Below are 72,089 nucleotides of genomic sequence, written 5' to 3' on the forward strand. Positions count from 1 at the left end.
ATATAAATGCATGTACATGTGCACATCGTAAATAAAATTTACAAAAATGATATTAATAAAACATTGTCATTATTAAATAAATACCCTTAATTCTTATATATAAATTATTTGATAAAGCATTGACATAAAAAATTTGAAAATTGATATAAAACTCTAAAATTACATGGCCAATGCTAACCACTTAAATTTGAAATCAGTAAATGTCAGGGTTAAATTTTCTTTATGCATCCACGGTAAGATTGAATATTCTTTTGATAGAAATAGTGAAAGGCGATGTGGACACAACTCTCCTTGGCCTATTGGTTGAGAGCTTAGACTTCCAGTAAAATAAAAAAGGATAAAAATATTCATTCCATGAAGATAAATGACTCGGCCTTAAATATATATATGATCATCGGCTTTAACATAAAACTCAGAATCAAATAACGGCTAATCAGGTCCACCGCAACCAGAGGCACCGGCTACCACTGAAAGGTATCGATTTTCATTTCATCTAGCATTCAGTTGTGAATCGAAAGAAAATTAACATGATTTACTTGGAAGTTTAATACCAAACTTATTAAACCTTTTCGAATTCCGTCAAGATGTGTAAGGTTTTCTACTTTTTTGGCACTTTTTTTTGCAAAAATTTTGGGTTATGGTATAGGGAATCGTAGATATATTTGATTTGCAGGAGTCACGGGGTGGCGATGCTCATGCTTGCATACTAGACTCTTGGCGTGGTCCACAGTGACCTAAGCATCTCGCTGATTTATATCTATAAGAGCTCATTTGAACAAAATATCAAGCAATCAGAGACGATTGAGGAGATCTTCGGAGCTCTCTCATTTGTGTTCTTGACACTTGCCCTCATTCGTCTACTTAAATACATCTTCAAAGTCCTCCAAGCCGACGATAATGGTGAAAATGGAACCTTTGTTTCGTACTATCTTCTCTGTTACCTTGCTCGAGTGAGTTTTCTACTGAATGGGCAAATCGCTAACGAGGTGCTCTCTACTTATAAAATGACTGATGGCATATGCTATGACTATGACTCCAATTATGTAGAGGTAGGCATCAGCGTCACTTATTGGGACTTGCAAGATTATTGGTGATGGTTTGATCACTCCACTTTCCGATGGATTCAATTAGGTTCCTTTTTTTTGTGGAAAAAAGACTTTATTTGATTATTCTATTAATTGTACTTTTGGCAGCTTGTGTTGAAATTTTCTCAGTCGTCTCAAAGCTGGGGCTTTCAATGTCCAACGAGCATATATGAAGTTTATGCATGCTTATCCTTTTATAAGCCAAGTGAACTATTTTATAAAAATAATTGCTCCCAAAAAGAGTCAAATTCTTTTCATATTCAAGGCATCTGGATTTGTTTTGAGCATATATTATTCATCATGTTTTTCCTTTTTCGCAATCAATAGAAATGATGAGTGCATTAGGATATATACCATGACATATTAAAACAAACAAATGCCATATTCTTATGTTCTTTAAATTATTTAAAAGTTTAAGTTGCTCCTTTTTTTTTGCATTTCAATTACTTAGATGTTTTAAGGTACGTGCTCATTTTTTCTTTTAGAATATGCGCCTTATTATTTCATGCAAAATAAGTTATATTTTATGGGTTTGTAAATCGTGTTAGTAGTAGCCTCTTAATTGTCAAATGGTTGTTTCTTTAAAGAATCTTTGATAAAAAATAATAATAGCAATCATATCTTTTAATTTATTTGCTCAAAAATACTTCACTATAAGATTCTTGATCAAGATAAAAAGTTTTTAAAATTATGATAATCTGTTGTAGGTTTATTTAATTATTTGCGAGAGAAGTTCACTAGTTTATTTTTTTTCTTCCTATAGATTAGCATTCTTCAAAGCTGATTAGCCTTAGCCGAACTCCAAATATTAGATACTATCCTGGTCAAAATTTCAGATAGTGTCATTTCTCGTCATTTATCTGAGGTGATATTGATCAACTTTCAATGCCTTACGATCTAATCGTAGTTGCAGTAATCTGAGCTTCCATCCAAAGGCCTTGTTAATTTGGTTTAGCTGGGATTAAATTTAAGTAGGATTTCATAAATTCTATAAATATGAATTTTATAAATATGGAGGTGTTAAATCCTAAATTCGTTTTGTAAGAAAAAAAGTAAATTTTGACAAATCTCATTTCAAAATTGTGGTAGGACTCGTATATTTTAGAGAAAATAAGTGTTACATGATATAATGAGTATATGTATAATTTTGTATAACATGATAATCATAAATTGAAGATGAACGCAATCTTAGTGGACCAATTCAAGTTGCGAGAGAAGCGTCGGCCCGAATGTTGAAATGGTAGTAGATAAAAATACCTGATTTTAAGAATTTATTGCTCTCCGTAGATAAATCAGAGATAAAGATGCCCATATCACACTGCAAAATACATTGATTGATCATTTGTGAGAGCAATATAATAATTATAATGTTTAGTATGTGTGTATTTTTTTGTTCCTATTTATGTTTCCTAATGTAAATTTTATTTTATTTAATAAATATTTCTTTTATTAATTACATTTTTGTATTCTAAATTAATTTATCTAGTTATATTTATTGGTTATAAAAAAAATTATATAGGTCTAATTCGAAGTTTTGATAAATATAAAGATATGATTAAAAATAAATATAAAAAACCAAATGAGCTCATTCAAGAACAAACAAACTACGATTCATCTTATATTTGTTCAGAGAGTAGATTGTTTGTGATTTTAGATGGATACGGGAAATAAAAATAAATAATTAAACGATTTTAGGCATGATTATTAAAAATAAATTATTAAATTATTAAATTTAACAATATGTATTTCTTTAATTTTTTGGCGTGTCAGAATTTAGCTCAAATCTTGCCTAATTCTGGCCTCAATCCTCATCCTCAATCCTCCATCCAGACAGGCCCAAAAGCAGAACTGAGAGGAAAGCGATCGGAATCTACAGCGAAGAGGCGAGAGGGATCGAATCTACAAAGACCTCATTAAAAGGGAAATGAGAGGGCCGAAGAGCTCCGCCGCGAGCCGGCGGCCGACCATCATTCTTCTCTTCGGCGTGGCCCTTATCTTTTCGGTCCTCCTCGTCTCTATCCAGTCCTCATTCTTCGCAGGTGTGTAGTAGGTAACCGGCGAACCGGAGAAACCCTATCTTCCAGATTTTATATGGTCTCCTCAAATTTTTTCCATCCTTGGTTTCAGGGAAGAGAAAATATGATACAAATAGGGAGGAGATTAGTATGCTCTCGGATTTCCAGTCACGAATTCAACAATGCGTGGTATGGCTTCAAATTGTTTCTCCCTTCCGTTGCTTATGCTTTTGTCGTACAATTATGTTGGAATATTAGGATATATGTTACTCTGCTGTTGTATAGAAAGAACTAAAATGTAAGGCTATGTGGTTTGAATTTAAGCCATTTTTATAGAAGCAATTTATATAGAGGTTTGTGGATAAATGGATACCTAGTTCTAAACTTCAGCGTGACTGATTATTGACCTGAAGTGATCTGGAAGAATTGTGGAAATTGTGTTGGAAATATGGGTACTGTTTTGGTTGGCCGAGGGGAATCCAGCTTTGATAGGTTCAAAGGATCTGTTTGTTAACGCACCTACTTTAGTTTGCTAGGGAGCACGAGGAATGAATGATGCTTATGATGGAGGACAACGAGATTGTGGATTTGTTTTGCACGCTGAGATGTACCATGTTTAAAGGTTAGATTAGAAGTGAGGTAATGATTTTTGCTACAGTAACCTTAAAAAGGTTTAATAAAGGTAGATTGTGTTGTGATGCAATCAAGGTAGGGGCTGATTTGGAGGGGTTTTTGGTTGCTGTTTTGTCTTCCCATTTGATTGTTTGGTCTTTCAATGTGGTTGTGTCTTCCCATGGTGGTTGTTCGATTTCCATGCTGTCCCTTGGTTTCCCTACTGTTGGTTGCCTGTTTTGATCGGTTTTCCCTGCTGCTGGCTGTTCAGTTGTTTCCTATGTTGTGTTCTTTAACTTCAAATTAAATGGGCTATCTTGATAAGCTCCTATTGACTGTTTTTGGTGGCACAATTATGTGAACTATTGAATGCTATTCCCTCTTATTTCTCCTATAAATTGAGGCTGATTTTCTATGTGGGGAGAGAGACTGAACAATTTTTGGAATGAGATCATTCAAAACCTGCGGGTTTGTCATAGCTTGTTAGCTATCTTCTTCTCTGTATCCTTCTTATATTTCGTCTTGAACTTCTATCTATTAATGATTTGATCGCCTAAAGTCACAATCCTCTCACTAGATCTATTATTACCAAAACTACACTCCATATATTCAGTTTTAGATCTATTCAAGCGAAAGCCTTTAGACTCTAAGGTTGACTTCTATAATTCATATAATATCAATACATGTATAATATATACTAATATATATTGTTATATTGTAAAATAAAAAATCATATTTGAGTCAACTCAAAAATTTTTTTTTATGCTGCTTGGAATCAAATAATTATGTTGGCTCGACTTGAATCAATTTTAAGTTGAGTTTGAGTTGAGTTGGATCAGAATTTTCTATTTTGATTTAAGTCATACTCACTCAAACTTTTAACTATTTGGCTATTTATATAAATATCTCACTTATGTTTTCTAAATTGAAATTTTATATAAGTTGAATGAAAATTCATGCTGCCTAAATTTTAGCTAGGTTATTTTCTCCTTTTAATACTATGAGTCAATACAACCCACTTTTATGATTCAACATTTCATTATATTTGTGGATTCAATATATACAACTTGAGGAATCATTGTGTATATCCCCACACTTGATTTTTTTGTTTACTGTTTGCACCAACATGGTATCAAATTTGATTTGATGTCAAATTTAAATAGACAAGGCAATAGAAAAATGAAAAGTGTAAGGATTTGGGAAAGACGGGAGAGAAAAGAAAAAAAAAACAAAGATGCACAGTGATTCTTCAATTTATTGATGCTAAATCCTCAAAGTGTTTGAATTGGTGAAACATTAAAGTACATTATGCCAATTCTTTGAAGCACAAAAATAGGAATTAGGCTTGCCAAAATTTGGTTTGCAAGAATTTCATTCAATTACCCTTGAGGGCTTACATAGTAAACCACTTGAAATAAGAAGTGACATAGCTTAAACAACTATAGTTTAATTTGCTCAAATACTAATAAAAAAGTTTTCATCATTGTTGGTCATCAAACAATGGGATAGAAGATTATGTCATTCACTTTAATAAAGTTTATTCTTTGACTAGGTTCTTCCACTACTCCATAGAAAAAGACTATCCGTTTGCATCCCTTTCAATAGGTGGTACCACTCTTTTATCCCCTCTTTTTTGTTTTTCTAAACATTGCATAAGGAATCAATAGAATATTGGTGATCTGGAGCTTACGATTTTTCTTTGTTAGGGTTACTCTTGTGATTTCTTGCAACAACTTATTCTTCTAATTTTTTTTTTTCAACATCTCTTTGTTCCTCATTTTTTTTCTACTTTCTTTGGCATTCTGTACCCATATCTTTTTTGTTGACTAGGATTTCTTATTTTTTTGCATTTGATTCCTTGTGCTGTTCATGTTCTACAATTTTTATTCTTTTATCCCGATGACTTTCTCTACTGGGTTTTGCAACTTCTATTATTTTGTTTCTGTGACTTTCTCTACCAGTTCTTGCGGCTTATCCAGCCACTTTTTTGTGTTATTTAGAAATCAAAATTTGTGAACTCTCCATGAAGTAAGTCATGGCTGATTAAGGGAATTTCAAATTGGATTTATAAATATGAATTGGGTTTAAGGTATGTATAAAATTTATAATTAATGATTTGATAAAAATTCTATTTGGATGTGCATTCCTTTTGCTTTTGAGATTCAATTTTTTAACTAAGTGAGAGACTTGAAGAATTTTGAGAGAGGTTATCTCCTAGTATAAGTGTAATGCTTGCTTTCTGGTGAATTATTTCATTTTTTATTACTCTATGTTTTGTTATTGGTTTAAGAGAGTGATTGTGTTTCGTCAAATTTGATACAATTTTGTTTCCTTCAAGTGCATCAATTCAAAAACATAGTTTGTGTACCATGAATTTTACATGTTCGTTGTACAGGTTTCTACATCTCATATTACAGTTGCATTAAAAATTCTAGACTCAAAGATATCATATATTTGATTTGATATCATAGCTTAAATTTGCATCACATTGTGAACCATCATAACAATAAAAAGATGTAATTTAAACAAAAATAGTTTTGCTATTATTCTAAATAATTTTTAAATAATTAATAAAGTTAATAGTTATATTCCTATATTTATGAGAGAAATAATCTTTGTGTATCTTCAAATTGAATTGATAATTTATCAGACTTCCTTAAAAGTTGCAATATGTCTTATTCCTAATGAGCTGAGTTTGCTAAACAAGCTTAATGGGATTTATGCAAATATTTTGGTGAAGTTTTACTGCTAAAATATCTACTTGGGTTGATATGAACCAAAAACTTAAAGAACAATATTAATCATGCATTTATTATAGAGATTAATTGCATGATTAATTTATGAATTCAATTTTCATAGTCATGCAAGTTCAATCTTATTCCATTTAGCTTTGCAAGTTACAAGTTTTATCCATGTATATACTCTTTCCATTTTCTTATTTTATGGATACGACTCAATCTATTTATCCTTGAAGTATCATTTGAAGCATTTTAGTATAGTAAGGCAGGGAATTTTAAACAATTTACAATGACACCTTCAGCATTTGACTAGTCTATAATGTTCAATTTACCCTTGCAAGCTTGCACCTACAATGTTTTCAAATAATGAAGGGATTGTTATGTTGCTTGTGAGACTGCAAGTTATTGCAAATTAAATGATTCATGGAAAAATAAATTATGTAACTTATGTTGCATTAACAAAAACCTATTTAGTTCAAAGATTAGGAAATCTGTAGTAATAATATGATTGCTGACATTAGAAAAATGTATGATTCTCTGAATTCTTCTGTACTTGTTTATGAAAACAGGCCATGAATCTTGTTTCTTATATTACCATAGAGTACAATTTTTTACTTCCCAGTTATTCTTTATGACCCTGCATTATTTTTTCCAGGCCTACTTTCAAATGAGGGTTGATATTTAACAACAGTGGAATTTTGTCCAGGCAAACAGAGGACTTGGCCTCACTGCAGACATTATTGATCACTGTAGATTGATCCTTAAATTTCCTGAAGGCACTAACAGTACCTGGGTTAAATACTCTCTCTATTTACCTTCAGAATTAATGACATTTTTTCTTCCCTGATCACCGAAGTTTCCTTACTAATTTTGGCTTAATGCTTTATATCTCTTTACAGTATAATGCACAGTTTAAAATTTTTGAGCCGTTGGAATACCAGTATGACGTATGTGAAGCTATTCTACTGTGGGAACAGGTTAGTTCTTATTTCTAAACATATGTTTGATCCCCTTAAATAATATACATTGAACTTTTAAAAATGGCAGTACCGTAATATGACTACCATCTTGACAAGAGAATACTTGGATGTCCGACCAGACGGTTGGTTAGATTATGCAGCAAAAAGGATTGCACAGTTGTAAGATGCCTAACATTAGTTGTTCCCTCAGTTTCATGTGCCATGACTTAATTACCACCAGTTTCTTGGCATTGATGCCATCTGCTTCTTTTCAGGAATGCAGAGAGATGCTACAATCGCTCTCTTTGTGAGGAGCACCTTAACTTGATTTTACCATCAAAGCCTCCTTTTCATCCACGACAATTCAGAACATGTGCTGTTGTTGGGAATTCAGGGGATCTCTTGAAGACAGAATTTGGGCAAGAAATTGATGAACATGATGCAGTCTTTAGGGACAATGAAGCTCCGGTTAATGTTGTACGTAATTCAATATTTATTTCTCTTCTTTACAAAAAAGTTAAACTAAGGATTTTAATATTCGCCAGTATATAAATGCATTTGCTAATCATCATAGTGATGAAAATTGCTACTGTTTGAATATAGTGCCATGCTACATTGCAAACTGTTTTGCTTTGGGCTGCATGCTTGATGTTTGTAAGCTATTTGTTTTGATACACTTGGATTTTGTTGCTACCTTCCCCCATAATTACTTGGTAATTCAGCAGTTACTATTTTGCCTTATTTAATTTTATCCTTAATCTGGAATATTTGGTTTACTCTAGTGCTTGATACATTGGTTATATGCTTCTTGGGAAGCCATAACCCTGACTAAGAGTGGATTATAAATAAAATAAGAAATTTGATTAATGAATTACTCTGATATAATAAGCTAGATGATGATCTTGCAATCCACCTATGAATAATGTATATTGTATGATTTAATTAAGTCCCACGAAATTGAAAATAAAAATTAGATCCCACGAAAGTGTTTGTATGCATATATAATGATGCATTGAAGTAAATCAGGATATATAAGCATGGTCTTAGGGTTAGCTTAACAATTCTTCTGAGAGTGGATAATGAATAAAATGAGAAATGTGATGAATGTTTAATCTTATATAATAAGGTAGATGATAATATTGCAATCCACCTTTGAATAACATATATTGTATGATTTAAGAAAATGCCACAAAAGTGTTTGTATGGATATATTGTAGTGCATTGAACTAAATCAGGATATATGCTTGACATGTTTCTGAATTACCTTAACAATTCTTATTTGATTTTACCACGTGGAAACATTAAGCATCAAAGCACACCCAAGTGCATTAAGATATATGATATATGTTGTTCGATTAGCATGTTTCCGGCTGCTAATTTTCTTCTTCCTGCCTCTATGCAGAAATATGCTAAACATGTTGGCCTGAAACGGGACTTCCGTCTTGTAGTAAGAGGAGCTGCTCGAAACATGGCTGCCATTTTAAATGGATCTTGTACGTTTAGAGATTAATATGCTAAACTAAGCTTTTTCTTTTGAAAATTGCATCCTTCAAGCTGTGAGGTGGAAGCTAGTTTGTTTGCTGGAAGAGCCAGATTGTAGTTCGTGAAGATATGTTGATCATTATTTAATTTATTTTTTTATTGTAATTATTTGTAGAGGGCCGTGCAATAGTTACCAATGAGATGGATGCTAGATCGGCAGTTCTGATTTCATGACATTGTGAAATCTTATCAAGCTTTAATTTTTGTATAGCCTACTATTGCAGAATAAGCTTGGAATAAGTAAAGCGTATATTTTCATTTTTGCGTCTGCTATTAGATGTGGTGGGATATGGAGTGGGGTTAAGAGCAATAAGTGCAATAAGACTAGTTAGTTCCATTGATGAGATGACCTTTGATTTTGACTTTGCCTCTCAACTGTCTTTGGATATTATAAGTGTGAGTCATGTACGTTGACGATTCTATGATGATTTGTTTTCTTTGGCAAGTAAGATGAATGGAATATTTTAGTAGGCTCGAGATAGAAATGCTTATTGTTAATGCCCAATTTAGTAAAATTTAAATATCAACAAAACTTCAACTCTTATCATATGAACCGGTCAATGCTTTTAGAAGATTCAAAACGATAACTGGCTGTGCAGATCTCTTATGTGACGCTTATGTCTCTTTAAAAGCTCCCTATCAAAGTTTGGAAGAGTCATATTGCATGCAATTTTGTTTATCTACATTAATTTTTTTTACTAAGCACATCCTTTATCTGCCTTATGTAAGTATAATATGTTAACCATTCATTCACCACCTTCAACATACAACTAAAAGAAAATTATCGATGTTTTTTCAAGTAGACCACCTTTTACATAAAACTGATTCAGCCAATAACCTTTTTTAGTTAGGTTTCATATCCTATTTCTCAACTGTGTTGTGCTATCGACTTCCATTTCATATATTGTATAATTACTTTATCATATATAGCAGCCTTTATTTTCTTCTAACAAAGCATTTACCAAACTTGAATCATACTATGCAGCAGATGAGGTGCTTATAATTAAAAGTGTGACGCATAGAGACTTCAACGCTATGATAGAGGTGACGTTCTAAGCAGAGTGTATTTTATCATTTATATTTGTGTTGTTTATAATACTATTCTAATATATATTTAACTTGAGTTACTATCACTACTGTCAAAAATCTATACAGATTTAATGATCACAGAAGATGTAGCATATGATTTATTTATAGATCTGACCATTTTTTATTTGCTAATATAACTCTTGTGGCATATGATGCAGAGTCTTCCTAATCCAGTTTATCTTTTCCAAGGAATAGTGCTACGAAGGGGTGCTAAAGGAACTGGAATGAAGTCTATAGAATTGGCTCTATCCATGTGTGATGTAGTGGACATATATGGTTTCACTGTGGATCCTGGTTATACAGAATGGTTAGTTAATAATCTTCCAACCTCTGCAACCGATAATTTTTTTTATTTATAAGTTTAAAATCATTTTATCTATAAATTATGGTTGATGTACTTAATGGTAATGTGTGTGGGTGATAACCGGTGGGATAGCATAAGGGAATAATTGTTATAGGGTAAGGACCGGGAGTTAAAGAATGAATGAGATTGAAGAAATTGGGTGAGTGAATGCTTCAAAGAAAGGGAGGTGGGTGATAGAAATAAGCATGAGAGAACTTTAGATGGAGGAAATAAATACTCGTTGGAGAATACTAAAAATAAACCTTTACTTATTTTATGTTCAATTGACCCAATTATAATACTCTAGTCACTATTGAAAGAAATAGGCTTTCTTAAAAATGACAAAATAATTCTTAAAAAATATTAAAAAGGAAAAAATAGTCTTAAGTATCAAATGTGATTTAAACCCGTTATAATTAACTTAAAAGAAGAAAGTCACAATATACAACAACAACAACATCAAGCCTTTATCCCACTATGTGGGGTAGAAAGTCACAATATACAATAAATAAAATTAAGATACAGACTATGACTAAAATTTGAGAATGATATCGATAGAAGACTCTCTTCATCAATTCTCAACTCTTGAAAGATTTCTCTAGAAGCTTGCGAGCCTTTATGCTTACTGCTAGAGTCACCTTATCCAATTTGACCTGATTGACTTGACTCTTTTTATTAATTTGAGTTTATAATTGGGCTAGATTGGGCAATTTAAGGTTATTTGGAAACTTAATTGAATTTGGTTTGATTTGTTCATCAATATTCATGCTTCACAATATTAGGTGGAGAGCAAACATTATGGGCAAAGCTTACGCGAGATTTTAGGGTTGCCATACTTGTGCATGAATGAGGTTGAGCATTGTGTGCAGGAGAGTGTTTCGAGTGTGCATTAAATTGTGATTGTACGCTTCAAACATGAGATGTGGGAGATGTTTGATGGATGTTTGAAGCGGTTGATATTAAGCACTGAAGGAGGAATGTGGGAGACATGCACAACAACTGAGCATTACAATGGGATTATGAGGTTATTTGTTAAAGTGTTGTTAGAGTTGCATGAGAAGCGAAGGGTAGAGAGAAAATGCGTTGTGCTTGGGCTTATCAAATTTGATGTTGATGATAGAGCAGGAAGTGGATTAAAGAAGCTAGAGATGACGTTAGAGGAGAAGCACGGTGGAAAAATATGGAGTTTGAGAGGCATATAATTGGTTGGAGTCATGAGAAATAGATAGGTCAAGCGAAGGAAGATCTACAAGTTAAATCAGGGGAACCTAATGTACGCTGGGTTGCAAATCACGTGTATGTGGATGTATGTATATAGTTTAGTGATTTTTGCATGTGAAGAGCAACTATGAAACCGTACAAGTGAGAAAGCAAGCAGTGTAATGTTATCGAATTTGTAGGAGAGCAGGAAGGAGAGATCTTCTTGGAGGCGAAGAAACTAAATAAGTTTATTAAAAATAGTGTTAAGGAGATCCCCATTGATTGGGACAGAAGAGGTTTTGATGGAGTCGACAGAGAACACAAATAGGGTGATGAAGCTGGGCTCAATGATGGGGAAGAGGCTTGAGTTCATGATGGATGAATGGAGAGAATTGTTCATCTGAAAATTTTAGGATTTAAGAATTTAGCTCTAATACCAAGTTGATAAGGATCTAGACAAGAAAAAAAGGAAGAGTTCTGTATGGGGGAAGAATCACAGAGTTAAGAAAGTAAGGGGATTGAGGAGATTAAATGAGTTTATACTCAAAAGAAGGTAGGGAGGAGAGAGAAAAAAAGCATGGGATAGTTCTAGATGGGAGAATCAATCCCTAGGTTGATGCCAAAAGAAAACTTTATATATCCCAACCTCAACTAACATAATTACAAGACTCAAGCTAGTTTTTAGAGAATTATGATGGATTAAAAATGAAAAAGCTATCATTAAATAAATGTAAAAAAATGACAAATTAGTTTAAATATAAAATGACATTTAAACCCCTAGTTATTAACCAAAATAAATATATGATTTACAAAATGAGATTGAAAACATAAACTTTGATTAAGATTGAGGTAGAGTTGTAATGCATCAATTAGCCTATCTGTTCACTTTTTATTATTTATTTTTTACATTTGCTGAACTTAGAGATCCATGACCTTTCTTTGTCCATGTTGGTGTTAAAACAAGAAGACTAATATTAATCATTACAAGTTTAGAACAAGCAGCTTGCTTAACTGAAAGTACCTCATTGGAATTACTTGTATGAGCATGAAAACATAAATAACAAAGAAATCAAGCACATAAATACGCTAAAATTTATATGATTTGGTCGCAACTTATATCTACGAAAGGAGATGGTCGCAACTTATATCTACGAAAGAAGAGGGATTTATTCACTGTTAAGAAGCCACATAGGTGCATAGGTAAATGAGGCACAATAGAACCTCCCTCCCAATACATCTAATGATTTAATATTTCCATAAAGAGAATCATCAAATTTGTTTTGCTAAATAAATAGTATTAATGCTATTCTTATATCTTGTGTTTGTTATTAATGCATAGATATTGATGTTATGATATGATAAAAAAAGCATTTCGTGTTGTCAGGACGCGGTACTTCTCCTCACCAAGAAAGGGGCATAATCCATTGCAGGGAAGAGCCTATTATCAGTTGCTGGAATGCCTTGGTGTAAGACCTTTGTTTCTTCTCTTATGACCCTAGCTAGCTTCATGTTTTTGACAGGAAACACTTGTAGATCTCAACTATTTCCTATCAATCTTCGGAAAACAGCTTGCTCCACAAAACCCGCACAAAATCACAAAACAGTAGATAATTTGTATTATTTGATGAAAGGAACACGGAAAATAGCAATATACACTTGATCCTCAATTCGAGAGGAGGATCGATCTCTCCCAAATCTCTAGACGCCGCTAGAGCCCAAAGAAAACCTAAATCTAAGAGATCTCAAATTTCAGCCAAATTCAAGATGCCCAAACTCTAGGAAACAAATAATTCGAGTGTTCCTTCTTACTTCTTGGCCGTAACTCCCTAGGCTCTCACCTCTTTAAATTTTTCCAAAATCAGACATTTTAATTTTAGAATTAAACCCCACCTGCTAATCTAAGTCCACCGCCTCCTCTCTAAGCTCTTCCCACGTTTTCCTTCCCTTTCCTGGAAACTCCAATTGGCTGCCCACATATTCCAGCATTATTGGCTTGCCGTCCTGCATCCTTGAAGACCCGAGATTGCTGTCCAGGAATTTCTGGACTGTTTTTGGTGACTGTCTTGCCACCAGGAGGCCATGGTGTGCTGTCCAAGAGTTTCATTTTGCTGTTTAGAGAAACCAGTCCAAAGATACTTGCTGCCCACCCGCCAGAGATCATCAAATTGCTGTCCCAAGGCAGCGAGAGGTTGCATGTTGCTGTCTACTTCCTCCCAAGCATATAAACACCTCACATATTCTAATCCCCCAAATCCATTCACTGATTTGGGAATTGAAATCCATTAAATTTCCCTGTTGTCCCACCGTCCCCTCTTCTCCTAATTGCTCCAGCAAACTTCTCTAGTCAAGACACGTGGATTGGAATTTCTTCTCAGCCTTTCTCTTCTCCATTAAGGATAGACTTCTCCCTCAACTGTCTCTAGATCCTTGTCCACTAAAATCTGAGAATTCCTCTCAGATTTTTGTTAAAAGTCTGAAACTGTTTTCAGATTTTGAGAGAACAAAGTTGGGAGTTTGTTTCCCTTTCAAGTGCAAGAGAAACTTCTTTCTCTTTGCCACCACTCAAGAGGCCTACCAAGTGCTAAGGAAATTTGTTGCCAAGCACCCATGAATGGAAATCCACCTCTCCCTAGCAAAGCCGTTCCCGTTCTACAGCATATACCCTTTATTAACTTAAAATGACCTAATATATGCAGGTTATAAGGATTCATTCTCCTATGAGGGCTGAGAGGATTCAAGATTGGTCTGATTTGCCAAGCAAAGAGAGCATAAGGCTTGCTCATGGAGCTGCTCTTCGCTTGAAGAAGATTCAGGCAAGAGGAGGTCCTCTTCAGCTCGGACCTTTCACCAACTGCAAAGTTTGGGGCACCGTAGGCAGAGATAATGCTGGTCCTGTCTCGGGATCTCCTCACATGAGTTATACGAGGAAGAACTCAAATTATAGCAAATGGGAGCTTCTGCCATTTGAGAACCTAAGAAGGGAGGCTCAGGAACATTATTTGCAAATGGGCAGTGTATCTCTGTACAAGATGGATGGCAACAAATTGGATGATCTTGTCTGCGTCAAACATGAATGATTTTCCATCAAGAGCTTCGACAATGATGCTGATGACTTGAGCTTTTACTAGTTTTTGTAATTGAGGCGACTTTGAACGAGCTCATTTGTTATTTTGCTTGCCTCATTCTGGAAATGGAAAAATTATTATGTGCCGAGACCGGATGGCGAGAACTGTCTAAATTTGTTGCCCTTTGGCTGCTTTTTTTTAGTGTTTTTGCAAATATTCAACAAAAGGACAGTAAATATGCATTTATAATTTGTACTTTTGCTGAGTATTTACAAAAACGTAGCAAAAGAGCAACTAAAGCTTTGCTGCGCTTAAGCTGCTCTTTTGCTGTGCTTTTGCATGTAATCAGCAAAAGGGCATCAATATGCATTAATAATTGTAATTTTTCTGCCGTTTTGCTCAGTATTTGTAAAACTGCAGCAAAAGAACAGTTAAAGTGCAACAACTCCAGGCTGTTGTTGTCATCAGGTTTCTGCACAGAATAATTTCTCCTGCAAATGAGATTTTTTTTTTTGGTTTGTATTCAGCTTTTTAACATTTTTATTATTTTTTATTCTTATTATTATTTTTTAACATTGAGCCGTGGTAAGTTCTTTATGAACATAAAATCTGTTTAAAAAATTCATATATTTAAATTCAAAATATATAACTTTCGCACCCATATATTACATATATATAATTCAGTGTAGGTAGAGCTCTGTGGCCCTCAACATGGCTCCAAAGCACTTGGCCGGCTGGCCGGTTGTACTAGCCCTAATTGTTTGTTTACAAGACGTCTAGCCCTTGTCTAGAACTGCTCAAGAGTTTGTCCTTATTGGGATATCCCTATTAAATTAAATTAATGACCATAAAGAGTTTTGGGATATCCCTATTAAATTAAATTAATGACCATAAAGAGTTCTAAATTTTAATGAAAATGCTGGAGTAGTTCTAATGGCAGAGAAAATCAGAGAGTTATTTTAGTCTTTTAGATGATTTGGTCACCTGAAGTGTTGGTTATTTGATGATCCGATTAAAAGAGTTTGATATTTTAGTTTCTGCTTGTGATACGAAAAGTAGAGGCAAATTTAAAAGGTTTAATTAAAAAGTATTAGAAATTTTTTTTGTTTATTAGATTTAAATGAGAATTTAATTTTTAATAAGTTATAATGGAGAAAAAGAATTCTTACATTGTGAGATAAAGATTTGATGTTGTTATTCTTGTTGAAGAGATTTAAATATCTTAAATTTATTTTGAAATTATTATATTCATTATTTATATTTAATATTCATTTTAAGATAAATTTAATAATTTTGAGATCCATTTACTTTACTATTTATTAGAATATTTTGATAAAAAAATTTTAAGACAGAATAGATTGAGTCTACTTGCATGCATGTAGGCATTCAATATATATATATATTTTTCGACTATTTCAAAATAGTATTTGCTCTTTACAAACACAAGACCTCTCTCTCTCTCTCTCTCTCTCTCTCTCTCTCTCTCTCTCTCTCTCAATAAAGAGAAATTATTTTGTGTGAAATCGGATCGTATGTAGGCGAATCAGAGCTCGCCACGTCGCCTATTACACAGCGGGTATATAGTCTCGGTACATAGCAAAGAGATGACATGGTGCGCTCTGATTCGCTTTTGAGCGGCGTCTGTATCCGCATAGAATAATTCCTCCTAAATCAGTCCCAATTGGTTGAGTTATACATGCGTGCATATTCCTCATATCCTATCAGCTCATATAATGATGCCATTTGTCCTAAAAATAAAATATAAGAATTATTCAAATCCCTGAAATAAAATAATTCTAGTCAAATAAAATTCAAACTATTTATGTAAAAAAAAAAAAGCAATTCAACGCAGCAGGTCTTTAATAAAACTTCACTATGACAAATGCATCAAAACGGAGTATAAAACCTTCTGTATTGCTCCTAACTCATTCTTACAGCATATGAGAGACAAATGACAGCCTATTCTATTGTTCATGCAATGCCCGTAATTTGTTCCATGAAATCCTCCTCTGCTACCTATGGTTTTGTATGCTTAATAATATAAAATTTTTAAGTCTTTCTTATTCAGTTATTTACTTGTTCTTGTAATATGAATGGTAGCTAGCCTACCTTCACTTGAAGACAAATTTCAGTATTGGGTTCTCCTATATTTTGTGCAACTTGTGAAGAACTGCTCTAACCCATGAAAGTTGGCTGTCCAAAAAACCTTACTATATTTTAATTAAAAGTTAAAATTGAAGGAGGGGTCTGAATTAGAGCCCTAAGATCATCTTCAACCGAACTGCCAACTGGTGTTTGTCGTCCGCCCCAAGCTCGGCCTCAACATCATTTACAGCTGCATTTTTGCGAGGTGAACAATGCAACATCAATATTGTTCAAAAATACTTTTTTTAAAATCATAAATGATGGAAACAGAGAAAGATGAGCAACTGCATGTAGTTCAGTTGAGAAAGAATATATATTAAATATTCTTTTATATTAGAAATGGAGTTCGGTTGGAGATAAGTTCCTGCATTTTGAAGTGAAATTGAGCTTTTCGGTTAGAGATGCCCTAAGCTTATCTTTTGATTCCAAGTCATGATTTTGTGGTCAATGAATAATGCTATAGCAAGATTACCATTTAAGTGAAATCACAAAGTAAGATTACCATTTCTTCAACAAATTCATATGAGAGACTTATATTGAAGATTTGAATGAGCAGCATTGATGAATTCAATTGACAAATTTATTAGCGAATATAACTTCACACTAACAACTTCAAATGATAAATGTCGAATCTTTTGTTTGGTTTAAAGATGGCTTCTTAGAAAACTCTTTCAAGTAAATTAGTTTAATTGTTAATATATTGAATCTAAATAATAATAAGAATATTATAATTTGATTAACTCCTTCAGACTCCAATGAAAGTGTGATACATAAGGTTGCACACACTGTGTACATCTATGTACAAGCTTGTACGCACTATGTATAAGCTTATACACACTTTATACATAACTGCACATAGTCTGTACAAAGTTATACACAGTGTGTACAACCTTATACATAGTTGTACGCAATGTGTATCAACCGACTGTCACGCTTTCATTGGAGTCCTAATATAACTCTACGTCTGCACTCTGCTCGTAATAATTTCTTTTGATTTAGAGGCTCAAATGTATTTAAAAAATAAACCTAAATGCACATTGTTTTCAGGAGGTGTGGTTATCACCTTTACTGTTGCAATTACTATAAGCACTATACTTAGACATAATGTACAGTCATTTGAGCCATGCAATGCTATATTGCTTAATGCCAATTTGGAATAAAATGTCTTCTTTATCCCTATCCACAATCATGAATTTTTTTTTTGTCATTTGGTGTAATATATATTTAAATTTAGAAATAAGAGTAATAATTTGCTCTTATTCACCAACAAAGAATGCTAATTTTATCACATTAGTTATCAATCAACGGCATAAACGAGTGAAGCTGAGCTCGAGTCACCCCTGTTTGAGCTTGATTAATTAATAGAGATTGAGCTCGACCCAGAGCTTTATTTAATGAGTCCAAGCCGACTCAGGAGCAGACTAATTTATTTTGAAAAAGAGAGAAAGATTAAGATTATGATTCAAATAATTATTATTAAAATAATACAAATTATAAAATATTAGAAGAAACCTAATAAGGAATCACTTAATATGAAAAGATAAGATAAAACTTTTAAACATGTTAAACAATTTTATACTTAAAATCTTAAATGCTAATATATGTTTTAAATGCATTTTATATTACTATTTTAAAAGGGTCAGCTCATGAGCTAACAAGTCGAGTGAGAATTGATTCAAACTTGAGTTGTTAGCTCATATGAGACTAACCCAAATCCAACTTTGCCTCCTGAGAGATTACTTTGTACGGAGTCTAAACGCTTCCGGAGGTCAATCCGGAAGCGCCACATCATCCAATGCATTGTACATTAGGTGATGTGGCGAGTCCAGATTGATCTCTGGACAAATCCGGATACCACACTTAATAATTTTTTCTCACTTACGCTCCTATCAATAATCATCATCAAATTAAAAAGAAAAACTATACCATTCAACAGTCCTCAACATTGAGAACAGAAAGCAACCCAACCGCATTTAGGAATGAGAAAAAAGCGCTTTTCAACTGCAACTGTAAAATTTTCATCACAGTGAAAAAGGACAAACCGACAAAGTTAAAAATGCCATTTTTTTCTCAAATAATTACCCTACCTTTCCTCCTTCCTTTTTTTAGCAGTGCCAAGACAAAGAACAGATACCGAGAGAGTTCGATCACTCTCTTTGGGAAGGACTTCTCCAAAATCCAGTCCCAGAGAATTGAGCACACATCTTCTCCTCCATTTCCGACACCTCCACCGCCGGCGATTTCTCTGGCCACACCAACCCCGTCTTCTCCGCCGTCATCGAAGCGGGGGCGACGCTATTAAGGGATTTCTGTGCTGGGCCCAGCAGCCCGGAAACTGCCCGTTGCTTCCTCTTCCGCGCTATACGGCGTCCGATCTCAGCAGGAACACTAGCCGCCGTGAGTAATATCAAGCCGATGAGACCACAGGGACAGCAACACAACACCGCCGCGCACCCCGCCGCTGCGCCGCCGGCCACCTCCCCCAATCTCTTACTCTTCTTAGGTGCCTTCTTCGCCACTACCGCCGCCGCCGCCGCCGCCGCCGCCGCCGATCTCTCCGGCATCGGAATCTTTGAGACTCCGTCGATCATGTTGGCCGGCTGATTTCAGACCAACGGCCCTGCTTTGCCGGAGCTTCTCCTTTCTTCTTCCAGCTCGGGAGTTCGCGGGGTTCGATTCGGAGATTTTTCTGGGCGTTTTTTGCGTCCATTTAAATGGCGCAGGTTCGGGTTGAGCGGATATTGACCCGTTAAGGCTAACCCGTTACCCGATTTAGTTTTTTTTTTTAGCCTCCAGTCTCCTCTATTGGACTCGACTCGTCAGCTTTTAAATAAATATTCCCTCATTTAAAAAATAAATATATTTTTGTTGAACTACTTATTATTCTGATAAGTAATATTAGGGTTAAATAATTTATTCTCAGTGTGCTGATGCGATCGAGTTGAATGCAGAGTTTAAAATGTTAAAATTTTTTTGGACATTTAGGTCATTTAAGTCAAACTCACACACACAACGCATACACAAAGACTCGAACCCAAGACCTCTTAGTTGGAAGCCTAAGCTCTCAACCAACAGGCCAATGTGAGTTGTGTACCTTAAAATTTTATGCAGCTCATCTTGATCTGTTAGTTTGAAGCTTTAGCAGCCAACCATTAGGTCATAAGTTCAAAGCTTGTGTGTGTAAATTTATCTTAATTCACCTAAATATTTCATATAATAAAAAAACTTTTAAATTTTTTTAGTTTATTTTAATATGATGTGAAATTAGTAAATATGTGGAAATGTTGAAGTAGCTCGAGTGATAGTTAAGATTATAGAGAGTGGTCTTGGCCGGTTTGGCCACATAAAATGTCGACTTTCTTGTTATTCTATTAGGAGAGTAAATGTATTAGATATGACATATGCTAAAAAAGGTTAGAGGTACATCTAAAATGACTTGGTTAGAAATTATTAAAAATATATATATTTTTTCATTAGATTTAAATATGAATTTATAATAGGACATAATGGAGAATACATTATAAAAAAATATCTTGACCAGGCATGAATCTCAAGGCAAAATCTAAGTTGAAAATTTCAAAAATAAAATTCGGAATCATTTGAACTTTGATTTCAGCAAATTTATAGTTGAGTTGATCGTCTCGGAAATACGAATTCAACAACACCAAATTTGACTCAATATGAGCCCAAATGGGTCCAAATCAAAGACCCGGAGCACATTTGGAATGTTCAAACCATGATTTGGATTACCAAAGTTTCTAAACATAACATGCTTATAGTCTAATCGAGTGGCTCGACGAGACGAATCAAACAAGCCTAAGATTGCCAAATTCCGACATCATTAAGACATTCAAAAGCTCAATAAACCATCCATGATCAATGGAGTCAACATCGGTCGTCCATCCAAATCACTCCCAATTTACCTTTGATCTTCCTCCTATTTATAGGTCATGCTACTCTCAGAAATCTATAAATAGATCCGTCACTTATCATTGAGGAGGGATCCCAAGCAAGGGAGCAAGAGAGAGATCGAAAATCGCTCGTCACATAACTCCTCCTCGACCACCACTCAGATTTCTGCCGGACCACGGCTTGACGCCCGAATTTCTGCCGGACTATCGCTTAAAGGTCGGACTTCTGCAGGACCACCGCTTAAAGGTCGGCCACGTGAGAAATTATATTATTTTTTTAAGATTTTGAGTTTTCAATTAAATATTTTAAATTTGTTGAATTTATTTGGGGAATAAATTAATATAAATTTAATTGATTAGTCATTATAAAATGAATTTTATTATCCTTAGATTTACATTGCCTAAAAAATACTATAGCACAAATCTCAGCACGAAAACAATGTAATTTTTTATAAAATTTGATGTAAAACTGCTGCGAAGAAAATAATTTTTAAAAAAACTGTTGTAGAAAGCAATTTTCTACCGCAAATAAACTCAACAACAATATTTAAGAATCAGATTTTTGTGAAACATTTTTTCAAGCGAGAATCTTTTGTTGATTGTGTGATGAAGTAGCAAAATAGAACCAAAGGTAACCTCTTTTGATTACAACAGCATGATTTACATTTTCTAAGGGCATAAGATACTTAATAGACCCTTTTTATGTCTCAAATCCACAGACTTAATGATTCATAAATGAATTTATCTTTTTGAAAAAATTAATAAGACAAAGATAAGTTATTTCACCTTAATGTTAGGCAAGAATGCTCTTATGCTTCATAGAAAAAATTGTTTTGCATTAATGCTCTCTTATCCAGTAGGGGTTGTGGGTGATAGGAGGGAACAATTATTACGTCCTCCGACCGGACGCAGACGAACGTCCGGTCGGAGGCAAAATCCCGCCAAAAAACGAGTTGTACCGAGCAAATACCGAGCAATACCAAACAATAACGTGGAATACCATCATTTGAAGACCAAATACCGAGTTATACCGAGAAATATCGAGTTATACAAAAGTTGTACCGAGTTTTTTTAGGCACAACTAAATATTTCTCGGTACAGCTCGGTATAACTCGGTATTGGTCTTCAAAGAGCGGTATTCCTCGTTAATATCAAATAATACCTAGTTGTACCAAGCAAATACCGAGATTTTTGGCAGAATTTTGCCTCCAATCGGACGTTCCTCTACGTCCTTACACCAGACGTAATAAAAGTTCGATAGGAGGGGGAGGGGGAAAGGTGTCGGCATACGAGAGGGCTCAGGGTGTAAGGCGGCACGAAGTGTCGGAGTTTGATGAACAGAGGGGGAGTTGAATGAATGTAACGGGATGGTGCGACTGTTGAATCATGATAGGTGAGATGATGACGGATGCAATGATAAAGGCAACAACACAAGCTCGCTGATGATGAAGACGACAATGGTGATGGGTGGGTTAGGGAAGAAAGTACAAGATTTAAGCCAATCAGCTACTCTCTAAATGTAGGGAAAATAAAACATTTGTACATTTCTAATGTCTTAAATTTTTTACTTCGTATTAGTTTTACTTGAAATCATGACACGGATCCCACTACATGAGATCAACTATATGAATCCTTCTCCATTGTATCCTGTTAAAATAATCATGATATGAATCATTTAACACATTGTGTTAATACTTTAAATAAACATTGAAAAAATTAAATAAAATCAAAAGAAATGCAATCCACCCCTTATGATTTCCACCAAATTGCCACCACAAATTCTAGCCTTAATATGAACAAAACTCTTACAAGCAGAATAAATAAGATTTCTTGCATCATTTCGTAGATTGATGAAGAGATGTACAACCTTTCAGCAACCGTATATAAGCTTAGATACCATATAGCAAAAACAGACTCATGCAGTCACGCTTCTATGTTTTAGACAAAGGAACTTTATTACAACAAGAGCAGATTAATGAGGAAACTTACAAACAAGACTGCAAAGCATTATTAGAAGAACCAGTTTTTTTTTGCAGCAAAGCCATCCATCCAAGTCTGATGGACATGTACCAGCATGAGTCCTTCAGGCGTGTCTGCCTGCAAAATGAGATTCAATCAGCTTCCTTTATATCATCAAATATCATATAGAGGTAACAGTAAGAACCAGGAAATAGCACCTTGGTTTTCAGCACTACGGTAGTTAGGCAGCATCGCCGCCCTTCATCTACATACATGAGACAAAGGCTTCCTTTGGTTATCCATTAACTTTTGTAAAAGATAGTTTAAAAAATGTTGGTAGAGAAAATGGAGTTCTCAAACAGAGAAGCATATATCAAGGAACTTCTCAAAACAATAAAAAAAATGAAGTTCTGCAAAAAATATTTTCACATAAGCAGTATATTCAAACATCGACGCCATTTCCCAATGGAGAAGAGAAAATAAGCCGTGTCAAATGAGGCCAAAATTGAAGTCTCTTTTGTTAGCGATTAAGTAAACCCCAATCAAAAGAAATTTGCATGAGCTACAATGAAATGAATCCAAATTTTCTAACTATCAACTCTCATCAATATTCTATTATCTTTCTATGTTTTTGCTTATTTTCCAACAGATTCATTTTGTTGGAAAGCTCAAACTATGCCAATTGGTATGTTACAATTCCTAAGGCAATGTGTAGAAAGGACTATGGGCTTCATGGATTATATAAAAGATTAGGCCAAAATTTAATTCATTGTACCATCATGATCCTCATAAATAACTAATCCTGAGTGAAATTTATTTGAAACTTTTTTTTTTTCACAACTTTTAACAGTTTGTTTTTAGTTTTAACCCAACTGACTGGTCTATTTTATAGAATTTCATCTTTAATAGATACAATTTTCAGAATCTCCATAATATATAGAACAAAAAAGAACTTTTTCGTATATGAGATGAAAAGCATTAGAGAATGAAGCAGAGCTGAGTAGCAGGCAAGCTTAAACTCTTAAATGCACAAAGCTCGAGCACTTCATGTTGGACAATAGCTTGTTCTATATGCTGAAGTAAATGCATGCAGAAGAAGAAGCTAGCATTGGAGAGTCAAAGAAATCTACTAGACAGGTCCTAGTATTCCTGAACTTGGAAAAGCATGAGATCCTGAACATCAGTATCCAATCATTTCAAAGGCAGAAGAGTAAATTTCAAATGGCAGGGCGCAAGCCCCATAACATGGAGAGATTATTACGTGCAGAGTCTAGATCTAGAAAACCGTTTGGTTGTGTGACTGTGAACAATAAAGTGCAGTTACTATTCACCACTGTGTTTTTACTGTTCATAGTCACACCTTCGCTTTTACTATTCACAGTCACACATGGGATTTTACTTTTCACAGTCACAAAACTGAACGGTTATCTAGATCCAGACTCCACATATAATAATCTCTCCATAACATGGGTGTAAGTATTAAATATAAAATTCATATCCATATAATTCATATTCTAACTTCAAAATTTAATTACAAAAAAAAATACAATAAAATAATATGAAATGCCTTGATGAGCGACCAGTCAGCTTGGGAAACAAAGAACTATTAGGGAACCTTGATGAATTGAGCAGCCGCACAGAGATAAACACCACAAGAGGGAGGCCATCCCTAGTTAGCTTTACGATTTCATAAAACTGGACTCGATAAAACTCGACTCTTTTGAGATTAAAAGACAAGTAATTTTTTCATTCGTATTACTATTATTATTATTTATTTATAATAAGTTAAATTAAATTCTATCATGAGGGGATCACCCAGCTAAAGGGACACAAAAGTGGAATCTCGGGCATGCGGGTGACACCTCAGGTCCTCAGCTCTGGGGAAATTTTAATCCACCTCGCTATGAGATGAGCCAAGGCTAACACCAAGGCCTTTTAAAACATTGGCAGTATCCAAGCAAAAACTGAACAGCAAGATGACTTCTATCTATCGAAATTGGTAAAAATTTCCTCTCAAAAGGTTTTTACTGTTAGTCCCTAACCATATAGGGGAAATAGAGAATATAATTTCATTTCCCTTTTACCATCAATCAATGACCTCAAAACAAACAGGACTAACATATCAGAAGGTCCACTTGAGGCTATCACCGGCCTATATCTCTCCTAGCATGTATCCTCTCCACTTCCATTCTTCTTTTAGCAATCTGATGATCCTGACCACATTCGCATCTCACATTCTAACCGGTAAAAAGCACTGCCCCCACCATCACAAGTTAGTCAGTGGAGGCAACTGCAGATCACCCTATGACCTATCACACTATGGAGAAATTATTCCATGCGGAATCCGGACGGTAAAGAATCGTCCAGATGTGAGTGTACACAGTGTGTACATTGAGTATAATTTTGTATGTATTTTGTTTTTTTTTTATACACAGTGTACAAACACTGTGTACACTCACATCCGGACGATCTTTACCGTCCGGACTCCACACTATGACCCATCACACACTTCCTACAGAATAACATCCTAAAGAAAGAATCACTGGCCTGTAACCCAAAAAAAAGAGGATTTAAAAAAATATTATTTACTTAAGCAAATTTTTTTAACAAACACAGCACAATTAGCTACTTACCAAATGTAATTATTGTAAAAATGAACCAATTTGATTGAAAGTAACTTTAAAAAACAAATTACAAAGTAAAATTTGATTGAGGGAACAAACTAAAGCTTATTGCAAAGGGCAAGTAGCAACAAACCTGACTTTTCCCACTTGTCAAATTTCACAAGCCAAGCATCTGGATGAATCTGAGTAGAAGAAACTCTATCCAGCCATACTCGAAACTGCCTGCCTTTTTTGTCACCATAACATGCAGAAAAGGCATCTATGCATTCATGAAGAGGTCTCTCAACTCCAGAAGGATGAATCAACACACCATTGTGAGACTGCAAATCACATTATATAAAGATGAAATTTGTACTGATGAATTATAGTACCATGATAAACATTTATGAAATCAATATAACAAAAAATCCATAAAAAATGCTAGCCATTGACATATACTATATACTCATACCAACTAGGAGAAATAACTTCAACAGCGCCATGACGGCTATTGCTAAAAGATGATAAAATAACAGAAAATGTGAAGGGTTCATAATAACATACAGTAATCTTCTTCATGATCTCAATAGTAGTAGCAGATTGTTCAACTTCCTCCCGATGCCATCTTTCATACAACAAGTAAAAGAGCACTAATTCATGTCCAGGGTTGAAGTTGTCAAGCTTGCAAGTTGATAGGTTCTCAACATCTCTAGGAGATATATTAGGACCAAGTCCAAAATGGCCTATAGCTTCTATAATCCCAGAAGCACATTTCCCACTTGCATGAATTATCTTAGGATTATCCTTAGCATTTTCTGCATGCCACTTTAATAGTTCCTCTTGAGCATTGTTGACCTAGAAAGTAACATGCCAAATAATTGAACAAAGAAGATAAGGCTAATAAACAACCAAGTTCTACTAACTGAACATAAAAATGAAAAACAAATTTTCTATAATGACTAACCATCACACCATGAACTTCTGGAATGCTAAATAGCTCAGCATCATTGCCAGAATCACCACAAGCTAGAGTGTTGAGTGGTAGTTTCCCATCTTCCTTGAATTTTTTGAGTAAATATGCCAGTGCCTGGCCTTTTCCACCACCTTGTGGTAATATGTCAAGATCTATGCCACCACTGTAAATTATCTTCACATCAAGCTGAACAAGAATGAAGCAAATAAAATGTTACTCTTATATTAGCACTTTCCAGGAGACATATAGTTACAGATTTTATCATTCCAACCAAGAGAAAAAATAGGGCGATTCAATCTTACCCCACGATTTGTCAAGATCTCCTTAAGAGACTTCATCAGTACCTCGGCCTTCTCCTTCTGAACATAAAAGCTAACCTTGTGTGGCCGCTGCTCTGTTTCTGACTGCACCAAGGTCAAAAGTTCCAATAACTTAAATTGGATAGAACAAATTATTACCACATTTAAATTATCAAATGCGTTAACTGTTAATAGTAGGAATCTACTCTATTTATTATTGTTAGAATAACTCAAGCTTGTATTATGAAGAAAATTCAGTAAAAATATAATCCTTTACGAGTCTTTCTCTCCTCTAACACAAATCAAAGTGGACAATCTCCTATGGCTCCTTTACATCAAATGAGAGAGCTGAGTAAACTTCACCTGTAATGAAAGTTGTGGAAATTTAGATGATTCCTCAACAACAATATCACGATTCCATTTCTCATCTAGAAATTTCTCCCAGCCACTATCAGAAACCATCCGTTCACCATAAGTTATTTCTGTACCCACAGACATGATTGTTATATCTGGTGTCAATAACGGTTTCTCTTTCCAAAGCTCCTTGTACAGTGTTGGTGACCTTCCAGTAGAGAAAACAAGTAGAGAGTCATGGCGGTAATTGGATTCCCATAATGCATTGAACCTGAGCAACGATAAGTTCTCCGGATCATGATGATCAACCTATGCAAATGAAGTATACAGCACAAAGAACTTTTCACATCATGAGTAAAATCACAATTAAATTTGTGGAATGAAAACCAAAGGGGAACTTACCATTGTATGGTCAAGATCAGAAACAATCATGAGACGGGCCGGACCAGCAAAACGATCCATCTTCTCACTGCAAAAGAATCAAAGTTCAGCAGTTGGAATCAAGAAGACAAACATTAATCCGTTAGCACCTGAGGATATCAACTAAACAGACTCACACTTGTTCCCAAACGTAAACCTAGAGAAAGAATTGCACTACAAATTACTCAGTTATGTGATTAGTATCCACAAGAAAAACACGACAAAGCCCCCTTTTTTAAGATGCAAGAATTGCGCGTGCAGAGATACAAGTCAATACAGAAAATCCCCAAAGTGAAACAAAACCAACATAGATGTGATTCAGAAATTCCCATCAAAATTCAATTTTTCGGATAGCGTCACTCAGCGCACCAAGAACGAAATTTCATTTAATTCAGACAGAAAGGATCACCACTCCACCTTCCAATTCCTCGTGAGTAAAGGAGTGCCCACGAGTTTCACAGAAAAACCAAACTATAACAGGAAAATAATGACTCAAAAATAAAAACAAAAAGGAAGATTGGAGGAAGCAAAGGAAACGATGAGGCTCAATTACCTCAGGGATGATCTTTGCCGGAAAATTCCTCCCGTCAGGTTTTACGCTAAGCCGACAAGGTTATCAGAAGAAGAAAAGATAAAGCTTTTAGCAATCTATTGAGGGAAGCAGGACGAAGCAATACGCTCCAATTTCGTTCGCGCTCGTTTTGTCCGTGCACCAGTTGGGTATGATTCTTTTGTAATGTGACGAACAAAACCTGGAATATTTCATTGTGATAGGGGTAATTCTGCGATTTCAACTTGCTTGTGGCTCGAGTCTCTTTTTCATCAAACTTTGTTTATAATTGAACTATTTTATATGTATCATTCTTTTTTTTAATGAAGAGCTATAAATTATGAAGGTAAAAAAATTTATAATTTAAATTTACAATATTAAAGATAAAATTACCATATTTAATCAATAAGTCGCAAATCTTTTCGGGACTGTTTGGTTGCCTGCAAAGTAAACGCAGTATAAAGTAAATGCAGTGTAAAGTAAATGTAGTGCATTCTAAATACTTTGAGGTTGTTTGGTTATCTGCAAAGTAAACACAAGATAATTGTTTCCTTTGTTTGATTAGATATATCCAAAGTAAAGTAAAAGCAATGCATTTGTAATATTTTTTGGTCATTATAATTAATGTATTTATAAAATCAGTTATAATTTTTTTTGAAATTATATGATATAATATTTTGTTGTGTATTAATTTAGCAGTATACTGCAATAGACATAAATATATTTGTAATTAAGAGAAATTTTAATTTTAATTTTTTCAAATATAAATTTTCAAAACTTACAAGTTGCCAATAAAAGGAATACAAACTTTGAAAAGCCATCTTATGTAAATATATTTGTAATAGAGAGAGATGTGCTTGTTTTAAGCTTTTAAACCTATCATTATAAATTCATAACATAATCGCACTTCTTATAATTAAAAGTTCTTTGCTTAAGCTCATATCACAGGTTTCTATCAAAAAATATAGAAGCCTATCTCAATTAGTGAGAAAATTCTAATGTTCATAATAATTAAAAAATCGATGAGATGGATCAATCCAAATAAAATAGAAATAAAATCTACTTCCAAAAAGGCCAATAATATTTTATTTTGAACCTTGAAAATTTGAAGTTCTTTCAAAGAAGTAAATGGCATATTATTCCGCTCAAAAGCATTATCAACCCACAACATGACCAACTCCAATTGAGATAATTAGCAGTAATACTATATTCGATGCTGCTCGTGCCTTGCAAGTTTCCAAAATGAAGAAAAAAGGTCAACTTTCAATTAAAACTTATTATGTTCAGGTACCAAGGCAGTTCCCAAGCAAACGATATGTTATTAGATCTTTCTAATGCATTTTAAGTACTGCTGCGTCATGAGCAGAACCTTCCCAACCAGCAAGCACGTATGTGATTCTTAAATCAAAATCTATTGCTGCTAAAACATTTTGTGTTGGGTATGGTTTCCTTCCTCTAAACACAGCTTCGTTCTCTTTTGGAACCCAAGCTTTGATATGAGTTCCATCTATCGCGCCAATACAATCCTATTTTGACACAGTATATTTGGGCTTCTGTAATAAACAAAGAGATTTTCATTGAATAAAAATTGATTATACCTTGAAAAATGGCATAAACCTATTACTTGATTTAATCTTATATGGAGTTTTAGGTGATGGATGCTTGATAAACTCATTGCGTAACTCCCCGACAGCATGTAATGCAGCTTTGAAGTACCTACTAACAGTTTCACCAGAGCGATGAATGTTAAATCAGATAACTCAGTTACGAACACTATGCTCAAGTGTATGTAATAACATAGCAACTTGTTCCTCTATTCAAACAGTCAATGTGTCTAACAACAATCCTCGTGTACGCATTAAATCACATAATTTGAAAAAAGGCGCTCACCTCATGCGTACCATGTGAACACAGTCAGAATCAACTCCATTATATAAACTATAAAGATATGTGTCACGTTGAGGATCATAATTTCTTTTTTCTTTGCGCATCTTCTGCAATAGTACACATAATGTACTAAATGAAAAAATAAGCACTTTCAGGACATCAGTATATTTTTGAATTTCATGGAGTTCAGCGACATCTTTCAATGGCTCGACCATCTTTATAACTAGCCTAATATGTAAGAATAACAAATCTTTAGTAATCAGCATAACATCTATTTAGTAATCAGCCAGTTTGAAAGCATATTCAGTAATCATGGTATGGATCTTACAATTATCTTGACAGCTGAAACCAATTGTTGGATATTACAATTGAAAATGATATTCTGTAAGGATGGTATCCTAATGAAAATACACACTGCACTCAAAAAAAGATCAAAACAAAGAGATCTCATGTAAGATATGATGTTTCAACATCAATTTGTTTATAATTATCAATCAATAAGTTGATATAGATACAGATAAAACTATGTTACAATCTTCAGCTTAAAGGCTATTGTTGACTGTAACGACTACTCACGACACAGTCACTGCAATCGTCGCCTCCCTTCCGATCTCTCACGTTACCGCCCCCGGTCCCACCTCACGACCAAAATCACCGACTAAAGCCCCAAACGGCACAACGATTCGCTCACCGACACACTTAGGACATAAAAAACACTCCTCTCGTTCGGTTAACAGAGACGCACACAGAAATTGGGAGAAAGCCGAAAGAAATCGCAAGAAGAAAAAGCTTCGGGACTTACCTCTTCGAAGGCGACATCTCTTCCGATCTTGATCTCGGCTTCAGTCGAAGATTCTCTAACCTCAAACGAACAAGACCCAAGCCGTATACGACCTCCAACCAGCCTCCACCTGCTCCGAATCCGACGACTCTCCGACTCACCAGAGCCGAACCCGTCGTGCTCCCGCCCGAGTCGACGCCGCCGAACCAGCCACCGCCTGCTGAGGCCGAACCTGCCTCCGCCGCCCCTTCCCGCCGGCGACTCAAGCGTCCGACTCCAACCCGCCGACCTGTCGCCGCTCCGACGCCGATCCCGGCCTCCCGTGCGTGATTTCCTTCGGCCCTAGCCCGATCGGGAGGCTCTTCCTGATTCCTCTTTATATGTATATTATATGTAATTATATATATAATATTATAATATACATATAATATTATATATTATAATATATTATCGCATAATTCATATACATAACTATACCCCGCAACCGTTTGTCGGGGATGATAAATTTGAAATTAACCTCAGCTCACAAAGAGCGAATGCATGTCGGGTGTATCACTACGATTCATCCTCAAACAGTCTCTTGCCAACAGGGACGTGGCACGTGCCCTCTGATCGGGTGGTTTTGCCGCAAAATGGCACCATTATATTACGATCACGGCCAAAGCCCGTATGTTCCCTAAAGGCGTTAAACCCTTGAGTTATGAATCTAGGGTATATCTGATAGGCATAAAGCCTTCTGTTAGCTAAGGTGGATTCAGATCTATCCCCTTAGACAAACATCAACTCAGGTCTACAAGGTATTCTTGGACGAAGCAACCCATGGCTGCCGACAAGGTGCCTTCTGTCAGGTTGGGTCGACTACCTCCTCTGACTAAGTAGACCAGGGATCATGACAGCCCGGGACGACGGAACCATGGGATCTTGATCGGGCTCGTCTTCATTCCCCTCACCACCAGTTTTAAGTTTATGGTGATGAAACTTCTAAATTCCAAATTTGAAATTTCTAAATTCAAAATTTAAACCCAAAAATTATTGCTATTATACGATATGTTCATTACCTATGTGAACGCTTGAACGACTAGCCTTAATCGAAAGTTCTCTCTTGTTATCAAGAGGGGTAATTAACTATAGGGGCTTGCGCCTATAGGAAACCAGAACTCAGATCAAAAAGTCCTCACCAAATGAGGGCGAAATCTCTGGGTAGTGTCTTATCTAAAACCCAATCTGCCTTCTGAAAATTCCCCCGGGATCACATCCTAAAATTGGAATTTTTCGGAGCCCACAGCTATAAATTATTTTTTACTAAAAACGAGTGCTCATAATAGTAATTAGAAAAGCTTTTCGGAAAAACAGCCAAATGCAAATATAGTTCATTTCTTTAATAACTCATCAACAATAGGCAAAAAGAAGACCTGAGATCTTCAGCTCAACTCCAAATAAATTTCGGAGCACTAAACTGCAGCTCATTCTTCATGTTGATTAATTGTTGGAATTTGCTTATTAGTTCATTCAAAATTTTATTTTATTTTTTTATTTGTTTGTTGCTTCTATTCAACTTATTAATCCCAAACGTTTGTTAAATATTGCTGGAAACAACATCATATGAAAGCTAAAAGTAAATGGAAAGCTAAAAGTAAATGGAAGACTTGTTCTTTATTTGATTGGAATAATTGGTCTGTTTTGAAGTGCTACGCTTTTGAAGATTACTAACAATTTCTAAATTGTGCATTTAGAGGATGAAAAAGTAATGTGACAATTGTTCTCCACAAAATATCCAAAAGAAATCAGATACTGGACTATTGAGGAACAAGATATATGGATTAAAGATGTAATTTTTTGAACTGTATATGACCTAGACCACAAATTGGAAGAGGTTTCCCTGACTTAGCTTAGTGAACTTTTAGAATTGCCATGGTAACGAAGTACAAATAAAAATTTGTGCAGGAGTGATCACAAGCTAAGATAAATTTAAGTTGTCACTTGTGGAAGATGAGAGAGATGCTTCAGCAGAACTAAAATAGGTGTGACCATCCTTAGTTCCTTTTGATTCAAGTCTCCGTCAGCATTTAGTGATTAAGTCACCTTCCTTCCTGCAGAATCTGCAATATTTCGGATTACAGGCACCGCCAATATGGCCTTCCTTTTTTGCATGTATAAAATACATTTTGTCTCCCCTTCATTCTAATTTGTAAAAGAAGCTTCAAACTGTAAAATATGTCAAAGAGAGGTAGCTTCTAAAGGTAGATATTCCAAACAACACTTCCATTATTGGCGGGTATACAACTGGACTAGGCGTTGAAAGAATACAAGTAAAAGTCCATAATTTTAGCACCATGTCCATTCATCATTTCAGAGAACAGTGAGATTGAAATCTCATAGTAAAAAGAGAGATACCAGATAATCACAAGGAAGTGCTTTGAAAAAAAAAATCCAAAAATTTCAAAGAAAAGTACTTGCGTAACAGGATTCGCAGTATGCCCTCTCTAAATTTCCAAAAATATTACCGATCGGTAAAGAAAAAACTTCATCGTCTTCCTGCATACACACAGGAACGAAGGATAGAAAAAATTCTAAAGCGTATCACTAGGCCTCGCATCTCCAAATCCTTTGGATTAGATGGATTTTAATAAGATCAATCAAAACTGATTCAATTCAGCAAATAATTCAAGAGGATAGAGGAACAATTAGGTAAATATAAGCTTCAATCCCCTTACGTTGAAATTAAATGAAATACCTGGTGCCGAGGAGGGCGGATAGGTGAACGAAGGAAGCAAGAGGAGTCGGTAAAGGCGACGAAGAGATGAACACGACTTGGCCTGGTTCACGAACAGGTAACGGCGACAAAGGGTTGGGGTAGTTAGATCTCTGGCTGCGGCGAATGGAGGCGGCGAAACGGGGATTCGCCTCTTCTGGTCGTGTGAATCGGGTGAGCTGTGAGAGGCGTCTTCTTCGGCTTCTAGAGGGAGACAGCAACTGTTGGGGATTTCGGACTAGAGAGCCAGGGGAGAGAGTGGGAAGAACGGAGAAGAAGAGGGAACTTATAAGCTCAGCTTCCGTGACACCATTAAGCGGCTTTCGAAGTCGCGGGATTGGCATCCGCTGGACTAATGCTTCAAATGACTTCCTTTTATTCCGCTCAAAAATAATCAAATATCTATAGGTAATTACATTACTTTATCCTACTAATCATGCAAATCAAACAACCCCATAAATTTGAAAAGCTTTTAGAAGCGAGCAACAACACAACTGGAATAGACAAAACAATCTGCGGACTCAGTAAATGGCAAGATGCTCCCTACACCAACCCGCAACCAGGCAAGGACCATCCAATAACGGCAGCAACCCACAAAACACAAGCAACATCCCACGAGCCAAACAGGCAACCGCCGAGCATGAAAACATGACCACCAAGGTTGCGAACAAGCCAAGGCCAACAAGGTGGTGAAAACAGAGTGGCCTCATCATCATCTAGAATACCAATTAATTCTACACAATTGAATCGCACAACATCGAAAGAGAGGGGGTCAACCAAGATAAAATTTTCTTCTTAGTTTTACTTCTATGCCTTTTGCCACCGCCACGTGATTCTGCTTGATCAATAACGCATCCCACCATGAAATTATACATATCATGAGACTTTTGTACATGCTCACCGAAAATCGTCATTCAGCTTGATCCAAACTTGAGTTATTCAACGACATAGGCATATGGGCTTTCAAATCCTCATTAGGCATAACTGAAATTGGAATATCAATAAAAGCTACCTTTTCCTTCGATACATCAATAATAGTAGAAAAGGCTAGCTCTAATGAAGTCAACAATGAGTCAAGAGAAGATGACGACTCATTCAAAATAACCTTATTAACATCACATACATCGAATTTGAGGCCATCTCCAACTGGACAAGAAACATGAGCGATTTCAACATTCACAATTGTATTAGCATCAGAGTTACTAACATCAATGGAAGGCACATCCATTCCAATAGCAACGAGAGACGGGTTTATAGGGATTAAGAATAACATAAGCATCTTGAAACTTCACATCAGCCTCCTCCTCAACAACAACAACATGCGCATCATAAAGAGAAAACTCAATAGAAGGGATTATTGCCTATTGATTAGCATCTAAAAAAACATTAATCTGAATCATTTCTTGCACGGGAATGACCAATTCCAATGAAGGATTAACATCATCATGTACCACATTTCCCAAATGACCCTCATCACCAAAACCCTCTATTTCATGTACTGGTAGACCAACATTGCCATGAGAATCTCTAGCACCCACATTAGCCCTTAAATGAGGATGAAGAGAGAATTTCTTTTCTAGTAAGACCTAAAGTGTTGCAATGATCACAAAATGAAGGAGATTCATCCATCAACACAGGTTGAACATAACCAAAATTTTCAAGACCCAACCACACCTTATCATGATACGGTTTTGTAATATCAAGTTCAACCAAAACTCTAGCAACTAATGGTCGAGATCTCACTGTCATAGCATTATCATTTTGAAGTGGTCGTCCAAAAAGAGCCACGAGACCATGTAGAATTCGGAGAGAGCAGAAATGCGGATGCAAATTTAGGAAGAAGACCCAAAGTGGGACAATGGGGGATTCTTCAGAATAGGTTCTTAAGATAAGATTAATGTGGATGTTGAAAGAGGGATAAGAAATAGGGATTTGAAGATAAAGCCGCCTAAGATCTTAAATATTTATGAATCGGGAGTAATTTAAAGGTTTCATATATAATTTAGTATCCTAAACTCTTTATTATATTAATCTAAATCCATATCTCATAATTACTTTTGACTAAATGTATGATTTGTCCAAATAAAATATTTTATTAAAAAACTATACTTAAAATGAAGGGAATTTTTTCCATTCTCTCTTTCTATTTTCTATTTTCTATTTTCTGCCCACTGATGTTTGTTTTTCTAGAATGCCTTTGTTGAATATTCATGCTACAATCCTTCTTTAGCTATAAAGGTTATGAAAAAAGTTTTTTTTTTTAAAGCTACAGAAGGAAATAACTTCTTAGCACAATTTTTTCAGAACAATAAAAAATAATAATCCGATAAAAATTATAATTATCATCAAATAAAATAATAAGAATATTATCTCAAACAAAACCTTACCTCAGCCTCTTCTTATTATAGTTCCTGATTTTTTTATGAGCTTTTTCTAGTGTTTTATATTTTCTCTATTAAAAACGGTTTGATAAGTTCTATTGCTGCGGGTTGTTCTGAGCATTGTCTGCAGCACCTCTCAATTTGGCACTTTGTTTTACTACCAATATTCTATTTAAAGAAAGTCATCTTATCTCTTTGATAAAAATATTATCTGTCAAGAGAGAGAGAGAGAGAGAGAGAGAGAGAGAGAGATCATCATATATTTTAAAACAATTTTAGGCTTTTATGCTGGACATATTCTAAGATGCTCTCATGTCACCAAATGTGTGTATTGTTTGTTATATATGCATGCACAAAAAATACATACGAATTGCATAATTTTCAAACGCCATAAATGTTGAGAAAAAAAATAAGAGAATATCATGAGATGGGTAAGATGATAAAGTAAACAAAGGTGAAAAAAAAAAGAGAGGAAAAGCTTCTAGAATGAGAACATATTACTACAACTGAGATCCTGAGTATAACACTGTTTCCAGCGCAAACATGAATATACTGTACAGCCCACAAAATTGGAGAGATTATTCTGTGCGGAGACAACACTGTCCGGAGACCAACTATATACACCACGTCAGTAGTACTGAGCGGTACCGAGAAATACCAAGCACAGGGATGACATGACGCATTCTGATTGGTCTCTTGACAGCGTTCGTATCCGCACAAAATAATTAATCACAAAATTATGATGAGGGTAGAGATAGGGAAAAAATAATTAATGGGTATTAATTTTTTAATTAGAGTTATTATGCTATCTTAATATTTTTAACGGGTTATAATAAAACCTCTTATGAAGGAGAAATTATTAGGTTCGGACATCAAACAGAGAGAATCATCCGAATTTCTCTTTCTCTATAATAAAAGCGTAGTCAAAGTGCAGTTACTATAGCAGCTGTGCTCTACTGTAGCAGATACGCTTTAACTGCACTTTGACTGCGCTTTTACTGTAGACAAAGAGAAATCCGGATAATTCTCTCCGTCCGGTATCCGCAACTAATAATTTGAGATAGGGCATTGAAAACAAGATGTAAAACTCCAGCACCTCTTTGTCGAAATTAAGGGCACCCTGTATTGCCCAAAATATTAAGATCCAAAAAGAGGATTTAGGCTTCACATCTTATTTTTGATGCCCTACCTTCTCTTAAGAGGAAGAGATAAGACATCGAGAACAAGATGTGAAACTCCAACCACTCATTGCCAAAACTATCTAAAGCTCCAAGAAGAGGATTTAGATTTCACATCTTGTTTTCAATGCCCCAACTCCTCTTAAGAGGCATATTTATAGCCTACAAGAAACATTAAGATAGCCAAATAATCATAATTAACAAACTAATACTCACTAAATGCGTATCAGATTATTTATTCCCTATCAGGTGGTCTCCTCTACACATCTATATTCCTATATCTCCTTCCAGATCCTTCCTGTAACTCTCAGTTTCAACTCTTTCTGGTCGCCGCCTGAGAAGTAGAGGGCAAGGCTCCTCTGCACAATGAGCCCATCATAACTGTCGCGGACCGTCTTATGGTGAGTCCGGATGCTCCGCGGCACACCCTGATACGTCATTTTCCGACCGTTGCCTCCTACCTCAAGGCAATACCCAAACTTTCTCGCTTCTTCTTCATCCCCCAAGAATCTGAGGAAGGCCATGTAAACTGGTTGAGATCCTAGCGGGAAAGCTTCAAAGTGCAGACAGAAGTACTGGCCAAAGCAGCTGAAAAGCTGAAAGCCAAAACATAAATCAGCAACTGATTGATGCCTATAATTAACTTCGAGGATATTTTAGACTAAGGCTTCGTTTAAGACAGCTTTTTTAGAAACAGTAATAAAGTTGTCCCAAACGAAATTTAACTTACAGTTAGTGTCCATGTAACATTTTCAACTGAACATGGGTCTTGTTTCACATAGCGATGATTAAAGGTGCAGCCATTTTGCAGGTCCACCTCATGACTATCCCTCAAATGTGACAAAAGAGATGAAATGCCTCCTGTGAAGAGGCAGTTCTGGCCTGGATGAGGACATGAATAAGGCCTATATGAGCATTGTGATTCATGCACAACCTTACTATAATAAGGAAACATTTGTTCACATCCCAGCTGATGGTAGGTACATGGCAAGCACAGAGAAACTGCAAGTTTCTCCAGAGCTAAGCATCTTATGTTGCCAATATCCTTTCTGCAAATAGGGCACTTATTATTCACTCTGCTTTTGCAGGCAGAACACAAGGTGTGGCCACTAGGACACTGCAATTATACCAAGAAAAGAGCCATCATTAAGAAACTTAAAAAGAAAATAATATAAATGAAAAATCTATGAGGTAAAAAATAGATAGTTTTGAAGCCATTTAATGTATATAGCTGAGGTCAATCTGTTGTCGTGCAGAGACAGCTCATATTGGCCTGTTGGTTGAGAGCTTAGGCTTCCAACTAATAGGTCTTGAGTTCGAGTCTTTGTGTATGCGTTGTGTGTTTGAGTTTGCCTTAAATGACCTAAATGTCTTTTTATTCTCCCTTTATTTCAGGTGATTAAAAATATCTATAAATGAGCAAATCAAGAAAGTAAAACAAAAAGTGAGCAATTAAATAAAAAGAAATTTAATCATTTTCCCATAATTTTTCTCCATGTTGCTGGTGAATTTTGGCCCATTTACTCAAATACTTCTCTAAAGTCTTAGTTCTGTTTACTTAGAGGAAAACTAAGAGATGGCGGCATATAATTGAACTCAATAGCTTTAATTAGTTTATGTGACTAAAATAAAGTTTTTAAAAATAATGAAAACAGAAAAGAAAATCTACAGAACCAAAAATTAGGTTGATTGCTTTAATAATGTTATATGTACCAAAAAAGTTATATGCATGTATGACTAATGATATTAACAGTTCAACGTTTTACTTCAGCCTATTGAGACTTCCAGATGTGACAACAAGAGAATCAAATAAAATTGATGTTTGGAAAATATATAACAAAATAAAACTCAGGGTTTGGAAAATATACAAACCTGTTGGATTGGTGGAAACATCGAATTGCTGCAAATTGGACACTCCAATAGATCATCAATACTATCATTATGAACTAGAATGTTCATTTTGGCATGCATCGCATTAGACTCCAAACTAGCCTCTCCGGAGGCTTCTGATGTGCATATAGACTCCGAAGGTGCAGAAGGAGAGCACGATTCATCCAATTTCTTCGACTTTATAGCAGATGATGATCCCGTGTTTGCCTGCTTCTTTCCCAGCTTGAGATAGGTCATATTTCACAAGAGTGAGATGACACTTCAGTTTTAATTCTATCCAAAACAACACTGCTGAAGTTGATCTGTTATGAAAAGCTCAAAGGCCTACAATTCTGTGCAATGAATATGGCCCATAAGTGCATTATACGTACAGAGAAACATAACATAATAAATGAACAATGACTGCAACTTGAGCTTATAAGAAATGAGAAGGAAACAGAGTGTGCCAAAAAAGAGTGAACTAAAGTTCAAACGGCATGCATGCGGGTCATCTCATACTGATGTGGGGCAGTAATCTTTGGATCGTTGGAAGAAGAGGATGAAAGAAGGGATTTCCCAATCCATGGAACAAAGACAAACAACAAGCTTCTAAAGTTTCAAATAATATTTTATCAATGTGTCACATTCCTCTTACACATTCCATATATATAATACTCAAGTAGGGAAAACCTAGATAATCCTAGAAGATTCTAGAAAATTTGTAACAACTTTTAACAAACTAAATAAAATAACCTAAGGAACATTCTAAGTTAAAATACTCCGCATCACATACTCAAAAAACCATGAGATGAATCGGGAGCCGTAATGTTAAGAGAAATATATATTTGACTTCTAACAAGAAATGCTAAAAAAAGCAATTTTGCTAGCTATAAACCATGTTGTGAAAAACCAACCATGATGCCAAAAGCCTAAAGAGAAGCTTGAACATAAATTTTATATGCCAAATAATTTTATAATTATGTACTGAAAAAACTGCCGCATAAGATAGCAACCCTTGGTCCAATGGACGATAAATCAAATTTAAACATATTCAACATTCATTAGGCTGTCAGGATATACTGATTTGGAATATTAGAAGGCCCAGAACATGATATCGTATTGTTTTTTTTTTCAACATTCAATACTTCAAAATAAATTTTCGATAGGCATATTAAAAAAAAAACAAGAACATATAAGAAAATGCTTTTACTTGCAACATATCAATTATGCCATAGAATAAAAGAGACCAACAGGAAGAACAATTTAACAAGATTATGGATTTGGATTGATATGGTCCATCGGATGTACTTAATTGTTAATTTAGCCCAAATATTCTGAATTGCATTTTTTGGGTTGAGATAACATAATATGCTAGAAACATCAACAAACAGATAACTAATGCAGATAATCTTTTAAGAGAATTGATTGATCAAACATGAAATGGCATTAGAATAGTGGAAGTGTGGTGCCTAGATTTGCTAAAATTGAAAAGCACATAGGAGAGCAAATGGATGCAATCATATAATATAAAATATACATGGATCCAATTTTTTTTTTAAGTTGAGATCCACGAATATAATGTAAAACCTAGTGAATATATTACATTCTCAGGGAAATTCCTTGAAGAAAAATTTTCATCTGCATGGAAGGATGGGTTGGGGTTTGTCCCTTCAGAGGATGGTCACTTTGGACAACCAGAACACCTAACTAGATTAAACTTTTAAGCTCACACTTCAACCAAATAAGCCACTCACAGAACATTGAAAAAAAATTACAAACACAACATAAACATAGGTTTAGGACCAAAATTTCAGGTCAACACCTCTGTCCGAGGAGAGACAATTACAAGAATGCTGAACGAATAAAAAAAATGAGGCTTGCTGAGCTTTGTTTGGGACGACTTTCTTACTGCTTCTTAAAGCAGCTTTCTAGTACAAAAACTTTAATTTTTATACTAAAAAACTGCTTTAAGAAGCACTAAAAAAAACCGTCCCAAACGAAACCTAAGTTTGAAAATTTATAAAAGTTTACATGAGACAGTCAAACACATGTCATGGGGCCTGAAGCTTTGTGCCCATAAGTTGGGTTCAGTTAAAACTCATATTGTTCTACATGTGCTTTGGAATGCTGACACTCAGATAATACAAAATAGAACAAACCAAATTACTAATTGAAAGAAGTACAAAATTCGTGATTGGGGTAGACCAGATGATCTTCATCAATCATGAGACAGGGTCCTCAGAAATCAGTTTGGTTCAAACTTCAAACAACCAAATGATCTATTAAAGACAAAAATGTGGTCCCATAATACAAAATTAAACACTCATATACGCAGTTCAATTTGTCATATGTAAAAAGTATTAAAATGTAACAAAATACGGTATTCCATAAACTGTGAAAATCATAAAAAACGTAGAAGCAGGCACGCAAGGTCTCTCCAATTGAAGCAAAAGCGTTTGAGAACTAAGATACAAAATAATGTTATAAAATAATAAATCCAGAGTACAATGCTAGTTTAGTACCAGAAAGGGCCGGATTCTCCCAAATCTTCAATCCTCTGTCCGCAAAAGCCAAAAGAAGAACTTAAGCATCAAATCTCTCATCGGCTCGGTAACAGTTATAAAACCAAATACAAAATCACCCAGTGCTACCATAATTCAAACGCCCAAACACAGAGACCAAGGGGGAAGACACACCAACAGAAGTGAAAACACCAAACAAACAACATAAATATACCAATTATCATCTCCATTCCTCAACTAGTTATGAAGCTCTATAGTCTCTACTAAGCCATTAAATAATTCTGTTTGCAGCAGTTCACCCATATGCAAAACCAACAAGGAGTCACAGACATAAGATAAGATTCAGCAGTAAAGAAATCAATCCTTGACAAAGCAAGCATAAATGCAGATTAACAAAAGGAAAAAAAACAACACATCAAGAGGGTACTACAAAGCAAACAAGAACTTCCAGCACAACACCAATACAAACACAAAGATTAACACAACCACATTTAACCAATAAAAAAAAGCCCTAGATCGGAAAGAAACAATCAAGAAGTTGCATGAGCTGAGCAGATCGAAACTCTATCCGATCAAATTGAAGTAACCCTAAACCGATTCAACAGGACAGAAATGAACTTATACCTTTCGATCCGTAACAAGAACGAGGATAACTGTTATCTCTTCCTTCTCCTCCTTTTGAATCGCAATGCTTACGAGTTCGCAAATCTATCTTTACGTCTTGAAAGCGGCGAGAGCTGAGACGGAAATGCGGATGAACGCTTGAGGGTAAATAATTTCGAGTCGGAGATTCCAAAACGGTTTTATTTTGTGCAGAAAAAATCCCCGCGTTTATTAAATCATTCACACGAATCGCAAAGCACGATGTACGACGATCCAGCATTTTCCACCGTAGTAAATTGGTAAATTTTCCCAAAGCACCGAAAGTTACTTTGCCGAATTCAAATCCGAGATTTCGGGAATGATGAGTTATAATTTAACGGTAATTAACTACGAGTAGCATTAGTTAGTTAATGAGAGTAGGCTGGCACGGCGATACGTGGCAGTTTGAATATTAAAGTAAATTACTCTTTTACCCTGAAATTAAATGCAAGTTTGCTAATTTTGTTTTTCGTCGTTTGCAGGTTGAACACAAAAACTGAATGAGGAAGCTGATAAAAGCATAACAACAACATCAAGACTTTATCCCACTATGTGGGATCGGCTACATGAATCCTTTTTCTCCATTGTATCTTATTAAAAGTCAAATTCTCATTTAAATCTAATAAAAAAAGATCATTCCTAATATTTTCTAACCAAGTCTTTTTAGGCCGCCGTTTTATGTGACCAAACCATCTAAGGCGACTCTCTCTAATCTTATCTTCTACTGGAGCTACTCCAACCTTTTCACGTATATGCTCATTTCGTATCCTATCTCTAAGGATAAAGCCACTCATCCACCTAAGCATCCTCATCTCTGCCACACTTAACTTAGTATTATGCTTCTCTTTTAATGAACAACATTCGGCACCATAAAGCATTGCAGACTTCACTACTATCTTATAGAACTTTCCCTTAAGTTTGAGGGGTACATTTCTATCACATAAAAAGCCCGATGCATTCCTCCACTTCAACCATCCAACTTGAATTCTGCTGATAATATCCCCATCTATTTCACCATCACTTTGAACAATAGATCCAAGATATCTAAAACGTGTACTCTTATTAATGACTTGATCGCCCAAAGTCACAATCCCATCACTAGGTCTATTACTACTAAAATTACACTCCATATATTCCGTTTTAGATCTACTCAAGCGAAAACCTTTAGACTCTATGGTTGACCTTCATAATTCAAGTTTACCTCAACTCCCTCTCTAGTCTTATCAATAAGAAGAATATCATCAGCAAAAAGCATACACCAAGGTACATCTTCTTGCAAATGTCTAGTGAGAACATCAATGACTAAAGCAAAAAGATATGGGCTTAAAGCTGATCCTTGATGTAACCAAACCGAAATAGGGAAATACTTGGTCAATCCACCTTGTGTTTGAACACAAGTAATAGCTCCTGCATACATATCTTTAATGATTTGAATATAAGAATTATTGACTCCTTTCTTTTCAAGAACTCTCCATAGCACTTCTCTTGGAACTTTATCATATGCTTTTTCTAAATCAATAAATATCATATGTAGATCCTCCTTATTTTCTCTATATTTCTCCATCAAACCTCTTAATAAATGTATGGCTTCCATAGTCAACCTACCCGGCATGAATCCAAATTGATTTTGAGAAACATTAGTATCACGCCGCAACCTATGCTCCAAAACTCGCTCCCATAGTTTTAAAGTATGACACATTAACTTAATACCTCTATAATTCGCACAATCTTGTACATCACCTTTATTCTTAAAAATAGGAATTAACACACTCATTCTCCACTCATCTGGCATCTTCTTAGTCTTCAAAATAGTATTAAAAAGTTTAGTAAGCCATGAAATTCCTTCATCTCCTAAGCATTTCCACACCTCTATTGGAATATCATCAGGTCCAACAGCTTTTCCACCCTTCATTCTATTTAAAGCCTCTCTAACTTCAGTTTTACTAATACGCCGATAAAAATAAAAATCTTTATTTTCATTTAGGGTGCTAAGGTCACTACAGTCAATCTTATTTTCACAATCTTCATTAAAAAGTTTAGCAAAATATCTCATCCATCTTTGTTGAATATCATCTTCTAAGAAAAGTATTTTTTGATCTTCATCTTTAATACACTTCACTTGAACTAAATCCTTACTACTCCTATCTCTTTGTTTGGCTAACTTATATATATATCTTTCTCCCTCTTTAGTATCTAATCTATTATATAAATCACTAAAAGCTAATGCCTTTGCATCGCATATTGCTTTCTTAGCATCCTTACGAGCCACTTTATATATTTCCCAATTATCAGAATTTTTAAAATTAAACCAATTTTTATAACAAAGCTTCTTATTTTTAATTTTTTCTTGCACATTAGGATTCCACCACCAACTATTTTTACTATTGGGAGCTTTTCCCTTTGATACTACCAAACACAGTTATGATAAAATGATGTTATGTAGGATCAATGAATAAGGCAAGAGAGCTTTGGGTTATAACACCTTTCTTTTAGTTACAAGAAACCTGATATCCAAAGCCAAATTTCATATAATAGATTCCCGAGCATCCTTTATTGCTCTTTCAGGTAGACCATGTATTAAATAATCATGTGAGGAGAAAGAATATTATATTAAGGTTACTTGCTGGCGTTTTCAATTCATGAAGTTACTATGTATAAAGATGCTTCATACTATATACCTAAAAAGTAGATTATCTTCTCTAAGAATCTCAAACTGGCTGAAGAAGTAAGCATAAAGGAGTTCCTAGCATGGATGCAATTCTTGCAACATTGACTTCATCCAAGTATATCAATGGAAGGTGTGGCATTCTAACCCAAATTAGGGAAGTTAATCCTTTCAAGGAATTTGGTTAAAATTGAGAAGACCACTTATCAATACCTACCACATGTCCCTTAACATACCAAGGACCTCCATCTAATATATTATCCACAGCTTCAATAGAAGAGAATGAGCACAAAACCCATCCTAACGAAAGAGAAGTTAGGTTGAATTTACCAAAATGAAGCCACTGTCTATGAAGTTCTTCAGCCATCAACTATAGAGGGATATCACTTTCAAAAATTTTAACCATAATAGAATATTTGACTGTCTCTTAATTCGCCATCACTCCAGGCTCAAATAGCTTAACAGCTATACCATCTTCCGACAGGAAATATTTTTCTTTTGAAAAATTAATTTTAATATTTGGTCTCTTCGCCTGTGGATTTCTAGCTACCTTGTCTACAAGTAGTTCCTTAACAGGATTAACATTTAAAACTCTCTCTTAAACATTTCCATAAATATTAGAAGGCTTAACTGAAGGAGAATTTTAAACATTTCCATAAATATTAGAAGGCTTAACTGAAGGAGAATTTTAAACATTTATTTTAATTAAAAAAAATAAAAATTATAATTATTCGAACTATCTTTAAAAATAAAATTAAAAATTAAAAAAATAAAATTGATCCCAACAAAGCTCTCTAAGTTTATTTTTTGTGTTTTTTAATTAAATATATTTAGTGTTAACGTATAAATTCAATATATGAATAATTTAATTTTAGCGAAATAATAATAATGAAATTTAAAATTCTCATCAACTTAAGCTTAGTTGGAACAATTTTTTGTCATTAATTTTTTTATTACTTTACATATAATTTCATACTAATAATTCAATTATATTAAAAATAAAAAAAATAAATTCATTATATCCAACATTTTAGAAATTATCGACAAATTTAAATAATAAGAATGATGATTATACAAAATATATTTTGATTTATTGTCAGTTAATGCGTTCCAGGTGGATTAACACTGAAGAGGCGGCTTTAAACCATATTTTTAACGGAGTTATTAGCTCTTAATCACAATTAAAATTAGATATTAGTCTTAAATGAGAAAATAGATTCCAACCAACACGGCACCTCAATTTAATTGTGCTAGACTTTAATCACTCATTCTCAACTACCATTAGAAATTATAAGCAGTTAATTAATTAAATAATTACTTGGCACCTGCTGGCTGCTGCTATTTGTTCTTATATCTATTTTGGAACGCTGGCATTTAACCGAATTGACTGGAAACTGCTACGGGTCCTTCACAGTTTTTGACCGTAAATTTGTCCAAGCTCACATTTTTTTTTTCAATTTTCTGTAAAACTACTAAACTACCCTTTCGTCTGTTTTTAGTATTTTTTAGTAATTCTGCTTTTATTAAAAATAATCAAATTTTAATTAAAGTAATTTAAATAAAAAGGGGATTTACAAGTATAGCATCTAAAATATTATGATTTTAATATCTAAATTTTATTAGGTATGTCATCTCATCGAACTCATGGTTTGATTTGCTTATGTCCTTGCACGAGTTCGAGCTCACTAGACGCATTGCTTGGACCCAATAATGGCCTGATGCCCTCGCCCATGCGCTTTGCAAGATTTCATTGGTATTAGTGTTGTCAATATATTTTAGCATCGATGCCTTTGCTTATGAGCTATCATGAAAGATAAGGAGAGATGGGACGAGAGGGAATATTTATTGAGGTGAAGGAATAGTTACGAGAAATATAATCAAGTTTTCATGACAATATGAAAAATCACATATTCTCAAACTACCAAACATATTTTTTCTAAATAAAACATGATACCGAACTACTCAAGAAATCGTAAGGGAAAAAAAGAAGAAGCTAGAAACAATCAGATTGTCTTAGGCTTTGTTTGGGACATCTTTCACGTTGTTTTCTAAAGCAGTTTTTTAGTTCAAAAAATTTTGAATTATAAATTTTGTGTTAGAATACTACTTAAAAAATATTAAAAAAGCTATCCCAAATGAGGCCTTAATTATTTATTTGAAGACCCTTAGTTGGTTATGGATTAAAATATTATTTAGAGAAGGATGTGAAAAATAAAAATAAAATTATTATAAATAAAAAGGATTAAATATAATCTAATTTTAAATAACAATAAAAATATTTTATATCAACATAAATTTCAAAATAGTTAAATTTATTTTAAAATTCATGTAATATATATTCTATTTTCCTCCAAATAAATCAATTTTTTTAGTAAAATTTAATACAAAATTTTGCCAAGAATTTTTTGTGGATATTTAATTGAAAAAGTAAAATTAAAAATTTATTTGGGACAATTTTCTTATTAATGTCTAAATCAGTTTTTTAATATAAAAATTTCTAAATAAAAAAATTTTGATATTAAAAAGTTATTTTAGAAAACCCTCAAAAAGTTGTTCCAAAAAAAGCCTCAAAGCAAATTTAATAATTTTGAAAAATTTTCAATACAAAATAAATTGAATAATATCAAAATTCAACCTTAATAAAAATTGGATGAACTAATTTTTTGTCTATTTAATTACTATATTTGATCTTCATTACCTGTAATTGTCTTCCCATTGCCTCCTCAGGAATTGCAGAATCTCCATACTGTAACAGACTTATCTCTATCCAGATAGAGATAGAGAGAGATAAAGGAGAGAGAATCTGAGAGAAGAGAGAGTGAGTTATGGAATTAAATAAGTTGTAGGATCAACATACGTGGTATTTAAGAAGAAGGGATTCGAAGGATAATGGGCGAGTGGGGCCCGAAGACGGTTTATTACCGTCCTACGTGACGCATGGGATGTGGTCGCCGGCTGTGGTGTACCGCCCCCTCGGCCTCGGCCAATCAGAGAGTCACGCGAGGCGGCTACGTGGTGCGTGCGATCTTCTCTTGCTGAACGTCTCTTCCAAGCGAAAAATTATTAGGTGCGGAGTGCAGACGGGGTTAGAATCGTCTGCACAGACACAGAGTACCGAGCGGTGAATTATTGCGTCCGGTCACTAGACGTCCCGACATCCAATTCGGTGACATCACGTCACCCAAATATACTGAATCTCGATGTATTTGAGTGACGTGGAGACACCGGATTGGTGTCCGGACGAATCCGGACACCGGACACAATAATTTGTCCTTCCAAGCTAAAAATAATGTAGGTATTAGTGAGGACGGCGTAGATTTGAATGAACAGATCAAATAAGAGATCGACATGTGTCCCATATAGTTTATGTCATTTTTTTTGTGTGGGGAAGATTTAGATTATTTTTAAAAATAATTTTAAAGTTTACTACGGCAAAATTTTGTACTTATATTTATTAATTATTAATTTAATTGAGTAAATACAGGACAGAGGCTTTCAATATAATTTAAAAGTCATTATAAGTTTATTGAATGTATTATTCGATATTCAAACAATGTGATGTGAGTTTGTTTTTTAAAAAAATTCTGTTTGAGAGTTTAATTAGGGTTTATTATATTTAGAATCAAAGCTTAAAATTAGCATCAAAGAATTTTTTTAATATTAATGGATTCACAATTATGTAATAAGTAATAGATCATTAGAAAATATATCACGACATTTTTTTTCGTAATGATTATTTGGGGCGCTTTTAAAATCGAAGTCAAAACCCTCATTTTGCATCGCATTTGATCGTTACTATGTGCATCGATTTTAACAAGTGTAAATAACACCAATTTTAACCACTGTTAAAATTCCCCCACCTTCCCAATCTTATATGCGTTCGACGCTCTTGGCTTGCCCTCTTAATTCCCTCATCTCTCTTTCCTCTTGTTTCGTGCATTCAGTGACCCTTAGCCTTTGATCGAAGCGAAAGATTGTGTCGAAGCCCTCATTAGCTCGCTCATACTAGTCTCTCGCTTCTAGTTCTTCCTCTCCTTGGCCCATTTGTCCCCAATCCTGAGCTCACGCTCCTGTGAGCATGCGGCCTTATTGCATCTAAGCCTAACTTGTGGTTTGATTTGAAATGCTTTTATCATCTTTCTTTTGTTTTACTATTCTTTTGTATATTTAGTTGAAATGCTCGTGTTGCTGTGTAGTTTCATTCCTATTGTTGTGCTCTTTCTATTCCTAGCTTTGTATGATTTTCTATTATTTCAAAATTGTTATATTATTTATGCTTATTTTATTTATTTTAATTTGTAAATATGAGCAAGAAAATTCATATAAGACGTAGGGGTTGTACAATATGTGCTGATATATAGAATATGTCGTTAGGTATACAAATTCACATTGAGGTAAATGAAAATAACATCCCCTATAACAACCTTGACCCTATAACAACCTTGAGTCTATTCTGCTTGGATCATATCTTGGGGTTATTGCAAGAGATCCTATTTTAGCTCCAATACCTTTCTCTGATAGTAGAAATAAGGGTATTGAGCATTTCAAGAAGAAATGTTGGTTAAAGTTGAAATATGTAGAATTCATTATAAATCTAAAATTTTTAGTTATGTATTATTTACCATCTAACATTGTCAACTGTAGTTTAAGTTTGAGTTTCCTGGCCATATACGTCATTGGATTCTTCAATCCCTTAGTATTAAGTAGTGTAATTATAAAATCACTTTGAAGGTTGAGTACTGAGACAATAAACCATTGAGAAAATTATGGATAATGTTCCAACTATAATTGATCAAATGCAATGGTTGCCAACTTGTTACACAAAAATCAGAGGACAAGGTAAGTATTAAGATTAAGTTTGATTGTTAAAAATTTAGTACTAAAAAGTTTTAAATAACATTATCATGTATCACAAAAAAAAGGCTACAAAAAATTCTACCAATGTCCAAAATTAAACTTGTCTTTACACAACGAGTCATGTGAGCTCAGTTCGGAGAAAAAAAAAAGTATAAATTTAAATGTTTAATTATAACTACTAAATGCTTTATTTTCAAACTTATATTATTATTATAGTTTTTTTTTGTTGTTTTTTAAGGACAAATTGTAATTATAGAAAATCAATATGATGCACAAAGATGAAACGTGATCATTTGAAGACGTTATATAAGTTCTTCAAAAGATTTAATTATATGTAATTGTAATGTAGACGCATGTATGTAATTTTCTTGCTGAGGAATGGCTTATTCATGAAGAAAGAAACATTGAAGCTAATGAGAGAATCTTTTGTTTAATTATTGGATCAGAACATTCAAGTTGAGTTTGAACCCAATAAATTGGTGTCAAGCCGACTCGATACTTTCATTAAAGCATAACCGAAGTAGGTGATGGTAGTGGTAGAAACTTTGTTCAATTAGCAAGTCGTAGAGAGGAGTTCAACTGATTTTCATATATGCTAAGATGAGATAGTTTGTGCAATAATTTCAGATGAATCAACTGTAATAGCTTAAATTCTTAACTATCAAGATATTGCTCACTTTGACCTAAGGCCTCATGATTTTTTCCTGTTTGTGTAACTTCCTAGCTACTAGTTCACCCATCCCAGAATTACTCTGGGATGAACACCCTTAATTTGTTAAATAAATTTTAACAATTACACCAAAAGGCACCTCAATGTTTAAGTAACTGACGTCCTCGTTGTATATCTTTATCCCATAATCATCCACCGTGCATATAGGATTCTAGAGGTGGCCTCTACAAGTTTAAGTGGTGGCTCCCGCCACATAGCGCTTTGCTCCATACAAAGGTCAAGAGTTGGCTCGCATGATGTAATTGCTGGTGTATTGCTCTGTCACAAATGGTATCATATAGAAGAGATAATGTGGATTTGTAGGAAGCGTTTCCATCCTTTGCTTTCTAGCTTTCTATTAATTTGTAGGAAGCCTTACCATCCTAGCTTTTTAAAGATACTTGAATATCACTTATTTATTTCACATGATTCAATACTGTTAAACTAAAAAGTTTGTTTGACAATTATTTCTAAAATTAATTTTGAAATTATTTGATGATAGTGAGAGTTATATGATAATATGAAAGAATTTTGCCATTTTAATTTCTTGTCACTACCAAAGATCTATGACTCATCATATTTTGCAATTTGATATGATTACACAAGCATAAAATTGGTTGTTATTAAATTTTTTTGTAATGTTTTTTCAGTTCTTGTGATATTTTTCTTGAGGTATTAAGTTCAATCATCCATGATCATAATATGTGGGCTATTATGGTGCTTATTAAATGAGTTGTATGTTATAATGAAATGAATTTTGTTCATTCAAGTAAGAAAATTTTTTTGAAAGTGGGCAATTACACAAGCTAAGTTTTCTTAGATGTGCTCTTATCCTTTATAATCATTTTCTGGGTTATATAGACAGATATATGTATATTTGTAAATAAATTCTTGATACGTCATCACAAAATTAGCTTGATCGGGCACGAATCTCGAGGCAAAAGTTAGTTGGAAACCTCAAAAATTAAATCCGGGAGCACCTGAACTCCGATTTCAGCGAGCTTATAGTCGAACTGAGCGTCTCGGAAATACGAACTCAACGACACCAAGATCAACCCAATCCGAGCCCAAATGAGTCCGAATCAAGGGCTCAGAGCGCTGTTGGAAGGTTCAAACTGCAATTTGAGTTACCAAACGGTCTCCGATTTTGACGAGCTTATACTCGAATCGAACGGCTCGACGAGACGAATCCAACGAGCCCAAGATCGCAGAATTTTGACATCATTAAGGCCTTCAAATGCCCAACGAACGGTACATGATCAAAGGATTCGATATCGGCCGTCCATTGGACCACTCCCTATTCGCCCCTGATCTCATGCCTATTTACGGGCCATGCCACTCCAGAAAATCTATAAATAGAGCCCTCATTTCTCATAAGAGGGGATCCAAGCAAGAGAGAGAAGAAGAGAAGAGAAGGAAGGAGTTCCTCCTCGACAGCCGCCGGACCACCGCCGGACCACCGCAGAACCTCGCCGGACCACCGCCGGACCACCGCAGGAATCTCGTCGGACCACCGCCGGACCACCGCAGGAACCTCGCCGGACCACCACAAAACCTCGCCGGACCACCACCTTAAGGCCCGACGTTCATCCCCGACGTCCTGCCAAAGACCCGACGTCTTGTTCAAGGCCCGACGTTCAGCCCCGACGTCCTGCCAAAGACCCGACGTCTTGTTCAAGGCCCGACACTCAGTCCCTACATCCTGCCAAAGACCCGACGTCTTGTTCAAGGCCTGACACTCAGCCCCTACTTCCTGCCAAAGACCCGACGTCTTGTTCAAGGCCCGACGTTAAGTCCCGACATCCTGCTGAAGACCCGACGTCCAGCCGTTAAGCTCGGCTTGCAAGTCGGCTTGGCTCACTTACACCTATAGTTGGGCAATCATAGTTAGTCGTCGATAGTCGGGCAATGGTATTCAAGTGATGACGGCTGCTAGTGGTTATCATGAACATCAATATGGACAAAACTGTGGGGATTTTAATCTCTAAGCCCTCTCAAAATTCACTTTCTTTTCATATGAGAATGAGATCTATTCATAGTTATTTGATGCGGCATTTTAATAATTTTAGCCAAAATTATCAAATAAATCATTGGACGAATTGTGTTGATTTCCACAACAATTGGTCATTCTTTTAACATTGAAATATATAAATGGCAATAAAATTGTTATGTGATATTTTACACATCAAATTCTTTTCATTGAGACATTTGTTATTCTTGTAAGCAGATAATATTTACATTTACATTTCGTTTGGGACGACTTTTTTACAACTTTCTAAAGTAACTTTTAAGTTCAAAAATTTCTTGAACAAAAAATTTTTGTAGTAGAAAGCTACTTTTGAAAGCATTAAAAGAATTTGTATATATATTGTTGCGTCCTCGAGTATTCGCGGCGGTAGAGAAATATATATTTTAATGTCTTAGCATTGTACGAAGATCCAGTACACAAGCAGATAACAAAGAGAGGGTGCATCATTCATAAGAGACACCATAGTTTTTACGTGGAAACCCCTAAAAAGGGAGGAAAAATCACAGGGCTTTGCCCAATTTGAATGAATCCACTAGTATTTGTAGTCAATTACAAATGAGGCCCTTCTTAGAGAGAAGGCATTGGCTTGATGTCATCATATATAGCGCATTACATAGTGGTAGTTACAATAATCAACATAGACATATTTGTTTGGTTGGAAGGGCCATAGTCGGCATGATAGGAGTGCAAAAGACTGTAATTGACAGAAGATCAGGGTCAGATAAACCGTTGTTTGGTGATGGAGATTGGAAGGACCGTAGTAGGTGACGGAGGTTGAAAGGACCAAAGTCGACAGGAGACAGCGGTTCGAAAGATTGTAATTGGCAGAAGATTAGGGTCAGAAAGACCGTAGTAGTAGGGCAATAATTCGGTAGAAGTCTGGGCGTTACGTGATGATTCGACAGAAGTCCGGGTATCAGGTGGTGGTCCGACAGAAGTTAGGGCATCAAGTGGTGCTACGGCAGAAGTCCAGACCTCAGATGGTGGTTCGATAGAAGTCTAGGCCTTAGGAGATGGTCCGACAAAAGTTTGGGCATCAGGTAGTGGTTCGGTAGAAGTTCGAGCCTCAAGTGGTGGTCCGGCAGAAGTCCGAGCCTCAGGTGGTAGTCGGTAGAAGTCTAGGCATCAGGTGGTGGTCCGATAAAAGTCAGGGCCTTAGGTGGTGGTCCAGCAGAAGTCCAAGCCTCAGGTGGAGGTCTGGTAGAAGTCTAGGCTTCAGGTGATTATCAGATAGAAGTCCGTGCATCAGGTGGTGGTCTGATAGAAGTCTTGGCATCAAGTGGTGATCTGGTAGAAGTCTAGGCCTCAGGTGGTGGTCCGACAGAAGTTCAAACCTCATGCGATGGTCCGACAGAAGTACGGGAAGCAGGTAGTGGTCCGGCAGAAGTCCGGGCCTCAGGTGGTGGTCCAGCAGAAGTTCGGGCCTCATGTGGCGGCCCGACAGAAGTCCGGGAGTCAGGTGATGGCCTAGTTGAGCACAGGGTCTAAAGTGGTGGTCCAGCAGAAGTCAGGACCTTAGGTGGTGGCCTTATGAAGGCGATGGCCTCAAGTGGTGGTTTGACGATGGTGAGGGCCTCAAGTAGTGGTCCGACAGAGCAACGACGTCAGACAGTAGTCTGGTGGAGACGAGGGCCTCAAGTGGTGATCCAGCAGAGCAACGACGTCAGGCACTGGTCCGGCAAAGGCGAGGGCCTCAAGTGGTGGTCCAGCGGTGCAACAACGTTAGGCGGTGGTCCTGCAAAACTCCGGCGGTGGTCGAGGAGGAGCTTCTTCCTTCTCTTGTTGCTTAGAGCCACCCTTTCAAGAGAAATGAGGGGTCTAGTTATAGATTTCTGGAGTGTCATGACCAGTAAATGGGTGAAAGATCAAGGGTAAATGGGGAGTGGTTCTATGGACGGCTAATGTTGAATCCCTTGATCATGGATTGTTTGATGGACATTTGAATGTCTTAATGATGTTGGATTTTGGCGATCTTGGGCTCGTTGGATTCTTCTCGTCGAGCCGCTCGATTCGACTATAAGCACGTAATGTTTGGAAACCGTTTGGTAATTCAAATTGTGGTTCGAACATTCCAACAGCGCTTCGGGTCCTTGATTTGGACTCATTTGGGCTCGGATTGAGACGAATTTGGTGTCGTTGGGTTCATATTTCCGAGATGTTTAGTTTGACTGTAAGTTTGCTGAAATCGGAGTTATGATGGTCCCAAATTTAATTTTGGAAGTTTCCAAGTTGATTTTGCATCGAGATTCGTGCCTGATCTGGATTATTTTTTGATGATATATATATATATATATATATATATATATATATATGAGTCGATTAAAGCCAAACATAATGATAGATAGGTTAGGAGGTGGCCGTGGCCCCATAGCTATTGACAAAGATTGCAATTGTTGATGCAAAAATATGAGTTCTCTGCACAAATCATGACAATTGTAAAGATACAATCGGCTTATTCAAATGATAATTTTCTATTTTTAATGGCTAAGATTAAATTCAAATTATATATAATCATTTTAATTTTGATGAATTTAAAATCATATTTTCAATATTTGGTGTGCATCCTCCTTAGATGCTCATTCATTAAGATTAATGAATTGTTCTTTGTAGTTATAAAAAAAATTCAAATATCTCATTTCCTTTTTAGATTTCGATTCTACCTACTTTAAGTGAAGTATTCTCCTTTTACGAGCTCTATAATTTTCTATATTATTATCATTGAACCATTCTAAAAGAGGAGTTGCGAGTGACACCAAATTTTTTAATTTTTGCAATGTAGCTTTAATCCTTTTGTTGATGAACGGTTGATTGTCTTTATTATAATTATTTTATTAAAATAAAATTATAGTTAATCATCTTTAATCTTTTATTAATCCTTTTATAGATCTGATGTTTATAAGAAAATAAATTACTTTTAAGATTATAATCAAAATTTTATTATGATAAATTAAAAATATTAGAATTTGTTTTAAGATTAATGTGTGTAATATAAGTTAAAAGAGATTTTTCTATTATGCTTATTATAAAAAAAATGTTTATAAAAATGAATTAGAGATTGGATAAGTAATATTTTAATAATTTATATTATGAAAAAAATATTTGATTGTATTGATAATGAATAATCATTTGAAGATTATGCACTATAATTTATAAGTTGTTTATTATCTTATATTTTATCTTTTTAAAATAATAAGTTTAAATAAAATATTAAATTCTCCACAAAATTTTAATCGAGGAATAATTGAAACTTTTAATTTGTCAACCCACAAATTTTTTTTTGCTCTGCCATTGATAGAAACTATTAAATTCAAGTATTGTTGATGAGAAAAATTTTGCCTCCTATCAATTTTAAGAGGGAGAGACCACTTAGTGGAGGCTAATGCAATAGTTTGCAGATTCAAATATTATAAAATATTGTGAGTTGGCATCATGTGATGTGAATTTAATAGTTTTGTATATGATTTTGAAATTTATATTTTTCATGTGTAAATTTGAATGAAGATATATGTACCTTTTGAGGAACTCTGCATCTTTTTCAGGCTTTTAACCTTATGAGATTTTTTTTGTACATGAAACTTCTAAGGCTTATGTCTCTTGTGATTTTTAGACGATCATGTATCTTTTAAGACTTATGTTTTCTAAGATTTTAGGTGTGAAACTATCTTCTAATGCATATATTTTCTAAGATTTTTTATATGTATGTATCTTATGAGACTTGTATCTTCTAAAATTGTTAGATGATCTTACACCTTTTAAGGGATTTGTCTTCTGATATTTTAAAGAATGAAGACTTATTTAACAACTTACTCTTATGAAAAATATGTCTACTATTAGCTTCTCATTGAGGTCACCTTTTGGGGGTGCCTTCTAGAGGTTGTGAATGGAGACTATCTCTCACTAGCTCTCATAGCATCTTTCTAGTGAAGACCATATCCAAAACTAACTTTCAATCGAAGCTATTGGTATCTTGTCTGCTTCTATTTATTGTGGATTCCTATATTTATTTGAAGATTTTTCAAATTATTTTTTATGAGCGATGTTAGCCTCGTTAGCAATTATTTGTGCTTCAATTCGATAAATAAGATTAGCACAAGAGTGAACTGCCTCTTGCATCAATAAGGAATAAATAAGTCTAGGGTAGATACCTCAAAGAAAAATATCCTGTTGTAGCTCCAAATCCACTCCCTTAATTTGACATGCTTCAAGAGCGAGTCTTTGAGAGTATTCCTTAAGGATCTATCTTTATTTTGGTGATTACTACAAAGATATGACGAGCCTTTAAGATCTTCTTATATGCAATAAATTATTTAACAAAAAATTTGGCCAGACTAGCAAAAATATGAATAACAAGTTCTATAAGAGAGGTAGTAAAATTACATTTGAGCTTATCACTTAAAAATTAAGAGAAAGACTTTGCAAAAGAATATATGATTGTCCTATAATGATCAATGTGCTTATAAAGGTCAAAAGTTCCATCATATGTATTGCAAGCAAATTAAAACCCAATGGAATAGAATGTTGGAGAATTACAACAATGAAATATAAAAACTCTTAGAAGTTATGATGAAAGAAAAGTTTGTTCCTTTTTACTCAAAAAGGAATTCCTTTTGAACAAGGTATCAGAGCTCATTTTTTCTAATGTAACAAATGGAGTCAATAAGGTGATGTTGATTTAAACCCTCTATGATTGGTGTAGAGTTATAAGTTGACCATACAACAGGAGAAAGATGGATTGAACTTATAGTGTCTAAGTAAACTTGATAAAGCTACAATGTAGATTGCATTTTTTTTTTAATTGAGGAATTGATTATTAGTGATTGTACAAATATTTAAATATATGTTAAGAATGTTTTCCATAAATGGAACTAAATAATTGTGTGTTAAAAAATTTGTGGCAGTAGAGCACGTGCTTAATATCTTAACTTTGTGCAAAAATTTAGCATGTACATATATGCTACGATTGTTATGTACAAGATTTTTTTTTTTTTTTTAATTTTGAAAAACTAGAAAAAATTCACAGTATAATTATATGAACAAAATTCACTCATCTTCACAATTGAAAAATTTAGGATTGCATAATTGAGAATAATTATCTAATTCTCTTTATTGTGATTACAAAAGTTGAATATACACAACAAAATATCAAAGTCTCAAAACTCCTTCATATAGAAAATGGAGCCCTATTTATACCCTTTTATAATGGTATTTTAGTATATTAGGCCAAAATTTTAAAATGATCCATTAAGTTCTCTATATTGATTCATTTGATCATTAATCGTTTATCCATAATTTAAGTGTCATAATATTTAGAATCAAATGATTTTGGGATCATTAGATTTTTCTTATTGAGTCGCTCAATTTAACTATAAACATATTAGTATTTGAAGATTGTTTAGTAGTCCTTCAATTAAGCTAATTTTCAATTATATTTCAATGCTTGATTTAATCTCATTTAGAGTCGGGTCAGACCATTTGCAATGTTGAGTGTTTGTCTCATCGAGACATTCAATTCTACTATAAGTTTGTTAAAATTAGAGTTTGGGAGATCTTACTTTTAATTATAAAAATATTTTATTTGAATATTCTATCGAGATTCATGTTAATCAAGTAAATTTTTTGGAGATGTGTGTGTGTTGGATAAATGCATAATTGATAAATTGGATAGTTTTTTCTACAATTTATAAATTACTATATTTCATACATAGCATTGACAAAATTTAGCATTTGCATGTATAAGAGACTAGAAGGAAGGATTTTCGTTAACATGAAAGATAAAGACTGATATCAATTAGTTGACAGTTGGGCCTAATTAAAACTAATACCCAATTGGACGTCAATTGAGATTGATCGATACCAATTAATTGACAGTTGGACCTAGATTAAGATTGATACGCAATTGGGCAATAATTGAGGTGAAAGGACAAAAATATCAAATTAAATATGTTGCATTTATGATTACATTTATATTATAATATGTTGAATTGATTGATGTTATAATTGAATCATACAAACATTAATATTGATACAATATAACATAGCATACTGAGATGATTCATTGGGTAATAATACTCTTTATCATTTTTTCTTATAGTTTAATATATATTTTTGACTTCACTGATCATATTGATTTTAATATTATATTTTTAAATTTTCTATTGCTCATATTAACTGATAATTGATATTGACTGGAACTGGAACATAATTATTGATTCTTTTGCTTTACATTGAAAGCAGTGATAGAGTTTTTATTGCTTGTTGGACTGTTTAGCTCATTGTATATAGTTTAAATAATTTCAGGTCAAGGAAAGGGTCAGGACCATAAGCAGTGATACTGATAAAGATTATTAGGTTCTTCTTCAAATTTGATATGTATTTTTTTTTTAGTCTTTTGTAGTCATGAGCATGTGATAGATTAGTGATTATACTGATCTCCTGACTATTGCATATTAATTTTGGGATAATGAATATAGTACAATATTTTGAAGTATATAATTGTTAGTTTCTTTCGCCTGTTATTATTTATATTGATAATTTATAGAAACTCTGTTATATTTTTTTGAAATGATAACTATACACTTCTTCTAAATTTGATCTTTGGACTTTACACTAGATTCCTTTTGTCAAAGCTCTTATGCTTAAAAGGAGTCAAGATTCATAAATTATTCAGACTTCGTTTGGAACGCCTTTCTTACTACTTTCTACAAAAAAATTAGTACAAAATTTATTTAGTTTAAAAATTTTTTAACTAAAAGCTATTTTAGAAATTAGTAAAAAAACGATCCTCTCAAAATATTATGTTAGACTATGGGCAATATATATAATGCCTAATTTTATGAAGGGTTATGAGTTATGACATATTCAATGAAAATTCCTCTCATAATAAAAAAAAAATTATAAAGTGCGGTGTACAGACGCACCACATCATCCAATACATAGTGCATTAAGTGACATATATGGTGCATCCGAATTGGCCTTCAAATGCGTCCAAACTCTGCACAAAATAATTTCTCCTGATTACAGAGTGGCAGTGGCCCCATAGATATTGACAACGATAGCAATCGTAGATCCAAAGATATGAATTATCTACACAAATCATGACAATTGTAAAGTGTACGGTTCATTCATTCCAATCACCATATCTTATTTTAGACGGTTCAGATTATTTCATTATACATATCCAAAACCATTTTATTTTTGATGAATTTAATCCCAACTCCCCAATTTAATTGAACGGCTAAAAATAAGCCAACAGCACCTCTTCAATTAAAATACCCACACATGTGTATCCAACGAGGAGAAGCCAAGGTTTAAAAGAGACAGCCTTAGACCCCCAATCTTCAACAAATTTGTCTAAAGAATATGACATTTCTGGTTGTTTAAGTCACTCCTTTTTGAATTATAAGGATGTATTTCATTATGAAACACATCAAATTAATTTCATTGCTTAATGAAAATTATTCATGCCAAGTAATTGTATTAATTAAGGTTTTGTTTGAGAGGGCTTTCTTAGTGCTTTCGAAAACAATTTTCTATTGTTAAAATTAAAATTTTTGTATTAAAAAGCTAGTTTAAGAAACAGTAAGAAAATCATCCCAAATGAAATCTAAATTATATGTGAATTAATATTAGTCACATAATTTAGGTTTCATTTGAGACAGTTTTTTACTACTTTCTAAAGTAAAATTTTAGTACAAATTTCATGAAATTTAAATTTTTGTTCTATAAAACTGTTTTTAAGTACAATTTTTTTAAAATTAATTTTTTTTTTTTACTATAAAATTGTTTTAGAAAGCAATAAGAAACAGTCATAAATGAAATCTTAATCATACAACTTAGGATACATCAAGGGATAAGTGCTTACTTGTGCTTTTCTAATTTGTAATAGAAAATGATACATGAGGATCATTAAGCATTGGTTTGTTATTGACCTAATTTATTTAGGAGGGTGGGAGATAGAGGTTGTAAGTTGAACATGATATATTAATGAAATGATAGACATAAATTAACAAAATTTAAGATAATGATAAAGATCACTATTCGTGTTGATGTGAACTAAAACATTAATGACAATTGAGGAAAGTTTATGATCTGAGTATAGCATGAAAATTTAAATGTACCCTCCTTTTGAGAATAAACACATAAAATTAAATAACATTCGACCCTCAAATAGCCTCATAAAATTTTTAGCTATATTTATGAATGTTTGATTTTAGCCCATCTAAACTCGATCAATATGTTCTTAGTATTACTCAATTTGTCTTTATAGACAAAGTTCAAATGAATTAGAAGTCAATTCCAAAAGTTTATAATTTGCATACTTACAACAACAACATCAACAATAACATTAAGCCTTTGTCCTACTATATGGGGTCGGCTAGATGAATCCTTTTTCTCCATTGTGTCATGTTAAAATTTAAATTGTTGTTTAAATCTAATAAAGAAAGATCATTTCTAATATTTTTGAACCAAGTTTTTTTAGGTCTATCTCTACTTTTCTTAACATAAGTCAAATCTAATACTTCTACTTTCCTAGCCGGGGCATCGGAAGGCCGCTGTTTTATGTGACCAAACCATCTAAGCCGACTCTCTTTAATCTTATCTTCTACTGGAGCTACTCCAACATTTTCACGTATATGCTCATTTTGTATCATATCTCTAAGGATAAAGCCACTCATCGACATGAGCATCCTCATCTCTGCAACACTTAGTATTATGCTTCGCTTTTAAAGGCCAACATTCGGCACCCTAAAGCATTGCAGGCCTCACTACCATCTTATATAATTTTTCCTTAAATTTGAGGGGAACTTTTCTATCACGCAACAAGCCCGATGCATTCCTCCACTTCAACCATCCAACTTGAATTCTGATGATAATATCCCAATCTATTTTACTATCACTCTGAACAATAGATCCAAGTTATCTAAAACGTGTACTCTTATTAATGACTTGATCGCCCAAAGTCACAATCTACTTACTAGGTCTATTACTACTAAAATTACACTCCATGTATTCAGTTTTAGATCTACTCAAGCGAAAACCTTTAGACTCTAAAGTTGACCTTCATAATTCAAGTTTAGCTTAAACTCCCTCTATAATCTTATCAACAAGAAGAATATCATCAGCAAAAAGCATACACCAAGGTACATCCTCTTGCAAATGTCTAGTGAGAACATCCATGACTAAAGCAGAAAGATACGGGCTTAAGGTTGATCCTTGATGTAATCCAACCGAAATAGGAAAATACTTGGTCAAACCACCTTGTGTTTGAACACAAGTAATAGCTCTTGGATACATATCTTCAATGATTTGAATATAAGAAATATTAACTCATTTCTTTTCAAGAACTCCCCATAGCACTTCCCTAGGAACTTATCATATGTTTTCTCTAAATCAATAAATATCAAATGTAGATTCCCCTTATTATCTCTATATTTCTCCATCAAACCTCTGAATAAATATATTGCTTCCATAGTAGACCTACCTGGCATGAATCAAAATTAATTTTGAGAAACATTAGTATAACGCCACAACCTATGGCCTATGCTCCATAACTTGCTCCCATAATTTTAAAGTATGACACATTAGCTTAATTCCTCTATAATTCACACACTTAAAAAGAGAAAAAACAAGAGTATCACACCTCTAATTTGCATACTTAAAAAGAGAAAAAAAGAAGCTTTGAGATCTGAAAATTTTTGAACAAAAATGAATGCTCCTTATTTTTTTTGACATCAAATATATAAAGAACTTGGCATTTATTTTAATTCTAACAAAGGACTATTCTACATTCTCATATGCATCTTAATAATCTGCGCCTCATAGTTAGAATCAGTAGATTCTGAACAAAAATTTAAATAAAGAAAGATACTTCTCTAAAATTTGGATGCAATCAGCTTAGAAAGAGAACTTGAATCCTCCGGTATTTGCATCAGCGACAGATTCCCAGAAGTTTAGCTGCTTATTCTGAGCCATCTTCTCCTTGGCTTTGGCAGCAAGCTGAGTAATTGTCCCAGGTAAAGCTGCTTCAATGGCAGCTCTGAACTTGTCATGTAAATTTACTCGATCTTTGGTTCCAGAAACGAGCTCATTTGCATTGGGCCTCTTCAGAAAATCAAGCACGTTTAAGAGATTCCTCCTGCAAATTTTCATTCAAGAGAGTTACTTTCAGATTATAGATTTGAGAAAACTCAAGTCTATAATAAATGGAGGTTTCTTCATGTCTGAAATACTCATATTCACACTTAAGAGTTTCAGAACCATCTAGACTCGAGAATCAAATATTATGATTGTAAATAGTAAATAATTATTTAAAAAAAAAAAAAACTTATCAATAGGCTGCAAACTATGAAGAAAAAAACTTGATAAATACAATGCGTAACCAGAACTAATTTTAAGAAAGCTGAAACAAGATTACACAATGGAAAGTAGAATATTGTAAGAATCGTTGCAAGACTTTTCTCCAACTTCAATCTCAACTCCACCATCACCACCACCACCACCACCACAATCAGAACCACCATTATTTTGTTAGGGCTCCACCCCTCTTTAAGGGACCCACAATCCTCTTCTACATCCCCAACCCACTCTTTGACTTTACTTTGTGGGAACCTCACCTATTAAGTTGATGGATGCCATTGTAGCAGGTGATGCCGATGCTCAAGTCAAATCCAAAAAGGCATATCGAGCAATATGTAAACTGCATTTGAACAACTTTATCATTGCTATATCTTCAAAAATTTCACTTGCTCAGCATGAATCTTTATGCATTATTTTGTATTGAAATTTTCCGAAATTAATTTCAAGACCATAAAAACACCAATTTTAGCAAACTACTATTCAAATTGAACGTCTCGACCAGCCGAACACATCAATAACTCAAGTGATCCGATAACACTCCAAATAAGCTCAAATTGAACACCTGAAATATAATAAAAAACTTGGGAACTTTAACTTAATGATCTAACGATTTCCAAAGCTTGCTTGGTTATAGTCATTGCGGGGATTGACGAGATGAATCCAATGAGAACAAAATCAGTCAAATCTAAGGTTATTAAGGTACTTCAATGCTGAATAAACAATCTAAAATCAAGGGAATCAAAATGAGCCGTTTGATTAAGTGTTTTGAATTACAATTAAATTTGTCAAAGTGTACATTTAAAAAGCTATATATAACACCTTATTTTCTTACATGAGGGACGTTTGAGAGCTAAAAGAATACAATAACTCAATTGCACTAACCGGTGATCGCCATCGATGACCACCATCAACAACGACTGCACCATTGCTTATTTTTATCATCCGACTATTGTTGCCTAACTAGTAACATCCAACTCTATCATTGGACTTCAACTGCCCAATTGTGCAAACCCAACTTCTATAATCTTTCAATAGAAATCAAACAATTGTTCCCAAAAATGTGCAATTCCATCTTCGATTGTGAGGAAGGGTAGATTCTTATATTCTTAATTATATATTGGACCTGGTTCAAGCCCCATGGTTTCTTCTATTTTGAATTTTTCACATAAAAGAAATTCTTGTGCTCTTCCAACTCTAATTTATGTATATCTTAGATATCTGTACAAAACTAAGATATCTTAAATATCTACCACTACAAATTTTCTAGCACATAGCTATAATCTTTACAATTATCAAATGCTTTGTGCAAATCATTATATTACCAATCCTACCAGAGAAAGTAACTGAAAAATATCATCTAATTCAAAAAGAGTAATTCTGCATGAAAATTTGTATCCACCGTAATAAATGCCAACCTAAAATCCTTCTGTGATCTAATGTCCACAACCAAAAGTTATATTCTTTGTTGTCAATTGAGTGGGAATGAATAACACTATCTAAAATCTGACTTATTTTATGCATGTGTTTCTTTCAATATCAACCATAAAAAATGTGCCTCTACTGCAATTTTGTCACTACACACAAATCACAATTGTAAAACTCACATCTTTTTGGTGATCAAACGACCCCCAACTCACCCAGCACAACCACATATAAAGAAGAACAAATAAAAATCAAAGTAGAAAGCAACATATATGCTCTATTGTTAATCAAGTCCAAATGTATAAACTATCTTAACTTTATGCATGTACTGCTCTCAATATCAACCATCAAAAATTTGCTCCAGTAATTTTTATAAAAAAAAAGTTCAAATCATTCACTAAAAAATCAACACAGAGTAATAAAACTATAGATATAAACTCCAGAAACCATAAAGAAGCCTACCTGCTAACATAATTTTGTGTGATGGCAATTGAGTCCTCAAGATTGATCACAAGATGCCACCATCCATTGGGCACAAAAACAACCTCACCTGCTTTGCACACACACTCAACAGGCCTCTTCTTCCAATTCCTAGATGCTCCATAAAAGTTCATAAACCACTCCATTATAGACACAGGGCAAGCAACCTCAGATCCATCTGGGCTTGGATGAACTCCTGGTGGCACAATCTCAGGTGGAAACATCACCCATTTCTTTGATCCCCTGATCACAGCATTCCAAGCAGAAGTAGAGTTGGGATCCACATGAAATGAAGAGCCTGAGCCTGCCGGCCCGATTATAATCCATCTGTAATCCGGCCGACCCTTCCCAAGTACAGAAAACATATCTTCCTTGAAGTATACAGGGACATCATAATCTGTACCGAGCTCAGTAATCTTCTCAGCAAACTTAGAATCAAATAGATACAATGGCCGCTCCTCTTTCACAATTTCTGAATACCGAAAATACCTCTCCATTGTCATCTCAACAGGCCCCACTGCAAATTTAACATCTCCACAAATCTGAACCAATCTGTCTTTGCTCCACTTCTCCATTGCCGGCCACTGTTCAAGGCATCCCTCAAGCAGTACTGGCTTATTGAGCTCCTCAAAGCAATTCACAAACTCCTCCAAGGACAATCTCCGCCTCCTCTCTATATTATCCCTCTGGAGCCACTCCGGCTTCATTTCCAAATTGGCGCAAAGCCAGCTCTGGAAGAGGTAGTCGGAGTAAAAATTTCTGATGCAGAGGGTCGAAGGCCCAGTGGAGAACGGGGAAAAACAGGGATTGACGGATGAAATGTAGGTGAATCTCCATGATTTATAAAACAAAAACTCACCTTTAAGCTCCTCGAGGACGAGGTTCCGCCACAGAGGCTCGTGCGAGGAGAAAACGTAGAGGGATTTGCTCACTGATGACAGGATTCCAAGGTCGCGACCGCCAAGAAGGCCGAGAATGTCGACGAGAACCTCATCGGAGAGAGTTTGGAGGTTACCGAGGCCGGGATTACGGATATTGGTTGAGGGGTCGAGGAGAAGGAGGTTTCCTAAAGGTTGAATGATGTGGGATTGGGAGCAAGATGATGTTTTTAGGTTAAATCCTACATCTGCTTCCTCTTCTTCTTCCTCGTATGCATTCGTTTTGATTTCTACTGTTACGGTCTTGGGAGATACGGAATTTGTAGCGGAAATAGGTCTTCTTCTCCTTTTCTTCTTCCTTGATTTGGATAGATTGTGAGCTGAAAGTATTCTGAAAGCCCCGGGCATTTCGGAGACGCAGTGGTTGAATTGGGCGGAAGGAGGGAAAGAGGAGAGGTTAGGGCATTCAGCACTTCTCTGGCTTTTCGTTAATAATAATAATAATAATGAAGATGTATAAAAAATTAATTAAATATATTTAATAATTATATGATATTATTATATTTTTTCTCAGTTTATTTATTAATGATATTATATCAATTTTTTTAGTCTAAATAAAATAAAATATTATTTCTTGTTTCTCTTCTTGAAGTTAGCATTTTAATAGCCAAGAATTAGGCTCAAGTATATGGAGCCATGAATTTGAGCTGGAGTTTATACTTGAGCTCATATATTAAATAAATTCGAGCTCAGTCTTGCTTCGCTCGAAAGCTCGTTAAACTGTTAGATTAATTTCAAATATAATTAGAATTTAATTTAAATTAATAATGTTATATCACGCAAAAATTATCTTGATCGGGCACGAATCTCGAGGCAAAAGCTAGTTGAAAACTTCAAAAATTAATTTCGGGAGCATATGAACTCTGATTTCAACGAGCTTACAGTCAAACTAAGCGTCTCGGAAATACGAACCCAACGACACCAATATCAACCCAATCCGAGCCCAAATGAGTCCGAATCAAGGGTTCAAAGCGCTGTTGGAAGGTTCAAACCGCAATTTGAGTTACCTAACGGTCTCCGATTTTGACGAGCTTATACTCGAATCGAACGGCTCGACGAGACGAATCCAACGAGCCCAAGATCATCTAATTCCAACATCATTAAGGACTTCAAATGTCCAACGAACAGAGCATGATCAAAGGATTCGATATCGGCCGTCCATTCAAACCACTCCCAATTCGCCCTTGATCTCATGCCTATTTACGGGCTATGCCACTCCAGAAAAACTATAAATAGAGCCCTCATTCTACACTAAGAGAACTCAAGTGAAGAGAGAGAAGAAGAAGAGAAGGAGAAGGAGAAAGGAGAAAAGGAGATTCCTCACCTCCTCGACCACCGCCGCCGGAGCTCTTCCTGCCGCCTGAAGACGCCGGAACTCTGCCGGATTTTCAGGAAACGCCAGGAGTTCGCTGAATTTTGTAAATTTCGTGGAAGAAACAAATTGTACTTGGATTATCCCAACTTGTGGGACGAAATCCACCATTTGTAATCTACGAAAACACTAGTGGAATTTTGCAACTTGGCGAGGCCTCGTGGTTTTTTCCCTTTTCGGGTTTTCCACGTAAAAACTCTTGGTGTTCTTTTCTCTTTTCTGTTTGTGTGTTAAACTTACGTGCAACGCTCGGACGCAAATTTACAAACTCTACCGCCGCGTATTTTCTAACACGCAACAAATAGTATATAATATTTTTAATTTAGATATATATTAAAAAAATTAAAAATTTGACAATTTTAATTTAAAATTCAAAAATTAAGTCAAGCTCGAGCAATAAAGATGGGCTCGAGGCTATAAATTTTTTAACTAGTCAAGCTCAAGCTAAGGAGCACAAGTTGAGCTCGAGCTTATTAGGAAATAAACCAGCTCAATAAAAATTAAACATGCTTAGCTCGATTTGGTAGATACTTGACTCAACTTGATTCGTTTACACCCCTAGTTATATGCTAGAACATTTGCGGTGAGGAAGATAAAGCGTTTGTATGAAGATCCACTATACACATATATGAGAGATAAGTGCCATAATTTTTATATGAAAAACTCAAGAAAAGAAAAAAAAAAACTTATTGATCATGACTAAGTTAAAATAATTTCACTAATATTTGTCAAATATTATAAATAATGACTTTTCTCGAGGAAAAACATTAATTCAATGTAATTGTTTGGTCGTACTTCTATTTCAAGGGGATTGTAATGGGTGGTGAAGGTTGGGGACCGCAGTAGAGCAATGGTGACCGAAAGATCAAAGTCAAGTGATAATGGTCACTGTATAGGGGTAGAACCAGTTGGACTTTTGAGGGCGAACAAATTTATTAAATGAATAACTAAATATAAAAAAATAAATAAATAAAATAAAATTCAAAGCAAAATATTATTATATTACCTTACTAATAAAAGCCTCTTATTGAATTCTTGTATCAAGCAAACTTGTGAACTCAAACTTCTATACAAATGGAAGAAGAAGAAAAAAGGGAAATAAAAACCATCTATATGATTGAATGACAATGCCAAAAACAATATTTTATAGGCAAATACTATCAAGTATCAACATTATTGAGATTTGTTGCGGGCTAGAATATACGTGGCGGTAGAGTTAGAAATTTTTTCGTCTGAGCGTTGTACGAATATCTAGCACACACAAACAGAAGATAAAAGAACATCATGATTTTTACGTGGAAAACCTTGAAAAGGGAAAAAAATCACTGGGCCACGCCAAGTTGAAAAGTTCCACTAGTGTAGTTTAAGATACAAGAGGCTGATTCGTCCAACAAGTTAGGACGATCATATTACAATGAGTTTCTTCTGAATTGAAATTCATTTAAAAAGTTGTGTAGAGTTCCGGCGTCACCCAAATGTCCGGCAGAATTCAGACATTATTCAGGCGGCGGGAAGAACTCCGGCGGTGGTCGAGGAGCAGCTGTTCTCTCCTCTCCTTCTCTTCTTCTTCTCTTATTCTTCTCTTCTTTTTGCTTGTGTCCCCTCTTATGAGAAATGAGGGGTGTATATATAGATTTTTTGGAGTGACATAGCTCGTAAATAGGTGTGAGATCAAGGGCAAATAGGGAGTGGTCGAATGGACGGTTGATATTGAATCCCTTGATCGTGCACCGTTAGTTAGACATTTGAAGGTCTTAATGATGTCAGAATTTGGTGATCTTGGGTTCGTTGGATTCGTCTCGTCCAGCCCTTCGATTCGACTATAAGCTCGTTAAAATCAGAGACTGTTTGGTAACTCAAATTACAATATGAGCTTTCCAACAGCACTTCGGGTGCTTGATTTGGGCTCAGATCGAGTTGAATTTGGTGTCGTTGGGTTTGTATTTCCGAGACGCTTAGTTTGACTATAAGCTCGCTGAAATCGGAGTTCGAGAGCTCCCAGATTTAATTTTTGAAGTTTCCGGCTCAATTTTGCCTCGAGATTCGTGCTGGATCAAAACAATTTTTTTGGGGAATATATCAAGATTTATATTCAGGTTTCACCCAAAAAAATTGTTGTGGAGTCTGATTATATGTTCACTGTGGTTCAAATAATTTACTAAAATCAGATTATGGTATTTATATTTCTATGTTTTTAAATATTTAGATCAATTAAAATAAATTCACACACATATTAAATAAATAAAAATTAAAATTAAAACTTATTAATTGATATTAAAAAATAAAAACTAACAACTAATAGGAGCTGAACTGCCAGTGATTCCTACTAAACTACTTGTTGCCAAACATGCCATATAAAGCGAAGCCGCAGCAAGGATATCTTCCCTGCCATTCTTTCTTCCAATAGCGCTAGGTCTGTCCTGTTCTAGGGTTTGCTTTTCCTCGTCTCCATGCCTTCATTGCTGCTTGAGCTTCGCGTGCTACGGCGTGAAGGAGAGTTTTGAAAGAGTCTCTAAAGGAAGCTGCTTCGCCGCCTTCGACAACGTTGCCCTGTAGGATCGGAAATCACGACGGGAGCTCGCTGTGATGGTAAGGATCTTTCACCCCTTTCGCTCGAAAATCCTCCGAAATATCGGATTTTAGTGGATTTAGGGCTAACATGCCTAAAACGGCGTTTTAACTTGGCGGTATTTGGCGTTTGGTTGGATTTTAAAAAATGAAACTTATTCGACATAACAACATTACTAGAAATTTTTTGGCTATTTGTTTCAGGATTTAAGTTTTGTGACGGATAAATCATTAAATTCTTTCAATCCTTGGTATGGTGAGATTTAACAAATCCTGCATTTAACCAAGAACGGTGATGGAACAGGAATTTATCGAAATATTAGGATCTAAATTCCCAAAAAGCGAATTCTTGCATAGATCCTGCCTAAAAAAGGACGCCAAACAACCCCCAAATGCATCAACATTCTGTGCAATGGAGCTCCAACTATGTCATTTCAAATTTATGGCCTGAGAAGAATCATTTTTCTTTCATTTCAAATCAAGGGAATGCTACTCTTGAAACAGCCCTCAGCAAGTTTTCTGAATGCTTGTAAGCATTTAGACATGGCAAGATTTATGCACCATAGATTTGCGGTTCAGAACACTGCAAATAGTATTTTTGGTTTTGATAGTCTGCTGAAAGCTCGATTTTATTCTAAACTTCAAATAATTGAAAAAGAAGATGAGTTAGTACCTACAAATGTTCTGGTGAGAAGTATAGCTTCTATTGTCCAGAAGACAGACAGATGGGATACATTGCTTAAGGAGCTCTGTGTTGCTTCTGCATCTAAGATCACCCCACCTATTGCTGTTCAAGTCCTCAAGCGCATAAAGAAACCTGATGTGGCCTTTAAATTTTTCAGTTGGTTGGATAATCATGAAGGTTTCAGCCATGACAGTCTTGGTTACTCAGCAATCATTCAGGTCTTAGCGAAGGATCGAAACCCCTCGCACACAGCCATTGCTGACTCTTTGCTTCATAAGAAGATAGATCTAGGATTAGTTGTCATTCAAGCTGATTATGATCATTTGTTGCATCAGTGGGCTGTTTCTAGGAGATCAGATGTTTCCCTATCTCTGTTAAATGAGATGATTTCTCATGGATTCAGTCCTTCAGCCATTTCTTGCAGAGTTCTTCTTGAAGAACTTTTCCGTTCGAAACAAGAAGATTTAGCCTGGGAGTTGTTCAACAACATGCTTAATAGGAAAATCGATGTTCTGCGTGCCGATATCTTTAATGTAGCAATGAAATACCTGTGTGTGAAAGGGAAACTGGAGAAAGCTTTAGAGATTTTTACAAAGTTGAAAGCTGAAAACTATAAGCCTAATTTAGAGAGTTTTAATATACTAATCAAAGGTTGTTGTGAGAAGGGAGAAGTGAAAACTCTTTGTGAGCTTTTCAAGAACATGCTGGAAGATGAGATAAAGCCAAATAGCTATACTATGAATTTGCTCATCAAGGAGTTGTGCAAACAAGGAAGACCTGATTATGGCAATCATCTTTTCAACTACATGAGGTTGGTGGGTTGGATTGATAGGAAGTTTGTTTACAGTCAACTTGTTGAATCTCTCTGTAACTATCGCTGTTGTTTGAAAGCATCCAAAATTTTTGTTAAGATGGTTCGACGAGGGCATCATCCGAAGCCGAGTCTGTATGGTAATCTTGTAAAACGACTGTGCGCGATTGGAAAATTGAATGAAGCATTTGAGCTGAAAGATCTGATCTTGAGGAAGGCATTTTTACCAGGGATTGATATCTATAATGGATTAATTAATGGATTGTGCTTAACTGATAGAATGGATTTGGTTCAAAAATTGTTGGTGGAGATTCATGAAGAGGGACTGGAAGCTGATACTCAGACTTTCAATATGGTATTGCGTGGATACTGCTTGTCGAGGAACGCAAAGGCAGCAGTGGAGTGGATAGAAAGAATGAAAGAGGAGGGTTTTAAACCTGACATGGAATCATACGATATACTGGCAAATTGTCTTGCTGTTCAAGGGAAAGTTGATGAAGAAATCCAGGTGAAGACCTGCGAGGAAATAATGGTTCCCATTGCAGAGGACAGTTCTTCTGTTGTAAATGATGAGGTGAAGCCGAATGATAATGCAACATGCCAATGAGATTCAAATGAAATGATGATCATTGATTTCTGGATTGATGAAGCTATTGAGTAGGGATGTCAAAGTGGGTATTCAGTTGGGTTCGTGTTGAACTCGAAATTGACCTGGGTCCAATTTAGTTGACGTGAAGCAAGTCCGAATTACAAAATGGGTCATATATGTGAACTTGACCATGCTCTAACTCGGGTTGACCCAACTTGACCCGACCCACTAACCGTAAGGCCACAAGGCGCGAGCGGGATAGCGTAGGGGCCGCAAAGGCAGGGGCGAGTGTGCAAGGATGAGCCGGCGAGGGGTCGAGGCTCTCGAGTTGTAAGCACGTGCGATTGACACGAGCTTGGGTGTGAGCGCGAGTGAGGATGTGGCCGTGCGGGTGCGAGTGCTAGCAAGAGTGCAAGCGTGGGTGCAGGGGAAGCACGAGGCCACTAACGCGGGGTGCGAATAATGGGGTTGCGCTGGGTCAACGTGACTCGGGTCGGTCGAGTTGATTTCAGGTTTTCAGGCTAACTTGAACCCGACCTAAATTTTCAGTTGTGTTAGAATTTGAAACCCAAGCCCGACCCGTTTTCCAAACAGGTTGACCCGAACAAAAAAATTTTGGGTCATGACATATTGACACCCTTATTCACAACCTTAAGCTTACATAATCGTCGTCCACAATACCACCCTACCACGGCAGTATTATTTGCACCGCCACGGGATTCGTCATCATCTGT

General features: G+C 35.0%; 6 protein-coding genes across 10 annotated transcripts in view; 2 read left to right on the forward strand and 4 right to left on the reverse strand.

The window, feature by feature from the left end:
• Nucleotides 1–2,881: 2,881 nt before the first annotated feature.
• LOC110107245 (sialyltransferase-like protein 5) lies at nt 2,882–14,848 on the forward strand. Its single transcript, XM_020837443.2, has 11 exons — nt 2,882–3,124; nt 3,213–3,289; nt 7,157–7,243; nt 7,350–7,427; nt 7,498–7,589; nt 7,685–7,886; nt 8,812–8,902; nt 9,937–9,995; nt 10,199–10,347; nt 12,968–13,049; nt 14,280–14,848. The coding sequence occupies exons 1-11, from the start codon at nt 3,010–3,012 to the stop codon at nt 14,658–14,660; spliced, it is 1,413 nt and encodes a 470-aa protein (XP_020693102.1). The 5' UTR covers nt 2,882–3,009; the 3' UTR covers nt 14,661–14,848.
• A 3,880-nt stretch (nt 14,849–18,728) lies between these two features.
• On the reverse strand, nt 18,729–19,643 carry LOC110107268. The gene has a single exon (XM_020837471.2). It carries the CDS (start codon nt 19,382–19,384, stop codon nt 18,941–18,943), a length of 444 nt encoding a protein of 147 aa, XP_020693130.1. The 5' UTR covers nt 19,385–19,643; the 3' UTR covers nt 18,729–18,940.
• A 2,816-nt stretch (nt 19,644–22,459) lies between these two features.
• On the reverse strand, nt 22,460–30,882 carry LOC110107244 (sucrose-phosphatase 2). 2 transcript variants are annotated; one of them, XM_020837442.2, is made up of 9 exons: nt 30,552–30,882; nt 27,295–27,361; nt 26,902–27,201; nt 26,542–26,643; nt 26,231–26,425; nt 25,831–26,121; nt 25,421–25,607; nt 22,882–22,928; nt 22,460–22,801 (listed from the first exon to the last, which is right to left on the reverse strand). In XM_020837442.2, exons 1-9 carry the CDS (start codon nt 30,566–30,568, stop codon nt 22,715–22,717), a joined length of 1,293 nt encoding a protein of 430 aa, XP_020693101.1. In that variant the 5' UTR covers nt 30,569–30,882; the 3' UTR covers nt 22,460–22,714. The 2 variants fall into 2 exon arrangements, with proteins under 2 accessions (XP_020693101.1, XP_028549597.1); XM_028693764.1 differs by lacking the exon at nt 30,552–30,882 and adding an exon at nt 27,866–27,958.
• A 5,238-nt stretch (nt 30,883–36,120) lies between these two features.
• Nucleotides 36,121–47,370, reverse strand: LOC110107250 (E3 ubiquitin-protein ligase DIS1-like). Of its 3 annotated transcripts, none has more exons than XM_020837451.2 (4): nt 47,238–47,370; nt 38,714–39,063; nt 37,572–37,958; nt 36,121–37,437 (listed from the first exon to the last, which is right to left on the reverse strand). In XM_020837451.2, the coding sequence occupies exons 2-4, from the start codon at nt 38,966–38,968 to the stop codon at nt 37,117–37,119; spliced, it is 963 nt and encodes a 320-aa protein (XP_020693110.1). In that variant the 5' UTR covers nt 38,969–39,063; nt 47,238–47,370; the 3' UTR covers nt 36,121–37,116. The 3 variants fall into 3 exon arrangements, with proteins under 3 accessions (XP_020693110.1, XP_020693108.1, XP_020693109.1); XM_020837449.2 differs by lacking the exon at nt 47,238–47,370 and adding an exon at nt 41,857–42,496; XM_020837450.2 differs by lacking the exon at nt 47,238–47,370 and adding an exon at nt 41,233–41,277.
• A 14,502-nt stretch (nt 47,371–61,872) lies between these two features.
• On the reverse strand, nt 61,873–65,751 carry LOC110107235 (F-box protein At5g06550). Its single transcript, XM_020837430.2, has 2 exons — nt 64,375–65,751; nt 61,873–62,269 (listed from the first exon to the last, which is right to left on the reverse strand). The coding sequence occupies exons 1-2, from the start codon at nt 65,676–65,678 to the stop codon at nt 62,029–62,031; spliced, it is 1,545 nt and encodes a 514-aa protein (XP_020693089.1). The 5' UTR covers nt 65,679–65,751; the 3' UTR covers nt 61,873–62,028.
• A 3,271-nt stretch (nt 65,752–69,022) lies between these two features.
• LOC110107267 (pentatricopeptide repeat-containing protein At5g39710) overlaps nt 69,023–72,089 on the forward strand; it is a 3,403-nt gene continuing 336 nt past the window's right edge. The window contains exons 1-2 of one of the 2 annotated variants that reach the window (XM_020837470.2): nt 69,023–69,291; nt 69,475–72,089. The exon at nt 69,475–72,089 is cut by the window's right edge and continues 336 nt beyond it. In XM_020837470.2, coding sequence (XP_020693129.1) covers nt 69,697–71,373 — 1,677 coding nt within the window. In that variant the 5' untranslated portion in view covers nt 69,023–69,291; nt 69,475–69,696 and the 3' untranslated portion in view covers nt 71,374–72,089. The remainder of the gene's footprint in view (nt 69,292–69,474) is intronic. The other variant, XM_028693780.1, reaches the window with a different exon arrangement.

This window comes from Dendrobium catenatum, unplaced genomic scaffold, assembly GCF_001605985.2.
Source record: "Dendrobium catenatum unplaced genomic scaffold, ASM160598v2 fragScaff_scaffold_43, whole genome shotgun sequence".
NCBI lineage: Eukaryota > Viridiplantae > Streptophyta > Magnoliopsida > Asparagales > Orchidaceae > Dendrobium > Dendrobium catenatum.

What these genes read in the sequence shown, in the direction of transcription:
- LOC110107245 (XM_020837443.2), top strand. Translation starts at nt 3,010, where the DNA reads ATGAGAGGGCCGAAGAGCTCCGCCGCGAGCCGGCGGCCGACCATCATT. An exon ending in CACGAATTCAACAATGCGTG is followed by an intron (nt 3,290 to 7,156) that starts GTATGGCTTCAA and finishes AATTTTGTCCAG; the next exon opens with GCAAACAGAGGACTTGGCCT. An exon ending in GATCCTGGTTATACAGAATG is followed by an intron (nt 10,348 to 12,967) that starts GTTAGTTAATAA and finishes TCGTGTTGTCAG; the next exon opens with GACGCGGTACTTCTCCTCAC.
- LOC110107268 (XM_020837471.2), bottom strand. Translation starts at nt 19,384, where the DNA reads ATGATCGACGGAGTCTCAAAGATTCCGATGCCGGAGAGATCGGCGGCG.
- LOC110107244 (XM_020837442.2), bottom strand. An exon ending in TGACAAGTGGGAAAAGTCAG is followed by an intron (nt 22,929 to 25,420) that starts GTTTGTTGCTAC and finishes TCATGTATGTAG; the next exon opens with ATGAAGGGCGGCGATGCTGC. An exon ending in CCGTAGTGCTGAAAACCAAG is followed by an intron (nt 22,802 to 22,881) that starts GTGCTATTTCCT and finishes CTCATTTTGCAG; the next exon opens with GCAGACACGCCTGAAGGACT.
- LOC110107250 (XM_020837451.2), bottom strand. Translation starts at nt 38,968, where the DNA reads ATGACCTATCTCAAGCTGGGAAAGAAGCAGGCAAACACGGGATCATCA. An exon ending in TGTTTCCACCAATCCAACAG is followed by an intron (nt 37,959 to 38,713) that starts GTTTGTATATTT and finishes GTATAATTGCAG; the next exon opens with TGTCCTAGTGGCCACACCTT. An exon ending in ATGTTACATGGACACTAACT is followed by an intron (nt 37,438 to 37,571) that starts GTAAGTTAAATT and finishes TTTGGCTTTCAG; the next exon opens with CTTTTCAGCTGCTTTGGCCA.
- LOC110107235 (XM_020837430.2), bottom strand. Translation starts at nt 65,678, where the DNA reads ATGCCCGGGGCTTTCAGAATACTTTCAGCTCACAATCTATCCAAATCA. An exon ending in ACACAAAATTATGTTAGCAG is followed by an intron (nt 62,270 to 64,374) that starts GTAGGCTTCTTT and finishes GAAAATTTGCAG; the next exon opens with GAGGAATCTCTTAAACGTGC.